Genomic DNA, 57,595 nt, shown 5'->3' with positions numbered 1-57,595 from the left:
TAATTATCGCACGTCTGATGTCCTCAGACCACTCCGTTGTCTTCACCATTGTGACAAAGGAACAGGGGATAACAGGCGGCTTTTTAAAACACTGAAGTCATCATTCATTGACTAATTCATGTCACATGGGCACCGACAATTTTCAACAGGTGATTCTCATTTGTGATTTACGACAGGTGAGTCACAATGTGTTTCCATACTGATCTAGAGCAGAGGGTGCCAATATCAGTGACACAGCAACCTTTCAGTTTTTCTATTTTTTCCTCCCTTGGTTTATTGTTTTAAATAGTTGGTTATCATTTGCTCTTTTGTATCAAACACGAGTTCTCCATAGAAATGTTTCACATGATTTTTTCAGAAGATGTTCCACATTATGTACTTAAACTTCGTGGGTGCCAATAACGGTGAGCAGGACTGTATGTCTTAGAGTAGCAGAATATGATGTCAGGTATAATAAAAGGTGTGTTATGTGCATTATGGTAAGTCCCCTTAGGCCTAGAACAGCGTCAGATAAGGTTCAGGGTCATCTTTTCATTGCCTTACTTTGTACAAATCTAGTTAATAATTATTTGAAGATGAAAGTTAAGTAGGTCTTAATGTAAATGTTACATTTTTTAGATTAAAAAAAAAAATCCAAACAAAAGACACAAAATAATCATAGACATATTTTTATTCCAAAAAAATTTTACTTTCAAAACTGTCATTTTTGTCAACATACAATCATAGAACAATATTGAATGTACTCAACACTTCCAACATTAAATAATAAAAAAATAACAGCCATGTTTTATGTACATTTGTTTTTGAAAGCTATGTACAGGGAAAAGGAAAAACGGAAAAGAAAAAAGAAAAATCAACTTCTTATCTCCAGGATGCGCCAACGTGAACACCTGGCGGTCGAAGTGTTGAAGCTGCGGAAAGCCATTGCATCATATGAAGAACAGGTCGAGCGAAACACCTGCGAGAATCTAACAGTGCGATCGTGACTAAGATGAACTCGGAGAGGGAGAGATTAACTGGCGTTAAAGAGCATACCAGCGAACACTGCTATACTACAGCTAGGAAGCTTATCTAAAATGACTCCCTTGAATCTCAGCCAACTCAAGAGGCCTATACATATATATGACTTGAATATTTATTCGATGAAAGCGTATTGTTGCGATCGGAAACACAAAACTCTATTTTTTTTTTTGTTATTATCAGAGCGCATCGTCGGCTCTTCAGGCTGCGATTCTCGCTTGAACGGAGCAGCCAAAAGTCATGCTTTCAAGAACGATACTTTGTACTTTTTGAAGCCCAATAAGCAGATTATTCTGGGATGAAGCCATGCTAACATCTTTATTCTTTTGTTATTTAAGAAACGGCTAAATAGAGTCCATGCAAATCACGTTAAAGGAAACAAAAAGAGAAAGAAATCAAAACGGGGAACAGATCCAAGTTCACCAGCCGTCTAATTTTCCTTTGTTTTCATGAAGCAAACTGACACAGAACAACCACTTGGTTGCTTTTTTTCCCCCCTTCTTACATCTGATGGACAATTTTTTTTTTTAATAATAAATCATGCTGGCTCAAAACTCCCAATATCACACTTAACATTGATAAAATCTTATTGAGTGCGAACAATATTATAGGCAATACACAGCACGATACAGTCAGATTTTCTAGGCAGGGAGCGTGAGTGGGTTAAAACCACCCGGAGCAGAAAGATGGAGCCATATTGCTTATGACGAACAGTTCAAGCTTCGCGTGGAGGATTTTCCCCAGTCCCCAGTTTATCCTGTTGGTCGACTACACTTGAAAAGCGATGCGTGATTAAATCAGATCGGGATGACCGAGTGGCAACAAAACGTATTTCAACCATGTTACATTGCATGCAAATAGCTCTTGGTATGTGTGTTGTCATCGACAGCTGCTGATATGAGGACTGTAATCTCAGGACATTGAGAGTCTAGTTTCCTTTTTAGAGGTGTAAATAGGACCAAAATATCCCTCACTGCCACTACTCTGGCCTGTGGAGTCATCTGCTCTCCTACAGACTGAAGTTTTACACAGCAACTCCTCACTTTTCTGCCCTCCTTCCTTCCTTCCTTCATTCCCTCCTTCCTTCCTTCCCTGCCTGCGACAAAACAAGTGTATATTGTAATCGGGGCGTGGAGCAGCATCTCTGCGCCGTCAACGTGGTCAAAGTTTCACTTCCGACAGGTCCGGTGAGGCGTGTGTTTCTTGGGCACTTCGATGCGGCATCGGCTTCGGTCATCCAGCCAAGGCAGCTCGAAGTTCCTGCAGGAGAACGGCGTAGAAAATATTTACTTTCTGACCCTGACAAATATTTGTCACCCCTGAATAAAGAGCAGGGGAGACGGCAAACTGTGCGAGCAACACAGTGTCAACAAGACACAGGAGAGACTGAATTATTTGAAGAGCTTGTATTGTAATGCTACGTTCACAAGCAAGAAACATTTTTTAAGGAAGCATCATAAAATCAGTTACTTGTTTGATCAGGAAATAGGGAAAGCAGCCCCACAGTAAACGAAGGACAGACTTACTGTTGGGTCAGTTTGGGCAGCGGCCGGCCGAACGCGACCACAGGCAGGAAGGGAGTGATGACTATAGCTTCAACTGGAAGAAATAAAGCAACAGAGTGAACATCTCCTGAACCACCAGCTCGCACACAGCGTTATCTGAGCGTCAGGTGCTGAATCTTGCGGTCGTACCATCTTCAGTGTCCGGATAGAAGGACGACAGCTCTGGCTCGGTCTCCTGGACGACCTTCTTCCTGTTCATTCGCTGCTGCAGGCGCTGGAACATGCGCTGCTCCCTGATTCGCTGGATGTCCCACCTGAAAACACACACGGTTAAATAAATTGACGAGGAGAAGAACGAGGAGGGAAAGAGGGAGATATCACAGCACCATGTGGCCTTGAGGCAGAGAGACTTCAGTGCCATAATCTCACTTTGTAGAGAATTTAAAGTGGACATTAGTACTGACAAATGTTTCACTATTGGTTGTCAGTTGGTGAACCTTTAAAATTTGCATTTAAATTTAAATAAATGTTACATATCTAGTAAAGAAATGTGAAAAGGGAATGATTAAAACCTGGCCACTTATGGCTTGACGTGCCTTATGTCAACACCTCATTCAGAACTAAAAGCTGGTGTAAACCATCATCTGAGCTCCTAACGACCATGTAAACACTTGATCTGCTGGTTTCTCTCTGGTTGGAATAAATCCATTCTTTCAGAGCATATTTGTTCCACATGGGGGTAAACATCAGGTGACGAGTTTCCAGAAGTGACTGAAACGTCGAGGTGGAAAAACAACTAGTCGTTTAGACAAGTGTTTGCAAATGCGAATGAAGCTGGAAACGTGGAGACATCGTGGTCAATTTCTACTGAATCAATTCAGTGTTGGGAGATGAAGATGGGAGAGTTATTCTCCTATGAAATGTATTTAGCGTCCATGTAAATCGTGAAGTTGGAATTTCTATCTAAACTGACTGATCAGGTTGATGAAATATTGTCCAGTTAAGCTCATCAGTTTCTGTCGTGTGGAGATAGTTAAAGAATTTAACTTTCAGGTACCCTCCATTATAACCGCTTTAATCTTTACTACGGAGTGGTACATTATTGATAATAAACCACGTTACCTGAAACAGATTTTACGTGAATGTATTTTAACCACTGTACTTGAATCTAACTTATTTGTGACTGGTACCTTTTCCTCCTCTTCTCGTCCAACTCGAGCTTCAAGTGGCGTTTCAAAAACACACTGTCGTCCAGCGGCTTGATGGGAACACAAAGTAGTTCAGTTTGAGTTAAATGTTTTTTGGACCTTGTGTGAAATAACTTCAAGCTCTGGAGTTTCCTTTGAGATGTGCCTCACCTCAGGGGGGTTGTCCGAAGAGACTTCATCCAAGGGCTCGATATGATTTTCCCTCCAAGAAGGAACTAGGAGGCCGAAAGAAGGCGAGAGAGGAAGTCATTCATAGATATTGCGTTGAGAACATTTGAAGGATAAAGTGATTAAAGGTGGTATATAGGTTAGGCTTACAAACAATCAGCATATCATGTACTACATGAGGAGTCCACTCACTGGCCACCTCTTCCTCCTTTTTAGGGGAAGTCTCACGCAGAGGGGACAGAGGAGGTTGATTCCAGCAACACAGATACATCTCTGTGGTTGACATGAAGGGCAAATCTTCCATCTGACAGCTCAGCTCGGGCTCTTCTTTGCATGGGAGCAAAATGTCCCTTTCTGCCCCAGACCTCATGGGAACGGTCTTCTCGGGGGTTTCCTTACTGCGCAGCTCTCTTTGAATGGGAGAGCCGGGCTGAATGTCAGGCTTTTCGGGGCTAAGCTTGGCGCTTTTGCCCCGAGATTTTTGAAATTTTGCATCTCCAAATCCACATTTCCTGCACGCGAAGAGAAGAGAGTGAGAATTGCGGCATATATAACTGAGAAACGTATGTTGTTTTATGTACAAATACTTAAACTGTAATAGACGATAATACCGTGATTGTGCTTGATTTAACGAGGAACCCTGTGCTGTGTCTGCTTAGTTTACCTTTTTTGACCTTTTCCACCCCGACTAAAGGGGAGCGGAGTGGCTGAGTTAGGCTGTGGACTCTCCTCTAAGTCCAGGTCCCACATGTCCTCCTTGTCAGGAGTCCATGGCTCCAGAGGCTGGAATAGGCGCTTGTCACGAGGTGGGTCCTTCCTTGTGAGCTGGAGGCGGCGCTCCATGCGTTCGATGCGCGCAAGAAGCTGCAAAACGAAGAAAAAAAATATTTGTCCACGTGTAAAAAATTAAATCTTTTCAAAGACTTCTGTGCACACAAGACCAATATTTACTAAAAAAGAATAAACTTTGACATACTGTCTCCTTGTCTGCTTTGAGCTCATCTATCTCCTTGTCCTTGGACTGCAGCTGTTGTTGCTGTTGTTCAATGAGGTCCAGCTGGAGGAGGAGAATCTGACGGAGGCAGTTGGCCTGTGTGTGAGGATTTGCAGGGGTCTTCCTGATGTTCCTCCACTTGCCCTCAGAGGAAAGTTCAATGGATGCTGTGCCAAGGACTCCGGGAACAACCCCCTTCGCGCTGTCATCAGCACCAGCATCCTTTGGGTTATTGTTCACCGCCATCTGAGGGTTATCCATGTTGTCAACAGAGAGGGGTTTACCTTTCACCGGGGTTCCCTCACCCCCCATTGGTCTGACAGGGGACAATATCCCCACTTTTTTATTGTCTCCTTTAACTACTTCTGCAACTGTGCCAGTGAGGGCAACTTTGCTGGTCATGTAAATCTGGTCTAAGTCCTTTGATTTGCTCGGGATCTCGCCCCCATGCAAGTCTTGAACATCGATAACAAAGTCGCGGGACTCCCTCTTGAGGCTCACGGGACTCACGGTGGCCACCCCAATGTGTCTTTTGTCAAAGTCGATGGCGTCAGCGCTGCGCTTGAATCCCGTGTGTGGAAACAGCGTGGATCTCAGAGTCATGGCGAACACGACGACTTTTCATCCTGCAACGCCTCGGCGGTGCTATATAACCGCAGCTACTTCCTACGTGAACCACAGAGCGCCTGCCCTGCAAAACAAATAGCATTAAAGACTATTTAAATGAGACCACTGCGTTTTTGAGCTGGGGGTTTACAGACAAACAACAACGTCTCGTTCGTGGACAAACCAAAGAAGACCAGTGCATCATTTTCTTTAAATCGTTCGCCGGGTTCGAAATATAAGCTAAGCTACATTAGCACTGCAATACTTACGCGCTAAAGCGCTAATTCTGTAACAAATCAGTCGGTTTGGGAGGAATTTAACTCATTACAAATGCGCTTGGGTGGACATTTTAGATTGAGGGCTTCAAACAAGGACTCGGGAGTGGCTGTGTAGGACACTGGGAGCAGCCATCTCCTCCATTTTGGTTCTCGCGAAACCATGAAAAACAATAACAGCTAGCTAGCAGGTTAACGCTAGCTGGCTAGTCTCACCAGCAAAATGCGCGTTCGGCGCCAGTTGGGTGTAACGACTAAGTCATAGCACGCACATTTCAAGCAGATATGCTTTTACAAACGCGTCGTTGTGTGTTTTAACCCTACCTCAGCTATAATTCAAGTCCACCTGCAAGTGTCTCCGTGTTCCCTCCTCAAGACTTGTTTTAAAGCGCCGACTACCGCGCATGCGTAATTTGTTGGATGGCCATTTCTTGTGTTGTGGAGGAGTCCATTCGTACGGCGCCAGCAGGGGGCGACAGAGATTTGCAACACACGACGACGCATCACACTGTCATTACACAATAAAGTGAGTGCACAAACTTAAAAAAACTAAAAAGAATTTATTAGTTAAAGTCCTGAAGCGATTCAGTGGGTTTATTCAAGCTTCTGCTTAGATACACCCACCCACAGCATGTTTAAAAAGTCAACACCATGGGGCTGACGTAAATGACACGCAAAGGCTCAGAGGGCACATGGGCGCAGCATTGTTGGTAGGGTTGGTGTCAAGACGTCATTAGTCTAGTACAGTAAGTGATAAAACCCTAAAAAAATAAATCTCCATAAAGCTATCATAAATTCTTAACACGTAAATAGTGCTTTTGTAAAGAAAAAAAAAATACTGAATTGATTATGGTCTGTCAACTTCTCAATGCCATAATACTGAAAATTTAGCCCCAGTTACACTGATATTATCAATTCAAGTAATGCACAATTTCTTTGAGACAGATGTGATGATTCATCTGTTTTCTGAGGTTAGATTAGCGTGTCGATATTAGCTTAAAGCGTGGAATAAGCTGGTTAAAAGCAGGCTTTGGGAAGGAAATTTCTTTCCCCGAGATAGCATTCAAACACCCTTTATCTCCGTCTATTGTTAACAAACCATTTCTGTTTCATGTGCTGCCAACGTGCCACTTTTTCATTAGTTAAATGGTCCATGTATGTTTTCTGTGGGTTGTTAACTCAGCGCCAACTCTTCAGGGGGAATAGAATGACTTCTTTTTCCACATTTATTTCAGCGCTTTTTTATCAGTAGTCACCTGTATGTGTATGTGTGTTCCATCAATGGCTTAATGTGGTGGAACTAAAATGTTTTTGCAGCTATGCATCATATTACTTGAGACAAAATGGTATAAAAGCCAATTTTCTGGAGGAGCCTTATAACGTTCTCATCGCTCGTTTTGAAGAGGTTTTCCACTTCGAGGTAAGGACGTTATTTAATTTTTTAAACTTCTCCTCTGAGCCATGTGGGATAACCGCCCTACATTAAGTGGAGATCTTCATTTGCTGCTCTTTCATGTAATATACTTTGTGTTTTGCAGCAAGATCATCATGAATGCTCTTCTGTGTGAACTTTTGGTCATCTGCCTCCTCGGAGCACTGCATGTGGAGGCAAACGCTCAACCAGAGGAGATGGGGTCAGTGCTATTTGGCTAACATATACTTTATAAAAAAAGAAGTATTATTATTATTGTAATCATGGACTTCTGTCTTAATAGACCAAATAATCAGAAATTAACTGAAGTACCCCAGCAGTCCTGTTTCATCTACTTCTGTTCTCATGTTAAAAGTGTGATCACGTTATCTTAAATGCGATGTGGTTCACATTTACAGCTAAAATAATTGGTTGAATATTCAACACATTAACCAGTTCCTGCTTCTCACAAGTGAGGAGTTTAGTTTTTTCTATTTTTGCTAAAGTCATAATTTTGACTATGTTCTGACAATGTATGAACCAATGGAAATGATTTTATATTTCTGTGTCTGCCTCAGGGAAAACGAGCTACACCTCAGGAGAAGATACGCTGAGTCAACCATCGCCAGCGAAATCAGCAAAATAATGGATTCTATGGTGCAGAAGAACTTTGTGGATTTCTTGCTCAGCGAAAAGGAGAAAAGAAGCAAGTCAGTGAATGGAGCAGCAGATTAAGTACAAAAAAATAAATAAATAAAATTACAGATTTAACTACATGCAAGTGACTTCTGCTCTCACAGGTCTGCTGCTGTAGAAGAAGAGCCAGAGGAACGTCTGTATAATGACCTGGTGAAGCTCGGCCTGCAGGGAAAGCAGAGGAAAAACATCTAGGTGTGTTATTCAGTGGATTTGTCAGCGTCCACATATTCAGTATTGTTTTAGCTAATTCACAACTTTAACTGAGGACTGTTGATATAATTTATCATCAGTTACACCTGGTACTGTATTCAAGATTCACAATGAAATAGCAAATTAAATATCTGTGGTTTTTGTCAAGACAATTTAAAGCCTCATGGTAATAGATGTGTTCACGGTTTCCTGGACAAACAAAAAGATAATCGAGAAATTGACTATATCCATCAATGATTAAATCATTTTTTCTTTTTTTTTCCACTGACTTCTCTTAGTGTGTTTCATATTTCTTCTCACTCTGTTTTCAGGCTTCGACGAGGTTCAGCGAGGCTGTGGCGTCCTACAGCTCAGACGAAAGCCATGCATTTAATCGTGTGTGTGTGTGTTGTGAATAAACACGTAACAGCTTTCAAAGACTGTGTCTGACATTTGATTTTAAGCGCAATTTTAAAGCTTAACATGTTTTTATGATGAGTCAAACGTTCACTCTGCTGGATTTATTTATTCCATAAATATCGTTTGAAACTATCAGCTTAGAAATGTCTAGAAAGATTGTTGATAAAACCTCTAAAATGAGAACAATTTAACAGCAGGGAATGTTCTGCATAAATAAGTAATCACACGTGCAAAAAAGCTGATCTTTAGTGAAAGTAATTGTTATTCTCAGCCTTATTAAAAATGCAAAGCATGATTAAATTCACATTTGATTGGCGGGGAGCTTCAATTTGTAACCAGTAAGATTAGAAAGGTGTTCAAATGTTTCAATATATTTCTGTGAAGGTACTCAGTCACCCCGATCATGGTTTATCAAAAAAGTCTTGTAGAAGGCTTGTAGAGTTTTGAGAAGATGTTTTGCCACTCATCGGAGTAGCTTCTACAGTTCAGAACTTTAGGATTGGTTTCAATATATTTACATTAAGATAAAATATTTTGGTATTGAGGACCATATTAACATTTTTAACAAACGACAGACGATTCAGTTTGAAAATATCCAAAACAGGGATATTTTCAAACTGAATCGTCTGTCGTTTTCGCCAAGCCACCAGGGGGCGGTGAGGAATAAATTGCTGACTTCAGCGACCGGAAGTAGTTTTATTTCCCCCTTTAAACAAAATGGAGGGCGTAGCACCCAGTTACTGCTAAATATGCGGAACTGTAGCAGAAAACTAGAAACTTAAGCATTAAAACGAAAATTTGACACTTTACTTAAAAGTAGACTGTGAAAGTGAAGGTAAAGAGTGTCGGAATATTTTGCACCGAGGTTAAAAAGTATAAGAATTAGTGGCTGACATAGAGTTAAACAAGCCAGTTAGGCTAGCTTAGCTAAACCAGCATCGACTCTTTACTTTAAAGTTTAATGTGCGCTGACGTTTTCCTGCAATAAATACAAACGCTTTCAGATTTTTTTGTTTTTGGGTTATTGTACATTTTGGAGCAGACATCGGCAGGATGCATCGGAGAGGTGTTGGCGCTGGAGCTATTGCTAAAAAGAAGCTAGCAGAGGTGAGGTTTCATTTGTCGATAAATGTTTGTGTTTACACGTCAACTCCCCTGTTTGTGAAGATCCCTAGAAAATAAGTGAACCCGTCGATTTAGAGGCTTTAAGAAGTCTTCAAATCTAATGACAGACATTGTTGAACATTGGACTGTTACAGTAACTCTACTTTAATTGAAGGAAAAAAAATATTTTTTAAGGAAAAGGCTATTTTAGCATTGTTGCACATCCACATTAAATCAGTTCCTACTGCGCATCCAGTCCCTGTTTTATTTTTTAGTTATTAAAAATAGATTCTAAGCAGATGACTAAAAACGTGTACATACTGAAAGGAAGCTTCATCTAAAGTCAATCATCTGAAGTTGTAGAGTCACTTTCTTATGTCACCTATTTTTGTATTTAGGCTAAATATAAAGAAAGAGGAACTGTTCTTGCAGAGGACCAAATAGTCCAGGTGAGTGTATACTTGCTGCTTATTTCACTTTCCTTAGCTCTTTTCTCTTTTGTTGTACTGCTGCTACACGCTATTATACACAAATACCACGGTGCGTTTACAGACATGTTTAAATTCAAGTGTACAGACACATGTATACACTGTAGCAAGATGGATGTTTTTTCCCAGCACATGAACACATTCTTGTACGATTTCCTTACACTGCCTCTCTTCTATTCGTTCAGTGTGAATTTTGAATGCCCCCTACATGTGTTTAATAAATCCACAACTTGTCTTATGATTTATATTTTGTTTATTTATAATCTCAAGCGCAGTCCAATTATTCAATTAAAGTTGAGACACGCAGTCAAACCTTAGTAAATATAACTATATTAGAAAATAATGTTGAATATTGTCCAACTCCTTTAGCTTTAGATTTTTACTGCTTTTCTTCATCACATATTACTGCAAACTGAATAGTTTTTGGACCTTTAAAGTTGCCATTTTTTTGGACGTATGACAGACAAAAAAGTTTAAGTAAACGTCCGTCTTTTGCAGGACAAATGAAGTTCCAGTCCACTGAACTGGTTCTGTTTCTTTTCCAGATGTCTAAGCAGTTGGAGACTTTCAAGTCCCACCTGGAGGAGTTTGCCAGCAAGCACAAACAAGAGATCCGCAAGAACCCACAGTTCAGAGTCCAGTTTCAGGAGATGTGTGCCACCATCGGTGTTGACCCTCTGGCCTGTAATAAATATTTGACTTACTATCTAAACCATAAACCTGACAGATGCTTGCTTTGCTTCTGTCGTCCTTTTCTCATTTCCGATGGTGTTTCAGAGTCTAATGAAAGGCACTCTTTTTTTTTTTTTTTCTTTTACAGCTGGCAAAGGTTTTTGGTCTGAAATGCTCGGAGTAGGAGATTTCTACTATGAGCTTGGTGTTCAGATCATTGAGGTGTGCCTTGCCCTGAAACACAGAAATGGAGGTTTGTATGTTACTTCAACTGTGGTCAACATTTAGAGCATATTGGAAACATGCACTAAGTTTTCAGAGCCAACAACCTTTGTAATTATATCAACGTCTAACTATCTTGGCTTCATTGGAATTTATTGTGTTTTCTTTCAGGGCTGATTACTCTGGATGAACTCCACCAGAGAGTTCTGAAGGGACGGGGTAAATACGCTCAGGATGTGAGCCAGTAAGTATCGACTGAGTCGCGTGTTAGACCATTCCCACCTGTTTTACATTATTAAAAATGACTGAATATGCGCTTCTCAGAGACGACCTGGTGAGAGCCATAAAGAAGCTGAAAGTGATGGGGAATGGTTTCGGGATGATCCCAGTCGGTGGTTCTTATTTGGTCCAGTCAGTTCCAGCAGAACTCAACATGGACCACACTGTAGTTTTACAGTTGGCAGAGGTACAGATTTATTAACAAGTCTCTGAGCCATGAAATAAAATCAACCCCAACTTTGCCAGTGAATCCAAGCTTTTATTTCTCAGTAGAGAGACTAAAAGTAATGTTTGTCTCTTTGTTTGTAGAAAAAGGGGTATGTTACCGTGAGTGAGATCAAGGAGAGTCTAAAGTGGGAGAAGGAGCGAGCGTGTCACGTACTGGTAAGTGGCATTTACATATATACAGTAGAAGTTAAAAACGTATGTGTTCCACCCCTATAATTATAGTTGGATAGACTGAAACATGGGATATAATAATAATGATTTGCCATTCTTTATGGTGATGGTTTCATTGAAATGAAGGTGTTAAAGTGGACGGATTCTCTGTTATTTTAAAAAAAGGTACATAAACAAATAGAAGAACTTCACTGAAGTAAACCTGATAACCTGTGTGCGTCTGCTTCCATGTCTCCAGGATCACTTGCTGAAGGAAGGCTTAGCATGGCTGGACTCCCAAGCAGCTGGAGAACCTCAGTACTGGCTGCCGGCGCTTTTCTCCGAGCTGACCTCCCGTGACGTCACGCCAGAAGAGGCCAATCAGATGACACCCTGAGAAGCGATGGCAAGAATCCGGGCCTCCGTCCAAGAGACGTGTTGGTAAACAAAATGTGCCTGGTGGGGGACGCTCATGTGACGGAGCTGGCAGGCCAAGTGAACTCTGAACATTTTCTTGGACACGGGGAGGGAAAACCTTCCAAAGAGGGCACTTTTAACATTTAGAGTCACTGGATCCTGTCTCATCTGGGTGATGAGGGATGACTAAATTGTTCGTATGTCCATGTATAAATCTATGTATAAACCTTTACTTAAAAAAAAATATAGAAAAACATGTCAGCCTCGTCATGAGTTTTTATTATCTGGCATAAACATTCAGATGCAATAACAATTACAGTCACTTGTCACAACACTCATTCAAGATACATTTCAGAATCAGGAAGACGGGTAATCTGGCAAATTTCCCTACGAGGCAAGTAAGTGCAAAGCTGTGGTTAATATACTGAGTTTTACATGGTTTATTATATAATAATCTAATCCAACTATGTTAAACTGCTGTCTGTTTTCCAAAGCGTCCCCCTTTGGGCTAATGTCTTAAACGTTTTATATCTTTTATGCTATTTTTCTGTTAATCAGTACTTTTTTTTTTGTCCTTCCTAAATCCGATTAATCATTCTGATCAGAATTTAACTGTTTACGCATACACTAATTAATAAGATCTGATCAGATACATGTGTCTACATGCCCCAAAACATCAATTATTGTAGATCTACATCTGCGGAGCATCAGTTCTCAGTATAAGAGAAGAAGAGGAGATGAGTACAGAAGTCTGGGGGTATTTAACCAACACCTTAAAGATAAGAAACTGATGAGTTACATATATCGGACAGTTTTCAATCCACAAGCTGATATTCATGGCACTTAAATGTTTTTGGAAACAGTCAAAGTTTACATAACTTGCAGTAAATTAGTAAAAATGGTCCTCCGCCCATGACCACCCGTCGTGTAAGACATGTGGATCCGCCTTCAGACCGCCCCTCCTCCGCGCCCGGCGACAGCCCTCACACCTCGTGGCTGTAAACGTGATCCTCAAACACCGCCTGATCCATGTTGTCGCAGATCATCGTGCAGAAGGGACACACTTTGTGACTCTGCTCGTGCTGCTCCAGCTCGTTCTGGGTTATGCCAGGGAAGCGCTCCTGGCAGTGACGACACACCAGTGACTGCTGAGAGGGGGGCAGAAATAGAGACGGCACATCAGGAGCCGTAACAAAATAGGGAGCGGATTATGTTTTAGGTCCGCTCCGAAAATAAACGAGGAGTCACTTGGGTTATATCTAGGAGACACGTGATGTTTTTCTCATTGATATGTTTTGAAGGAGAGAGGTGTCTAATGTAATTTTGGGTTCGTGGCCACACTGATACTCTGACCGGTACAAAACAAACTACTGTTTTGAAACTTGTATCAGCAGTCGTCCTTGACCCAGTCTCTGCTTCTTTTCCTTCCGTCCTTTCTTCTGATAAATACTGTCTGAGTAGGTTGGGCCACATAAATATACTAATAATGTAATAATCTGAAAGAAGAGATTGGCCTTACCTCCTCCTCCTCCGCCACCACCTGTTGCTGGTCTCCAATGCTCCCTGCAAGGAAAAAGAAATCACTTATTGACTGTTTTATCGAAGGATGCAGCCACTGATTATTTAATTATTGACTATTCTCATCCATTGAATGTCAGGAAGAAGGAAGAACTAATGTGCTAAACTCAAATATATCAAGTTGAACATTTGATATAAGCGGGACAATTTTTGCCTAAAACAAAAAAACTAAATGATAAATACACATCTACATTTTTTACATTAATATTTAGTCTATTCATTGATTTATTGTGACATGGACTGTTGAGTATGTTCTCAAATCTACGACGCGTGGCATTTATTTTTGGGACTAACCGGTAGTAGGAGTGGTTGATTTTGACATCTTATTATGAAATGACACATGAAACAATAAATGATAAGTTGTAATAACTAACTGCGCATATGTTAGAAACAATAGGTAAGTAAGAGATTATAATACGAGCAAAGACTAATCATGTAAGAATCTAGTATTTTCTGCAAATGTTCTGCAAAATTGATTTGGAGAAATTAAGACTTTACTGATCTGTACCGTCTCAATTTGTGGGGGTTCATTTGTGTTAAATTAACTTTTTTTTCTCCACACATTGTAAAATCATTTCACCTCAACTCTTCCAGCTGAAATCTCAGGTAAGGAAAGAGACTATTTTATTGTTTTTGTGTGTGTGTGTGTGTTAAAATGAAGCCTGCTCCTCACCGATGCTCTCATACAAGGGCGCCTCATACAGGGGCGCTTCCTCCTGGGACGGCCCCTGTGGCTCGTGAGTGGCTGACGCGTCACCGGCCGTCAACGCAGAAGCTGCGTAAAGTCTGCGAATCCCCTCGATGTTGCCTCTGAGTTCCTGATGGAATAAACACAGCTGATGAGTCCAACGTCGCAACGCCGAGTCTGAGCATTTGCTGGAGTGAAGGCCGGGCTTGTGCGCACGTACCTCGTTCTCTCTGGCGAGTTCTTCTTTCTCCCTTCCTGCCAGAAGGAGCCGTTTTTCGAACTCGTCGATGTCAATGTTCTTGTCTGCGATCGCTTCGTGGGCGTCTTTGAGTTGGAGCTGAGCACAAAGGGAAAAAGTTTTAAGTTTGAGATGATTGTTTACACTAAAGATGGCGTCCAGGCTAGTATTTGTTACATTATTTTGGGACACGAAGGTAACTTTTGTTTAGAAAAGCGTGTCAATCAGGACAAGGCCTTCCACAAAATGTAGCAAGATAGTTGGAACACTGTCGGCCTATGCTGAAAATGACCCCAAACGCCTACACACCTCGTATTTGCTGCTTTTCCGTTGTTCCTGGTTGTACATGTCGACCACTTTCTCCAGCTGATCCTTGACATTGTGCAGCTCTTCATCCTTAAGCTCAGCTGCTCTCCTCATGTTCTTGCACTCTTCCCTCTCGGACGTCAGCCTCATCTGAGCGTCCTGCAGCTGCCTGGACAGAGTCTGACACTGCACCTGTATCGTGGCACGTCATCCATCAGTGACGTTTGGTATGTTTCAGAGAATAATGAGCCTCTTTTTTTTTTCTTTTAAAGTTCTCACCTTTAGGTCGTCGTCTGAGGAGATGTGCACTATCTCCTGCTGTGACAGCCTCCTCTGTAAATCCTGGTTCTCCCTGGTCACTTCGTCCATCTTCTGAGCAAGGCTTTGCAACTTCTGTAGCTCTGCAGCCAGCTTCTGCTTCTCCTTCCTGCTGCTCTGAAGGTCAACCTGCCAGAGGTAAAGCACACGTGTGACCCAACTTTAAGATTTTCTCCGACTTATGTCTCCTCAGGTGTCTGTAATAGCATTTACCATAATAGATACTATAATTACTATTCTGAAAAATGAAGCATTGAAAAATGAAGTCAACAGCTGCAGTTCCATAAATGTCCACTAGATGCTTGCTCCGACGTGATTTTCTATCAACGCGTTCACAGCCCGGTACAAACAGCTGTTTTGGTCTCTATGGCTAACTTCTCCATTCATGACAACTGTACTACGCAGATTTTTTATTTTTATTTTTTTAATGTAACGCACCTGTTCATATTATATCATGACTTAAAGTGATGAATAATCTACAAGAACATCAGCATAGCCACACACATAGCAGCGTAACTATTGAAGAGGTTGATCTGGTAATGAAAAAAACCTTATCATATATATAGTTTGCATACTGAAGAGGGGGTTGTCATAAATACTTGTTGGTAATTGTCTGGTAATGTTTTACAGAACCAGGATGTGTGCGTGTGTTTTAGACTTCCTGCACAGACTGAGTTGAGGTTTTCACTGTCAACAAAACTCTGCAAAATGTGGTTGAAAACTGCAGAGAAAATAAGTGCAGCTAATTCTTTTTATTAAATGAATTATTTCAAATATACCCAAAGTCATAAAGGTCTTCAAGCACAGTACTGCTGCTGAAAAAAGCAACATCTGTATCAATCCGCTGTTCAAAATAGTCCCCTATAGTCTTTATTTGTAACAAAACACATTCATTGTTTTAGCATCTCAGCATTTTCTCTTTTCATGGGATTTATTTCAAGTGTATGAAGAATAAATTCAGTTGTCGTTGAAAACACTACACGGCGATTTACCTCTAGAAGCTGGATGTGGTCTTTGGTTTTGAACAGTTCTCGTTCTTGTTCTCTGAATTTGGCGTTTATCCTAAAACACACAGAGTTGCACATTAGTTGGCAGAAGGCACTCGCAGTTCTGACCTTATGTTAATGGTAAAAAATAGATCATTGACTCACCTCGTGATCTCGTCACGTTGGAGATCAATCCTCTGGTTCAGCTTGTCACGCTCCTCTTTCAGCTGGTTGATCTTCATCACAGCTCGACTGTATTTCTCCTGAAGAAACAAGAACAGGAAGTGGCTGGTGTCAGATAGACGACTCTGATCTGGGCAGTTCGATATCAAACGGGCGTCTGTGTGCTTCCAGTGACCAACTGGTGCATCAGAAGAAGCATTTTAATGTCAGGTGTGACCACAGGTGATTGAAGCTGGGCTCTCGCGACCCGATTGCCAGAATCATCTCACCTCATCTGGTCTTGGCGTTCCCTCTAAATTCAAGCTCTGGCTCAGTTTTTTCTGCTCGTTCTGTTGCTGTATCTCCATCTGCTTCGCCATCTGGATCAACATCTCCTCCTAGCAGTGACATCAAAGTTAGCCTTTCTTCACCCTGACGACGTTGAGTTTAAATCTTACCAGCGAACCGAGAACAAACCTTTTCTTTAAGTTGCTCCCGTAGAGTCATTATGTTTTTTTCGCTCTGTTCCTTGACTTGATCCAGCTCTTTGACCAATTTAGCCATTTCTTTCTCTTTCTCTCCATCCCGGCCCTGTAAAAAAAAAAAAAAATCAATGCCACTGAGTCAACTTGTCAAAGTTCAGTCTCCATTTGACTGTTTTCTCTGTTGCACAATGAGGAATTATCTCGCAGACACTGTGGAAAACCAGATAAGCAGACCTTGGAGCAGGCGACCTCTTGCTGCTCCCTCTGCAGGGCGCTTTTTAATGCTTCGTTTTCAGCTCTCATCTGATCCAACTCTCTCTGCAGTTTAGCCTTTTCATGCAAACTCTGTTCCACCTGTTCCTGGGTTCGAGAAAACACATTGAGTCAATAAAAGGTTTTATTGACTTTTCAGAAACTGAGATGTTATCAGTGATGGAAGAAGGTCAAGGTAAAAACCGTTAAATTAGACTTTTAGTGCAAATCAAAACATGTTAAATGCGCAGCTAAATCAACAGCTCACTCATTTATTTCTCTAGTGTAAAAAAACACGTCAGTACATCGAATTTTGTTTAACTTTTTTTTTACTGTCCCTGCGCAAATGTGCGTTCTACCTCTGACCATAATCAGATCTTTATTTAGTCCCAGTTATTTTTGAGTATTCTGTTTGGTACCTGCGTCGTGATAACCAGGAGGTCGTCGTCCATGCTGCTCTCCAGGTTTTGCTCCACAGGGTTTTTGAAACAGAAAGGAGTGCTGGCTCCTCTCACCTGGCCGCTGCTGTCAACGTAGCAGAACTGGTAGAACTCGATCTCATCTTTGGGCAGGTAGTAATCTGATTTAACAAGCACAGAGCAGGCGACTATGTTAAGAATCCAGATTTAATATGACGGTATAAGGCCGCAGCTAAAGATCGTTTGCATAGCTGTAATAAACTGCCTGGCCAAAAAAAAAAAAGAAAATGGATTTACCTAAGCAAATAGTTACGAACCTCCTATTGGGCAATTACTGCATGGGTGGTTATATTTCAGATGGCAACAGGTTATTTAACTTCAACTGAGGCAATGAGCACCTTTCTATTTCTTAAAAAAACATGGAAAGACACATCCTGGAAGGACAGTGCGGAATCACCAGCTTCAAGGAAGTAATGCGGTCGGACAGAAATCCTGTCCGGCGATCACTTAAACGTCTGGTGACATCAGATTGAAGAAAAACGATAGCAGAACTCGGTGCTATATTTAATAGAGGAAGCAAGAGCATTTCCACAATGTACAAAATGAAGAGGACTCAAATCATTGTACCCAAATAATGAGGTCAGCTCAATATACTGAGCAAGCAGTTTACCCCATCAGTGGATTTTTTTTCTTCCCTGATGACACGGCCCTGATGATGAAGATGACAAAGCCGGGATTCATCGGGCCCAAAGAGTAAAATGGAATCACATGATGATTTAAATTATATAAAGTATCCAGAAATGCGTGTAAAAGCCCCATAATATTAAAATACTAAATCCTGTTTGGCAACAACTAAATGTTTGAGAAATCATAAATCAAATACACATTTCATTAAAAGACATTAAATGGGAATTCTGTTTAGTTTTTCTTGGCTTCTTTCTTGTCCGTCATTTGATACTTTCACCACTTTGTGACCTACATTCAATCTGCATGGAGGCTCTGACACATGATCATGAATCATAAGTGGACATTACTTCATATCACTGTAATGAATATCTGCTAGATCATCTGGACCATGAGTAAAACCTGGATAAAGGATTTAACTGTACCCGTCCACTAAAAACAGATTTCAGTATCTTGTTTACACTAAAGACAGGAGGGAGTGTGTCCACCATAAACATGACTAAACACTTCCCCCTGCAGTAAAACCGAAAGTAACTCTTACCTCTGAAAAGAGAGTACCTCTTCCCTGGCTGCTGCCCTTCCACGTCCTGACAGGGCTCCACCCACACAAAGGTATGATAATCCTTTGTTGTGCTCCAACCCACCTAAACAGAAAAGAGACTGTAAGAAAGCTATCGCTCTCTATTTAGAGGGAAACCAAACTGAGATTCACAACCCACCTTAAAAATGCCCACCCAGTCTCTGGGGTTGGGCTGGAAAGTAGGGGCGATGGTGTAGCAGCAGGTGACATGGGTGGAAGGTGGGTATGAGTGAGGGATGTCGATGAACACCACCTGGGAAAAGGTGGGCGCTGAGGAGTCAGCCGCTGCCTCAGTGGGGCTTTCCATGCTGGCAAAAACATAACAACTGATCATCAACACTTTATGAGTTTGACTGATGTCAACAGGTGCGACAAGTGGGCAAGCATCGGTGTTATGATGTGTCCCCTTCTTCCTGTTGTTGTTTTACTCGGTATTGCGCACGTACACTTTCACCCTCATGTTTCCATATTGATTACGCACTAAAAAAAAAAAAACCCTCAAAATCACGTTTCCACTTCTGAACAAGGGTTAAACTCAGTCTCGATTTTACTGTCGTCTCCCGTAAATGAGGTTTAATCAGTTATACAAACTTTTAGATTAATAAACACATTAAAGGAAGGAAAGTGAAAGTAAGGCGACGTTTAAGACCGCACCCGAAAGATTACACATAATTTATATAGATTCTCAATAACACAGCACAATGTCTCATCAGGATCTTAAATTTATAGTGAAATGATAAGACAAACAGACTAAACTCACAGATTTGCTGTCAGTCGTACCTCCGTCCGCAACTATCAGAAATCAGCCACAGCGCTGCGTTCAAGGGATCCTCGGACATTTATACACGAAAAATGACGTAGCTTCGACCACGTAAAGAATCCGGAAATGGATTTTAAAACAATTATTATTATTAACAAATAGTTACTCACGACGTTCAATGTACCTTTTTAAAGAACCGGAATCAACTATTAGTTTTTTTATTTCATTTTGATGTAATTACATTATATTTTATTTTGCTTTATTCCACTATTCCATTTATTTGTTTTCAATTTTTGTACCATTTTTTTCTTTTTTTTTCTTTAAGATGTTCAGTTATGTATGAGTCGTGTTTGCTGACATTTCAAAACTAAAATGTCTTAAATATACTAAATGAAAAGAAACTTCATAAAATAGAAATAAGTAGACACAAGAAAATTTAACGACAATAAAATATAAATCACCAACAAAATAACGAGAATTAAAGTTAGTCACTGTTCACATCTAAACATTGCCTCAGTATAAGTGTACACAGTGAAAAAAGGCAATAAAAATAATCTTGAAACTTGAATCTCTTCTTTCGGATTACCATTGAATGTCTAACCCTTGTGGTTTATGGGATATGTAGTTTAATTGTAACAGCTCACGCTATCTTCTTTACTGCAGTGTGAGACAGAAACACAAGAGGGAGCCAAACGCTTTTGTTGCTTCTGTAACTGTTACTTGATTTATAACAAAAAATATTGGTCTTTCTAAACTTCAGTGTAATGTGCAAATATTTTATTTGTCTTTTGTAACCAATACAACAAAAATGTTTATAGACTTCTCCAGTTGTGCAACACACATTAAAATGATGACATCTAAAACTAACAACTCGATTTAATATATATATATATATTTTTTTTTTTTTTTTTACTTTAAACTTTTTCTGATGGAGACAGACACCACGCATCTAGGCTATTAGGCTATTTAGCCCAGTTGTTAAATATTTAATAGATTATATGCAGAGTGGTGAAATGCCATTTCTTTTCTTTATCTTTTTTTTTAATGGTTCCTAGTGCTTTAATTATGTATTTCAGCTTGATGAAAAGCACCTGTTGTGAGTATGAAAAGACGATGCAAAATCTCTACTACCATTACTAAATAGTATATATATATATGAATGAAAAAATAGCATTTTTAACAATGAAATAATTTCTAAATTATTTAATTTATAGGCTGTACATAAGTCGTAAAATATTATATCGAAAATTGAGAATGTCCATGTATTTGTACATTTTAAATTCGTTTCCTTTTAACGCAAGTGACAAATGTTAAATATTAAACCTTAAAATGTTTGTTCTATATATCAATATACATGTTGCAATTAAATGACAAATGCTGTGTCTTATTCTTTGCAGTTAGTCTTGTAAAGAAAGGGATGCAAATCACCTGAACGGAAAGGCGCACCTGAAAACGCGTTGCCTCTCATCGGTGACCCAACAACCAATCAGAGAGGAGATCGCTCACACTCCCCTGCTTCTGATTGGTTGCGGTCTGAAAGAGGAACCGCTGGAGATGCGCGTGTGTGACTCATTCATGTTTACATTTTGTGGGTTGTAGCTCCTCTGTGCGTCCACACGACAATACGACCCATACAGCAACGGAAGCGAAGACTGCCCGGTTTATGCTACTCACCAGGAACGAGAGGACGCACTCTTTCCTAGCGGTAAAGTAATGTTTCGACTTTTTTTTTGCCGTTTAAAGTCGGCCGTTAAAGTATGTTGCTAACTGCTGTTAGCTTAAAACCGCTCTGGCCGGGGAGAAGTCAGCATTCTGTTTCCATAGCAACTTCACCGCCTATATGTACAAACCTTGCAGCTCAAGTCGCTATTTATTGTTCGTTTATTTAATTATTAGGGTACTGTCCGACTTTAAACCGTCAATCTGTGTGCTTTATTAATTAACTAACCACCTCATGTAAAATTAAGACTTTAAGAAAACGCCTAAATAACTGTATCCGTGTGATTTTACATATTTAATGCATGTAAATTGAAAGGGTTTGGATGAAGCACCTTTACGAGAAGCAACACGTATAACTTTGTAAAAAGTGATGTGTTAAAAGTGATTAATGAGGAAATTTCAGCTGTAAATAAATTCTGGAAACTACTAAGTCTAAGGTATGAAAGAAATGGGTCATATGCCACTGAAAGTGTCAGTAATATTTGTCCTTGGAAGGTATATCAACTCATCAAGAGGTGAAAGTAAGTACAAAAAATGGCTAAATCACTACAGAGATGATGAAAACCATCAAATAAGAAACACAGAATGAACACAGAGAGATGCAACCTGTACAAAACTGCAGGAAAAAAAAAAGAAACAGACAGGTTACAGTGAAATGCAAAATAAATACAAATAATGAACCCAAATAAATGCAAATGACTATTTAAAAAAGCACAAATCAGCTATAACGAGACACAAAACCTTTAGAGGAAATTGGCAAAAAATGACAAGAATGACGGCCACACAACAACTGAACTGTCATTAAATCTGTGGGGTAAAAAATGACACAAGAAGGATGCAACAGGAATGCAATGAGAAGAAAAACAATTGCAAAAGATATTTAGAATTAACAAATGGGTGAAAATTTACTACAGATATAATTAAGGGACAAAGACAAAAACTGAACCAGTAAAGAGAGACTCAAAATAAAATCAAACAGATGGGAAAACAACTGCAAAGATACATAAAGCACCACAAACATATGTAACATGACGACAAAGACGCGCAAAACAAACTCAAATATATGTAAAATTACTACAAATTAAAACACATCATGCAAGCTAGAAGAGAAACAGTTCATAAAAAGATCCAAAATGAACTTAAATAAATGGCAAATAATTTGCGTGGAGACATAAATCTGCACAAGCACATATAAAACAAATGGTAACAAACAAAAAGAGATGCAAAATAATCACAAGTAGGTGGAAAAATGATTACTGCAGCGAGACACAAAAAAGAGGAAAAAAAGACAATGAAAACATGCAAAAAGAGATGTAAATAGCATTTATTGAACTTTCAGAATATGAAACAAAAGTTATTTCCATTAATTTAGATATCCCTCCAAACTAAACCACAAGCCAACGTCTTCACTGAGTCACTGATTAAATACCACCGGACGGGCTTTCTTCTTCTCCGTGCTATTCTATCCTCAGTTAATACCACTGCATAAAAATACACTGTTGTCACATTAAATTATAATTGCCCTGCGCTGTAATTGAGAGAGCTCATATAGCCGGCGTAGCTCACGCACACACAAATGAAATACCCAGAGATGCACACACAGTCGTGACTCAGCCAACATCCACGCAGGAAGATTAGTAGGTGATCTTTAAAACATGATAACAAAGGCATAGATAAGTGACTGTGCAAGGGTGTAATATGTCAAGTAATGATTTATTAATGTTGATTGATTCATTAATCAGGGAGTCGGTTGAGGGCCAACTTGTAGCCTCACCAGATTTCGTGCTATTCTCTCAGTTCATTATCATCAGGGCCTGTTTTATTTGATAGATAGCCGGGTGGCTGCCATGGCGACTGGGAGACACAAGATATAGTGTCCTGTTTGTCTACTTTCTATTCTTCTTGTTCCCTTCTGCCTGCGCTCTATTTTTATGTCTTCGAGCCTCAGTCGAAGGTGCTTCAGAAGTCCAGCATGTTCACTTACACCACACAGTGCTGCAGCACTTTTCAGCACAGATTTAAATTTAACAACTCCAGGCGTTGAAAAAGCGCTTCTCCTATTTCAGTGAACAAATATCAGGGATTATCCCTCTCCAGTCGCTCCCTGCTGAGGTGTCCGGCTCATTTTCTCTACATCATGTCAGACAGGATCGGGTGTTTGTCTTCACAGTTTCTAATTGGTCACCTGATCCACTGCTCGACAGTGTAAGTCAATCTGAACTGCGGCATCCTTTTGATGATACAAATCCATTCTGTTTTTTTTTGTTATTTGTTTTCTTAAGACTCCAGAGGCAGACTGTGCACAAAGGAGAGATGTGGCTCATTGCTTTGTCTACTGAGGAGTGTGACAGTGTCTCTAAAGGCTCTTGAAGGTTTTAAGGAGGCGTGGAGACAGTCAGACGGGGGCAGCATCTTCCTCTACCACAGTCCTGACAAATGTAGGCTTAATGGTGCAGGTGAGTGACAGACATTTGGTTACACCACAGCTAAGTAGGAAAAAGTGTTGCTTCCATCTCTTCTAATGTCCAGTTTTTGTTGATTGTGTTGTGTTGATTCTTGTTGAGTGCTTTGGGATCCTTTAGGTTGCGGTGGAGATGATGCATTAGGCTGAGAGGTGTTTCTTATAACTTTTTAATTTATATTGATATGACTTCACATGATAAAACTTAATATAAAATTCAGTTTAAAATCAAAACTATTTAAAACAGAGAGAGGAGTATTAATTATAGCCATATACTGCAACAAACAAAAGAGACATGTAACTGATTTTAATAATAACCGAGTAAGCTAGTGAGTAAAAAAAAAAAGGAGAGTATTCTTTTGCTATGATTTCTTATAGTTCCTTAAAGTTTTTGAAAGCTGCTGTAAAATGTTACCAGTAGTATGTTTTTGAAAGCATATCCACGTTAAGAAATAACTAAGAGGCTGTTCAGACTTTGCATTTTTGCCGATCTGCGTGATCTAATCACATAAAAGACCAGTGTGAACACCTCCAGGATGAATTGAGGTCTAGTTTAGGAGATATGATCTCTTGCGGCATATGAAAGTGGCCTGGGTCGCATGTGTTTGCATTCCTTTGGTTGTGTGAACACATTGCATCTTTAGTCAAATCTATTTAGTGCAAGAAATGAGGTAATAATAAGAGTTTGCATGGTGTGTCAAGATGTTATCTTAATGCTGAGGTTTATGTAGTGATGATAATTCTTACTGGAGCCAGTCATTGTTTTGTCGAGGGCAACCAGGGCAAAGTTGTTATTCAAGTGCCTGTTGTTTCTCTGAGGGAGAGCCTTGGAGAAACCCTTCACGGGGCTGTAACTGTATCCTGGCTGAGGTCAGTGGGGCGTCCCGTCCCAGTGTAAAGCTCACAGTTCAGAGCCAGGATTATCCAGATCACTGGATCAGAATACTGTTACCTAGCACCGTAACCTCCCACTGTGTACCTGGGATGTTCCTCCTTAATGCCTCCTCCACCACCACTGCCACCACCCCGGGGCTCTATCACAAACACATCCTTGAACTCACCTTCACCATATAAGACACCAGATAGGGCACAGAGGCAAACAGGTGAGACTCTGTTGAGACAGTTGCTGCCCACTGGGCTACGGTCAGTGTCATCCGGCTGACCGCTTTGGTTCAAACTAAAATATCTGAACAATCATTAAATGAAATTAGCTTTTCTAATAAGTCGGTAAAAGTTGGCATGCTAACAAACTAAGCTAAGTTGTTAGACATGCTCACAGCAACAATGCTAACATGGTGTAAACACCAGCATGTAAAGCCCACACACCAACATCAGTTTAATAAAGAAATAAATGTATAAGGAATTAATAGACTGAAACATTTCAAGTTGTTTTAATCTAGTGTAGAAAAGCAATGCATTTATAGTCAAACATCTTGTATTGAATTTGGATATGATCCTATCAGTTGTATCCAGTGTTATTTATAGATTCTTTCCCCAAAACATCAAAACATTGGATATCCTGATGAAAACCCTTCTGATATTATAGTACTACGCTAAATTCCCCTTTATTACTGTTATAGTGTTCAGTTTATGTTGAAACAGCATCAAAAAGGTGTTGATTCAACTCCATGATCATTTTGTAGGATGTAGTTGTCGGTGCTGTTAAATTGGATAGAAGTGTTTCTATTATTCAGGTAACTAAAATGGGGTTGTCAAAATAATAGGAACACATGACAGTACAGCACAGTGAAAACACAGTTGAATCAACAATTCTCAGTAATTTCTAAGAAATGCCAAATAGCATCACCTTCATATAAATAGAGTATATTCATTATCATCAGTGTACTTAATGTACTGGCAGGTGAATGTATAGTGTGAGTGAATAGTAGTGTCCATTTCCAAGTTAACCCAAGGTCAGAATTTTAACTCACTTTTTTATTTCTTTATTTTATTTATCACGAGTATTTCCACATTGAACTGAGACGAGGCTAAGATGTAGCATTCGTTTTCGCTAGTGTCCCTAATAAACTGGCAAGTGCGTGTCAGTTACAATCCAAATTGTCTCAAGATGCTTCACAGAACCTGGATGCTGAAACAAACGAAGCAAGAACTGTGACAGAAGCAAGACAAAAACCCTTTTAAACAGGCTGAGACCTTGAGTGGAACCCAACTCAAATGGGTGAGAACAATCTGCTTAAGGCTGAACGGGTTGGAAGAAATTAAAATAGTAGGAAGACAATGGATTCATACATGTATCTGGGTAAAACATACGTACATGCAGAATATAAACATGATACAAAAAACAGTTATGTTACAAGGTCGTGCATGCTACATGAGCGACTGATAATGGATAAAAGAAAAGGTAGAGCCGGCATTCAAAGTCTTAATTGTAGAAACACTTAGCGGTGTTAGGATTAATCCTCCTCTCTGCTCTTGTTGCAGTATTATTTGTGTCGGTGCTGCCACGATAACTCTTGAATGCCAGTGTGTGATAGCGTGCTGACAGCCAGAGCACTCACCTGATGAGAGAAATGGAAACGGAAACATGATTCCATGCTCGCACTTACAGCATGTACTTTGTTCTGTTTGATTGAATTTCAATGCGAGGCTGTACGGCATCTCCCATTAAAAAAAAAAAAAAAAAAAAAAAAAAAAAAAAGAGCCATGACAATGAGTGCTGAAAAAAGAAATGCTGTCATTTGTTTTTGTTATTTTTTCTTTTGGGCTACGCTATCACTGACAAATTGCCCATTTGTCTTTGTGTTCATTCAGGATGGGTCTACCTGTGGACAGCCCAGACAGAAACGACGATGTAAATAATTATGAGCAGCAGGGGGAGGGCGAGGGGAGCGAAAGCCAAAATGAAGTCTGCACCCACACGCCGCTGGCCATCAGCAAAAAGAGGAGGAAAAATAAGAAGAGGTACTTAACTGCCACAGCTCCTCTGTTTGTACTTGTACAGTTATTTCTCTTTGCGGGTACTATGACAGTTATGGTTCTGTAACTTGTCGCGGAGACTCTTAAATTTTAGTTCTCTCAATTTTCCTCATCATTTTGGAAAGAAGAGACGAGTGTAATGAGGCTCTTGTAGGACTGTGCAACAAAGCAGATGTCTGTCCCTCTTTCTGCTTCTCTTCTCTTTCAGATGACTGTGGATCAACCTCACAAACTGCAAATATGAAAGTGGTACGTTTGAGCTAAAAGTGACAAAATCTTGAATGCCCATTATTCACCTTACATCACTTCAGTTATTGGTGTTGATCTGAAACATTTTAGCTGGATTACACATCATGAGAAACACCCTGTCCACAGTACATGTGTTTTAGACACTCTAAAATCTCAATTGTACCTTTTACCTCTATGGCACCAGTTTCAGTTAAGAAAGTAAAAAGAGTTTCATGGACTTACGTTAACACCATCCCACACCACGACACTATAAGACTACTGGACCTCAGTTTATTTACAAATCACTGCAGCAGCAACATCATCCTAAAAGTCTGCAACCAGTCGCGTATTTCCCTCATGTAAATAATATGTAAATGAATATTATTTTTTTCAATGGTGTATAAATTAACAGTGAAGACTTTATTTAATGAGAAACACGTGTTTGCTCCTGATATTACACTAGGATTAAAGAAAACAAACATTCAATAAAACTACCGATAAAATTAACAGATGTATAAATATCTAGGATGTTAATTTAAAAAGGTTGAATTGCACAGTTTAGAGCTGAAAACAGAAATCAGTGTCTCCAGACTGATTAAATATCTAAAAGATGTTGGATGTTGGATTTGTGTCAGTGCGGCGAGCTGCTCGCAGATATGGCCTCAGAGAGGCGATGGAGGGCGACGACTGGACGCTGTTCTGGACCGACTGCTCCGTGTCTCTGGACCGCGTTAAGGACATGAAGCGCTACCAGGTTTGCGACTCAATTTGCTCACACCAACGCAGCATTACAACCATCACCATAAAACACTGATGAAACCGAATTCAATTACACAAATTAAATGTCTAATTGTATCTGTGCAGCTGAAAATGAATCGAGGGGAAAGTCGTTCAGACTCTGACGTCCTCCTCAGTATGCTCACGCATGAAATAGTAAAAAAAAAAAAAGATTTTGATTTTCAGTGAGCTATATTCATTGCTCGTGATATTTCCTGCAGCTCAGGCTTTTAATTCGCAATCTAATTAGCTAATTCAGAGCTGTTATTGTTCAACAGGTTACGACTAACGTGCCTCATTCTGCTCTGTGAAGATGAGTTAGGTGGTTTGTCCTCTTTTGTCCTGTAAACACACTTTGTCTTTGCAGAAAATAAACCATTTCCCAGGGATGAGTGAGATCTGCCGTAAAGATTTACTGGCCAGAAACATGAACCGCATGTTCAAGCTTTTCCCCAAAGACTACAATATCTTCCCCAGAACGTGGTGCCTCCCCGCAGAGTCAGTTTACACTTTTCTCCTTGATTCCCTTCTTTTATTTAGCATTTTCTCAGCGTGTCTTCATGTACCAACCCTCCGTCTGATTGTGCTTTACAGCTACACTGACTTCCAAGCTTACACCAGGGCCAAAAAGAACAAGACATACATCTGTAAGCCAGACACCGGTTGCCAAGGCAAAGGCATCTTCATCACCAAATCCAGCAAAGAGGTTCAACCTGGAGAACATATGATCTGCCAGGTGTACATTTCCAGGGTGAGGATCAGTTGAGTGAAAACCCACAACACCTACCTGCACACACACGATTTGAGGTTTAAACTTTTTTTTTTCCCTCCTCCGCAGCCTTTCATAATTGACGGGTACAAGTTCGATCTGCGTATTTACGTTCTGGTGACGTCGTGTGACCCGTTCAGCATATTCATGTTCAAGGAGGGACTGGCTCGCTTCTGCACGACCAAGTACAATGAGCCGACACACGGCAACGTGGTAAGAGTGTGGTAATGTTCATATTGTCAACAATATACTGATCCTCGTTTTTGAAGATTTACATGTTCTGTGGAAACCCCAGTTTTAGGTGGAGTGTCACAGACAGATTCAAGGTTTGTAGTATAACGCAAGACTTGGTTTTCTGAGTCCAAGATCATAAACAATCTTCACCCTGTGTGTAAAATTAAGAGTCATATTTAATGAAACTGTAGCATCACAAAAATCTACAATGTAATCATTGTTAGATAAAATAATAAAACACTTACCTCACACATAGGTTGGAGCTTACAATAACTACCAGAATAACCTAATTTTTATATATTTACCAATAAATAATTTGAAAGTTTATCGCTATTTCTTAATATGGGAGTACATTTTTCTGGATTCAATTAATGGACTAATAACTGGAATTCTTCAAACAATCAGATGCAGACTGACACAAATCCTCCTGATGTTCGTGTGTATTTATTTTCCTTCTCTTATGCACCAATCATTCATATGACTCTGCCTGAAATTGTACAAGACTTTGTTGTGGCGTGGTCTTCACTAGACGTCTGGAATGATGCTGTGGTATCTGTCACTACGACGTTAGCAGCAGATCCCACACGTTGAGTGGTTGGGCCTCCATGATGCCCGTTTGGATTGAGATCTGTGGAAGCTGTAGTCCAAATCAACACTTTGAACAGATGTGGAGCCATCTCAGTTTGACCCTCGTCAAAGTAGCTCCCATCCTTCCACTTGTCCATTTTTCCTGCTTCATCAAATTAGAAGACAAAATGTGCTGTGTAATACAGCACACTCGCCTCATAACTAGATAATCGGTGATATTCATTTCACTAGTCAGTGGCCATAATACACACATTCATATTTATATGTACTCTATGTGAGTATGTGTATCTTAATGTTTTATGTCTCATGTTTCCTTTTTATCTTAATCATTACTTTAATACTGGTCCTGTGCCTTTTTTCATATATGGTCTTTTAACCTTAGGAAGATGTTTGCATGCATCTCACCAACTACTCCATCAACAAGCACAGCGAGAACTTTGTCCGTGATGAAGACACTGGCAGCAAAAGGTAAATACACACTATAGATGACGCATGTTGCGTTGTACGGCTATTGCTGTTAAAAAAAAAAAAAAAAAAACTTATATTCATTGCATGTTTGTTACGTGTTCTGTCCCCCAGAAAGCTGTCCACCCTCAACAAGCTCCTGGAGTCCATCAGCTGCAACACAGAGAAGATGTGGAGCGACATCGAGGACGTGATCATCAAGACTCTGATCTCCGCTCACCCCATCCTCAAGCATAACTACCACACGTGTTTCCCCAACCACACCACCGGCAGCGCCTGCTTCGAGATCCTGGGCTTCGACGTGCTGCTGGATCACCGGCTCAGACCCTGGGTGCTGGAGGTGAGAGGCCACGACGCTGACTATAAATAAAGATTAATATTTAGTCAGCGCCAAGTTCTGAACAGCTGTATTAAGCGTGTTTGAGCACAGATAACAGAAATGTGCAATACGTTTAACAGATTGCAATGTTCTGCTGATTGTCATCAGGGAATATCATTTCCTTTCAGGCAAATAATATTCAGCCTCTAGATTCAAAGTGTTGACTTAGCAACTACCCCAGATCTCAATCCAGTTGAGCATCTGTGGGATGTTCTGTACCAACAAGTCAGACCCACTGAGGCCCTACCTCTCTATTTACGTGGCTTAAAGCATCCGCTGCTGGCGTCTCGGTGCCAGATAGCACAACAGAGGAGTCCATGCCTCAAAGGGTCAGGGCTGTTTTGGTGGCAAAAGGGGGATGTACACAATATTAGGCAGGCTATCACAATATTGTGGCTGATTGGTGAATATGTTCTGTGTCAGTTTATATTCCAGCTCAGTAACAAACGTGTATATTCCTCATGTATTGTGCATCTTTTTATGCATAATTACCCCAAAATTCAAGCCAACAGTTTCGATTTTGGTCAATCTGACAGGATCTGAAAATATTTATATACGTTTGTGTTTGAGCAGTATTTAGCTTTTGAGCACTAGTTCATAATAAGGCATAAAAATTCTTGAATATTAGTCAAGATGTAAGTAATTTTATGTTTATATACCTAAATGTGTCAATGTATTTGTACATGGGTGTCCAGGTGAATCACTCCCCGAGCTTTACCACCGACTCACAGTTGGACCGCGAGGTGAAGGACGCGCTGCTGTACGACACTCTGGTCCTCATCAACCTGGGCGCCTGCGACCGACGCAAGATCACCAAAGAGGAGAGACGCAAGGTGAAGGACAGGCTGCAGCAAAACCGCTCCAGAGAGGCCAGGTGGGGCAAACACGAGGGAAAGTTTTTCAAAGGTCACACGCTCCTGGAGGCTTCCCGACGCGTGCCGGAGTTACTGTCTGCGTTTTTTACCACCAGGTCGGAGGAGCTGCGTCAGTGCCAGGCAGCCACGGTGGAGCAGATGGAGAGGTACGAGGCCAGACACCAGGGAGGCTTCAAGAGGATCTATCCTAGAGAGGGAGGAGAGAAATATGACAAGTACTTCAAACACAGCAGCTCACTCTTCCAGGAGACTGCGGCGTCCAAGGCCAGAGAGGAGTGTGCCAGGTACCTGCAGCACACTGTCAACACAGCAAGTGTAGAAATAGTGTCATAGTCTTAACAAAACAGATAAGCAGTGTTATTTAAAAAAAAAAAAAAAGGGAAAAGAGCCTTTCAATCCCTGAAGAGACATTTTAAATTGTTAAATTTGTGCATGCTGTAAATGTAGGCACTTAAATAATGATCATCTTTATTTATATGGAATAACAATGTTATATATTATAAGACAAAAATTATTTAAAAATCCATCAACATGAGAAATATTTAAAAAAGCAACAATAAAAAGAGATATAATAAGACAAATAATAAAGATAAGATAAAATTACAAAGATTACAATATTCTTAAACATGGCTATACTGAAGCTGCATGAGTTCATGAAAATAACCCATCAACTTTATTTAGTCTTTCAGTGTTAAAATGATTACTTGATTAATTTTGTTCATAAAATGCTAAACATAATCCTAATTAATATTATTTAATCAGGAAAATAAATTTGTGGTAATTATGAAATGTAGATATAAAAATCTGTTTATCTTTTTATTTATTTATTTGGTTTTATTTTATATTTCGTCTGCATTTTAACTTTTTGTAAAGTGACCTTGATGTTTAGAAAGAAGTTTACGAATAAAATGTATTATTATTATTATTATTTACACAATGTGTCAAAAAATGGACGCTTCTTCTCCAATGTGAGAAATAACTTTTTTACCATAGTACGTGGAATATTTTATGGGGTAAAGGGCTTTTAAATAGTTTGACAGATAAGACATAAAATATGTTGTAAGCTGTTAGAGATATGTTGTGATAAAATGTTGTTAAACTATTAATGAAATAACTTAAAGGCACATTTCACACATTGCAACATGCAGCAGCTCACGAGCACCGAGTATGAACTGTGTAAAATGCTGCATATACATATGGATTGAGATGTTGCAGGGAAGCGCGATACGTAATTTGAAGTATTTTAATTAATTTATTTTTCAGGAAAAAGTATGCCAACATTTAAAAATGGCTGAAAGAAAGTAACATAAAGGCAGAAGAGGACATTCACACTGAGCCTGTAGGTGATTTAACTCATATGTCTGTGACCTGATTAGCAGATGTATTAAATGATTATTATTAAAACATAACTTAATAATGTGTTATCGTGCACTATTATCTTGGCCACTTTGCACACAGTCAGGGAATTCATTTCCACTGCGACACTGATGATCTACATCTGTAATTCTCAGGATATTAAATTAGAGGCTTGAAAGAAACTGTATGTGACAGAATCTCCTGCCTCTGATAAAACCGAGCTGCTTTTTTTAAACAGCTGGTTCCACCTGTTTCCACCCAGTTAGAAATGCTCTTTTCTGTCCATGTTCTACATTTTTGTTTCATCCTGTTTTGTTTTTGTTTTTTTAACTTGGTTCTGCATTGCTTTTTAATGGCTTTTAGAATATATTTGCATTTAGAAATGGTATCATAAAGGTTTTGTAGATTAAAGTGCCCATCAGCATATACAGTATATACAGTACATAAAATAAAATCCAATTGTATATTATCAAAGTAGTGACTTTCCTACATTTCTTCACCACTGCATAATTTGTCCTGTGATGAAGTGGATAAAAAATGACATAAAATCAGCTACTTAAAGATAAGCGGAAGTATATTCACCTTGTGGATTTATGTTTTTAGACAACAGCTGCAGGAGCTGCGTCTGAAGCAGGAGCAAAAGGAGAGGGACCAGAAGGGAGGCCGGAGGAGAGACTTGCAGGGGGAGACAGCAGGGGAGAGAGCGAAACCGCGACGAGCCTCGACACAGCCCCCCACTTCAAGCTGTGACCCTCAGCCGGTGATACTGTCTTATAGTGTTGTCGTTAAAGATGCAGGTTCCACAGGAAGCCACCAGGGGGAGCCACACGGTCTCCCCCGCTGATGAATGGCTCATATTCTGGCTGACCCCGTAGAGTCAATGTACACAGACCCGGTTTAAATTAGCTACAAGAACATTCCTGCTGATAATTTTTAATGTATGTCTCTATTTTCAAATTAAAATATCCTTTACTGTCAAGACAGGCAAAACAAACATTGTTATTGAGGTTATTTGGTGACAGTAACTGCCGATGTATACTGCTGTCTGTGTATACAGCGAGGCAATAAAAAAGCAAATTGAACCAAATGTCTCCCTGTTTCTCCGCAGCCTCCTCTGTCTAAAATGTTGGAGGACGTGGAGGCTGTGGAAGTCGGAGCAGAGGACCAGGAGGAGGAGGAGGAGGAGGAACGGGAGGACGTGGAGGAGCAGGAGCGGATCAGCTCTATGCTCCAGAGAAAGAAGCTGCTGCAGGACCTGGGGGTTGTGGACCAGATCCACCAGCTGCTGCAGGGCCGGACAGAAGGAGGGGGGGTCCTGCAGGACGCCTGCAGCCACCAACAGAGCAAGCAGGGGCATCTGAGGTACCAGCAGATGAAGGTAAGACCAGACAGAATGTAAAATCAGTTCTCACTGTAGAATGATAAATAATTATCCACTGTACTTTTATACTTTTACTGTTTCAGCTGGATTCATTGACGCAGTTCTCTCAGAGAACAAAGCAGCAGCAGCAGCAGATCTCACGGCAGGTACCTGATCAGGGACACAGGAAGACGCCGCTCCAGTCAAAATAATCCACTGTCTAGTGAACAAAAATTAATCAGCATCACTTCAATCCTGCATGATGACTTTAACTGAATAATATTTTTCATGTTTGTTTTGTATAAAAATTTCACACCATTTTTTTTTAAAATTCTGTCAATTGACTGACAGTCTATTTTATATATTTTATATATTTATATATCTGTATTTTAGAGGCTATTATCACATGACAAACCTGTCCCAGCAAATTCTCTCATAAGTGACGCCTGAACCAGAAACATGTCTCAAAAAAAAAATCACACAGTTAATTTATTACCAAAGTAGATTCATTTTGTTTTGAACATCTAACCATTAAGATAGAGAAAAGCAATCGTCTGTTTCTAATGTAAGTGAATATAGTTTATTTATTTATATTGTGTCAGAATTATGTTTTCCTAACAGGTTAAATTTGCCCTTAATTTGGTGATTTTTGGCATAAAGTCAAAATTATATCCGTATTTATTATAAATAATAATAATAAAAAAAACTCCCAGATTCAGCAGCTGATATAAATGGCCAAAAAAAAAATAATAATAATTCAAATGTATAAACAGATTGAGTGATAGTTTGAAGTGCTGGATAATCATTATGAAACAGAATTAAAGGCATCGTTTCATGGCTGTGTTTCAGCAGCAGCTCCACTCCCACACCACTCAGCAGCGTTTGCTCAGGTCCACCGTCGACCAGAGGAGCCTGATGGAGTCCGGCTGCCTGCAGCATGAGCCCGAGAGCCACAACAGAGCGGCGGAAATCCGCAGCACGGTCAGCTCTCAGCGGATGCCCTGGCCAGGTAAACACATCTCCACACGGTGGAAGACGGGATCTGACTTCAACACCGCAACATTTGGTTCCTCAGTTACTATTAACATAGGCATTTCTCCAAACTGCACAAATAAACTCTTAAATTTCCTTTTTTGTTGTATTTTTTCATATTTCACTACTGTGTTCAACTATAAACTTAAAGTAAATCTATAGGAAACATATAAATGCATTTTTATCACCAGAACTGTGGGAAAAATATCACCCAGTGATTATATAAAATATTGAAATAGTTATTTAATATGTCCCCGATCACCCGCAACAAAAATAATTATTCTTTCCACTTAATTTAGGCAAAATCATTAGTTATTATTGCACTGTTAAATTGAAATGGCCAGAGAGAGTTATTAAATTCACTATTAAAAACAGCAGAAACCACAATGGTCCTCAGCAGAGTGATAATTTCATTACTTCTCTGTGTTTTTCAGTTAGCAGCTCTCTGGCTGCCAGGCAGGACAGCAGGAGCAGCTCCCACAGCGACGCCCGGCCCCGTCCCAGCGTCCCGGCCATAAACCACGTCCCCAGAGGAGGCCTGCGCTGCGCCTACATGTCCCACGACCCCACGGCTCTGCAGAGCCTGCTCGTCATCTCCTCCCGGGCCCCGCTGGTCAGGAGGCCTGGCTTCTCTCACGACGTCCGCAAGCCGTCCCGTCAGGGCCCCCAGTACAGTAAAGGGCAGTGAGGAAAACCGGCTCCCGAGAGGCCCTCGGACTGAAGCTGCTCCACATGTAAAAAAAAAAAAAAAGACTTCACACAAACAGCAGCAGCAGCAGCAGCAGGGGAGGAGGACTGGAGGTAGAGTGGCCCTTAAACGGTGACAATACAGAAACACGCTGTGCCTATGAACGCCTCACACAGACAGATTCTTACATCTGCACACCTGCAGTTTACACTGCTCGCCACTAAAAGACTTCCAGCGCCGCAGAAACAACGTGATAACATTTTAACTTTTTCTACAGACTGTACGAGACTCTCTGCTCAGATAAATGTCTAATTGTCTCTAACTCACCTCAGCTAGAGTGCCAAAGTAAAAGCAGACAGGCCCGAACTAACATGTGGGATTCAAGTCTGCACGTTTCCTCTAAGAAAGAATTAATTTAATAAACTCACTGATGATTTGATTACAATATTAAAGAGTTATTTATTGACTTTAAATTCACTTTAACCTGAGGGACATTAAAAATACAAACCTGCCGCTTCTTAACTCAACAAAAATAATTTGTGCGGTATTTAAAAAAACTTGATTTGCACTGATGATCAATAAAATATATTTTAGCTGATTTACTTTCATCTTATTTATTGAATTTTCCTGATTCTGTGCAAGAAAAGAAAAAACAAACAAACAACAACTTATGAAACTATTATTACCTTTTTCTCCCCCAGATCATTTTGAATGAGTGAGTCTGTGGTTTCATCTGGACGTTTTTCATTCTAACTTCAGAGGCCATAAAGTTTTACAGCGTCTCTGCATCCGCTGTCTTTGTTCAGCTCGTTGGCTGAAAGACAAAATAAAACAAAACAAAACGATGATAATGAAACGAGAGTAAGGGGTGAATTCTGTGGGCCACTGTGATTAGTTTACTGCTGATACCAGTGGAAATAACTGGACAACATAAGAAAAATGTGAGGAAATTATTTATTTTTTAATTATTTTATACGCAAGTTAGATTTTGTGACAGAGAAAGAAATTAGACAAAATAATAATAAACACGGTTAAACCCAAACTGATCAAATGATTTGTTATTAAAAAGCACAGGCCCACAGATAATTTAATTAATAATAATCTTTAAATGAACGACTGATTATTTAGGAAAATGAAACATGGACTGAATGGAGGAGGCGCCCATGTCGCTTCTTCTATTAAAACTCGTTTTCTAATTTTTAAAATGTATTTTTCATCGGACAATTACGAAATGTTTTTTTTTCTTTCTTTTTTCTTTTTCTTTAAGTTTGAGATTCTTGGGAAACACACATACAAAGCGGAGCGGGAACGTTTTGTGTTTCAAGAATTTATGGTTTTATTGCGTCTATAAATGTCGGAAATCCTCTCTGTCGTCGGAAAAAACACCAGCAAGCCAACTGAAAGGATCATCTTTAGTCGATCCAAAACGGAAATAAGACAAAGGAAACGATGAGAAGAAGAAGAAGTACGTTTTCAAGCCATTCGTTTAGCCCAAATTAGAGGAATTTGATCCTGATAGAAAAGTTTTCTGTGTCCTTAAAAGCCCCCTGAGGACCACAGGCAGCCTGCTTCCATCTTTGGCCAAATTGATTTAGTGACTGAAGGAATTTCCCCACTTTGAGAATTCATAATGATCTTCAGTGGAAAACCCTTTACGCCTGGAAAACCAGATTATTTATATATATATATTTATCTTGATTTAAAAAAATCGCCTTAATCAGTCACGTTAAGGTTTTTTTATATTATTTTAGTGGGAGTTTCGAGAAAGGCGTGACGCTGGTTTATTATTCTAGAAAGTTGAAGCCAAAATAATCTGTATTAACAGCAGTAAATAACTGGATCAAAAAGAGGAAGAAACTATCAGCCTTTTTCTTTTTTCTATCTTTTTTTTATGGCTGGAACAGAACCAAATGCGCTTCCTCCTGCGTAAACTCCATCTCACCAAATGCTCTTACATTTCCACATCCTCACACTTTCCTTTCACCCAGACTCCAATTTAAACATTTCAGACGTAACAAAAAAGAAAAAGAAAAAAATAAAGATGGCGATGAGGAAGCGCGTCTAAAGCACAAAAACGGCTGCTGTTTATGAAAATTTACAACTTTGCCGTCGAAGTTTACGACTCGCCCGGCTCCGGGATTGGTCGCTGGCGGTCATGTGGACAGCAGGAATGGGAACTTATTTCCCATGAGGTTATATTGCAGCTGCTGTTTTTTCCACCGCTCATTCACTTAACTGTAGTAACGCAGCCTTTTTTTTTCTTGCCTCGTTGTTTATGCAATACGCGTGTGGGGAGTTTGTTACAGGAAGCCTGGCCGCTGCGGCTTTTATGTGCGTGCGTAATTTCTCCAAAAGTGGCGAGGCTGGAGCCCTGTGCGCGACGCCTCGTTCGCCGTGTGCGCCATGTTAATGTGGCCGCACTTATGTGGCTGCGTGTTGGTGAAAATGAGGGATGACAACACTCCTGGATGGAGGGATTACTTCCATGAAGTCACTTAAACAAAGTGGGAAATTTGGGAGGGTACGAGGCTGACAGGAAGCGAGAGGAGCTTCTCCGGAGTGGCACCCACACCGGGAATGATGGATTATCAACAAAGGTAAGGGCACCATGTTTCTAATATGCCAAGCGATTAACTCAACACAAGTGCGCCGCCGCCGCCGCTGCTGCTCCTGCTGCACTGTTGTGTTTGAATTGTCAGTATAGACCCTTTGTTTATGTAACTGGAAAAGGGAAGATCTGTCTCTAAGAAATGGCAATTATCCAGCCTAAAGCATCCTGCGTTTTTTTTCTTCTTCTTCTTCTTTGTGTGTTACTTAAACCAGTTGCTGCTCGCTCGGTTTAATCCCCGAGATGCTTAAGTAGCGACTTCAAAGCGGAACATAGACCCGCAGATTTAACCTAAAACCGAGTGAAAATGTCTCAGTGTTGAGGCCTGTGGGAGGATGTTGTCTGATCAGGAGGCTACAGGCCAGACAGGCTTGACTTTGATGACGAGGATGGTAATGATGCTGCAGGCCCGTGCTAACGCCTGGGCATGTTTATCTTCAAAATAAACTGCACCTACCGGCATTGACTCCACTGACACGTTTTATTCGATTAAATCCTATTTAATTTGTTTTATTTTAGCGTTGTTATTCTTAAAATCACACCAGAACCTGTGTATGTTGATTAAGCGCGGCGCCGTCGCCTTTTCGCCTCCGCTTTTCCCTCCACGTCTCACAATTTCAGGCAAATATTTACTCTGATATTCGCCTTTTCTGATTTCGCGAGAATCGTGGGGTCAGTGTTCACCGCATTGCATTGTTTCTCTCGTCTATTTTCTATTTCTGTCGCCTCTGCAGCGTTTTTTTTTCTTTTCTTTCTGTACCTCGTTTGATTCTGCAGTTTTATGGGGCCATAATCTAATAAAGACACGAAAACACGGGATTTCCTAGATGCTGTCATCTGGCTGGAGGGACTGCGGCCTGGTTGGAAGACGTTACTTGACGATTGAGGTTTAAACTGTTGAATCAAAATGTTTAATCAACAAATAATAAAAAGGGAATAAAAAATAATACGGGGTATCACAGAATTATTTTTATTTTGCTGAGCCTATTCTGCTAATATTTCACATTTTGTCCTCAATTTATTCAAACGCACGAGCCTATTTGAGATCCACGTTAATTAAAAAAAATAATAATAATAATAATGTCAATGTTTTAATGGATTTATTTTTATTTAATATAACTTGTTTGAGTCAAAGTCTAATTAATCGACCGAGAAGGACCACAAATAGAAATTCTGAAATTAATTAATCAAGAAATTCCACCATTTTTTACACGAAAGTCCTTATTATATTACTGTCTTTATGGTGCTGTGACTGTAAAACAATGAAAGAAAAACACTGAAGTGATACTTGTAACAGTAGCATTAATTGAGCTATTTAATTATCACCACATCCATATATTATAAGTCGAATAAATCAGTATCCAGGTGGAAAGATGGCACCGGGCTAACTTCATCTTTACCTGTGCACGTACCTTTTTCTGCTTTGGCGTTTTTTGAAATTGTGGAGTTATTGTCCACTTGATCACGGTGTGCTAAAGTGATGATGGGGATGGTGATGATGGTGATGATGATGAGCTGTGTCCTCCCAGCCTCTCTCTCTGTGCGCGTCTTCGTGGACTTTCGGTCAGAGGTGTTGATGAATCAGGAATCAGGATGAGCTCACACCTTTGGAGAGTGAAATATTTGCATTATTGACGCAGTGTTTCTGCATCCACTTGGATTTCTAGCAGCTGCATTGAGAGCAGAGTGTTTTTGCTCGTGTGTTTATTGGATACAGTACGTTATTTGATAAGGGGGAGGTATAGGAAGACACAGCGAGGGTGATGCTCAGCAGTAATTTGTGCCCTAATAGGAAAGTGTTTGGCGTTTCGTTGGCTTTTTTTTTTTTTTTTTTTTTTTTGCAATCCGCGTGTTTCATTTCATTTGCATGCGGTGAAATCACTTCATATACAGGTCATATATGTGGAGTGTTTGTTTTTCAAGTGTTGTGTGCGTCGCGGCGTCCGTGTGAGTGTGTGAATGAGCGTGCGTAAAGACCGACAGGCTCGAGCGCTTCGTTTCGATTCACCGGGGACTCCTGCGCGCAACAAGAGCCCCCCATGGGTGCAATAGTGCAAGCGCAGACGGCGGTGATTGGCCAGAGGTTGATCAGATGGTACACTTCCCCTCTGTATTCAGTGGCACCTCACAACCCCCCCTTTCAGCAAAAACCAAATCTCCGATAAAGTAATGGCAAAACCACTTGGACTATAAAAGACAACAAATCATATTCCTCCGGAGTATATACACCCCGTTGTCCACCCAATGAGTTCCTATTTTGTTAACTCAACTTTTCCCGTGTCTCTGCCGGGAGGACAGGACTCTCTCCTGGGTCAGATACCGCTATATTCCTCGGGATATACCGATCCGTTAAGACACTACTCCAACGCGGCCACATATGGAGCGGCCAACATGCAGGAGAAGGTTTACCCGGCGTCCTACTACCAGCAAACGGGCGCGGCGGCCGCGGCCATCTACGGCCGGGCCGGCGGCGGAGGGGCGCCCTGCGACTACAACCCGGTCGGGACTTTCTACAAGGACGCGGACGGCTCGTGCGCTTTCACGAGCCGCGAGGACCAGCCGCTGTTCGTCAGTCAGGAGCATCAGCAGCGCAAGGCGGAGTGCCCCGAGCAAGCTGTCAGCATGAGCAGCAGCATCGACGACAAGTCCTCCACTCTGATCTACCCCTGGATGCAGAGGATGAACGCCTGCTCCGCCGGTGAGTGCAAAAGTACACGATTAAGATTGTTGTTGTTGTTGTTGTCATGCTGCCCGGAGGTGCGTGGAGTGAGCCCCGCGCACGGGCAACACAGGCTACACCTGTCAGCCGCGGAGAGCCTCGAACAGTTGATCAACTTAACGGTAAAACCCAAATAATTAGGCGATTACGGAGTTTGCCATTATTGCGCACGGAGCTCTTCACTTCGTGCGCCTTCGGGGGCTTTGGCTACTACATCATCATCACATACATATACGCGCGCACGCCAGCAGCGCACGCACGGGCTGGGCCTGCATCACCCGGGCTCCAACTTAAACCTCTCAGCTCGTATTACATGGCGGATTTTGTTACATTTTCGGGTACTCCAAATACCTCAGAAACGCACCGAGCGGAGATTAAAATAAAATTTCACAACCGCTGCGCATCCCTGATGTTTGTACGTATAGATGCTAAATAGTGATAGAACACCCTACAGTGAGCTGCAGTGACATTAGTGTCGGTTTTTAAATGTAAAGTCACTATAAGGATCGTCTTTGATACAGCTGCAGGGTTAACTTTGGGAAATATTATGGAATATGTATTTTAAAAAGAATTGTAAGTTTATTTGTTGCCACCTGGAGATACGTGCGTACCTTTAGGGAGGCTGTTAAAAGTAATTTTATAAGATAAATGTTGAATATATATCTAAATATAATGGCACAGTTAAAGATTTGCTACTTCACGAACACGGAAAGCTAGATGTGTCTGCTAAAAACAACGAATTACCACTATATTGTATCTTTTCAGATACACCCCTTCAGATTTTGAGTGCAGTTTCAGGTAGAGTTTTCTCCTCCACTTTAGAAATTCACCGAAGACAAACATCCAATTATTAACTGATTAATTTTCTCTCTTTTTTTAATATATATATATATATTTTTTTTTAAATTGCAGGGCCATTTGGCAGCAGTGGCCGCAGGGGCCGACAGACCTACACCCGCTACCAGACTCTGGAGCTGGAGAAGGAGTTCCACTTTAACCGCTACCTGACCAGGAGGCGCCGGATAGAGATCTCACACGCCCTGTGCCTGACGGAGAGACAGATCAAAATCTGGTTTCAGAACCGCAGGATGAAGTGGAAAAAGGAGAACAAACTCCTCAATCCCTCAAAGACACCCGAAGACGAGGAGCAAGCTGAGAAGAAGAGCTAAAAAAAAAAAAAAAAAAAAAAAGGACACTGAAACAAAGGCATGTGTGCGTGTGTGTGTTGAAGTGCACACCCCTAAAATAAAACCATGTATTATTTCTTTGTAGATATAAAAGTGCTGCAAACCACATGTTAGAGACGTGTGGAGTGACTTAATTTCAGTTTCTGCACGGTGACAGTGTCCGCATTAGGTTAAAACCAGGTCCTCCTCTGTTTGTCCTTGTGCTCGTGTCTTTATTTAGGGGACTATGCAAAAAAATATATATATGTTAAAAAACAAAACAAACAAAAAAAAAAAATCCAACAAAATGTACATAATAATTATTTGTGTTTAGTTCCGGACAAACGATGTTACCTCATTATCGTAGAGTTTTATTTTTCCATCTTTTAAACTTAAAGGAAAAAAAAAGAAAGAAAAAAAAGATTTGTCCTTCACTGTACATCTTGTGGTGTAGTTTTGCCCTGTGATAGTCTATTGTTGTTTACAGCTGTGCCATCGACATGTTCAATTTGTACAGAAAAATGTTACATGTTATTTATTGTTGTGTGTTCAATGCACATCTGGATATTGTGTGCAATATTTTGTTTAGGAAACTGTACATAGAAATAAAGGCTTTTTGATGTATATATTGGAAAATCTGGTGGCGTCATTCCTGCGCAAAGAGAAGACATTATTATTAGTATTTTTGTTTTTTTATTATTATTATTGTCATTGTCGGTGTCCGAGGTGCTTCCGAAGCCACAATAAAACTACACGTCCACATAAAACTCGTGCAAAGATTCAAATAATTTGCAGTTTGACACGCTGTCGTTTTAAAGTGACAGCGGCGCGGCTGATAAGGCTCTGTTATGTGTTACCTGAGCCTTTTGTGGCCTGTATTATCAGCGCGTTACATAAATGATGGATGGCGCTCCGCGGCCTGACAGGCGCGTCTCGGCGGAGCGCTACCGCCGCTGTCCGGAAGATGGCGCCCTCTGCCTGCGCGGCTCTCGGGGGCGCAGCGGGGAGGCACCATTGACTGGAGCCTAACGACCATTATTTCGTCATCATTTGTAACCATGGAGCATGAATTACCTCTTGAAGTCATCAGTGAGGATTTACGACTGGTCAACAAAGGCACGTGATTCCCGAACGCTCTCCCATATTTGGCCGCATACCTGGCAAAGTACAGTAGGGCTTCATTGCTTATAATTCATGATTGCATCCATAAATCGTGCAAGCACACAGGATTATAGCGACAAAGATCTACAAATCGAGGCTTTAAAAATCCAAGCAAATGAGCTCTTACTTTGTAAACTCGTTCTCAGGGCGCTATCCAAATGGCTCCGACTATCAGTTACTAAATTATGGGACTAACGGCGCTGTGAGCGGTTCCTTCAGAGACCCTGGCACCATGCACTCCGGGTCTTTCGGCTACAACTACAATGGCATGGACCTAACCGTGAACCGCACCAACACCGGCAGCCACTTCGGTGCCGTGAGGGAGGATGCCCGGGGATTCGGGCCGGACGCCCGGTACAGACAGACGCCCAACTGCTCGCTCGCATCCCCAGATCCGGTTCCGCCGTCGTGCGCCACGGCCAGCCGGGATCCGCTGGAACTAAAAAGCCCCTCTCCTCCCTCTGACCGGAGCGCGACCTCGGGCAGCAACACTCTCAACAAAAGCAACAGCGCTCATTTCACGGAGATAGAGGACGCCACCGTCGCTTCTGAGAGCGAGGAGGGCGCGCACAGCAGCGGCGGCTCCAACGCGGCACCGCGGGCGCAGCAGCAGCAGCAGCAGCAGCAGCACCAGGAACCCAACGCCACCTCCTCCACTCCCACATCAAATGATTGCCAATCGCCACAAATATTCCCCTGGATGCGGAAACTGCACATAAGCCATGGTATATATTTATATATATTTACACATCTAATAATATTCCGTTTTGAAGGCTGTCACGCTGGCGGTGTGTCATAAATCTGTCAAGTGTTGCATGAGTGAGCAGGCTGGTGTGGATGACTGGAAAAGGGCAATATTTGTAAAGTCTTTATGGGGCTGTTTGCTGTCGGTGGGGTCCGGGTTAACTGCTGCTGGAGCCTGAGAGAGAGAGAGGGGATGCTTTGTGAGATTTAAAACGTGGGCTAAAACACGCGGTCTGGCTGGTGGCGAGGGCTCTTGGTAAAAGAAAGAGATCATAATAACCGTTGTTGTTGCTGTTGTTGATGTTGTTGTTGTTGTGTCGTGTTGGTTGCATGCTTCCTCCCCGCATCAGCTCATTCCACGCTGTTGACTTTTCTCTGCCCATTACGCGCCACGGCGAAGCCAGAACAATTTAATGTTAAACCAAAGCCCGTAGAAAGTCAAATTCCTCCCCCTCCTCTGTTGCCCGGCGCAGTTGCTAATTGTCTGGATTTTCTGTAAAATTGTAGATATGACTGGACCAGATGGGAAAAGGGCCCGAACTGCGTACACCCGCTACCAGACGCTAGAGCTGGAGAAAGAGTTTCACTTCAATAGGTACCTAACCAGACGGCGGAGGATAGAGATAGCCCACGCCCTGTGTCTTTCCGAAAGACAGATCAAAATCTGGTTTCAGAACCGCAGGATGAAGTGGAAGAAGGACAATAAACTGAAAAGCATGAGTCTTGTAACAGGAGGGAGCGCCTTCCACAACTGAATAACGCTTCGTTCTTTTCTTGGAAGGAGGGATATCAAAAATAATAATACGTTTAAAAATGAAAAAATAAAAAAAGAAATTCATGAGTACTGTAAAGCTATTGAAAGCGCAGCACCTTCCAGCATGCTATTGTGATAGAAAAAGAAGTATCCTGTGGTCTTACAATGCTATTTTTTTGTTTACTGTTGTTGTACGATGATAGCTTAGATGTTCTACTTGGGGGTAAAAATTAAGGTGTAAATATATCAACTGGGGGTATTTGTCCTTTTTGCTCTCTCTTGTCTTCTCTTCTCTTCTCTCTCTTGAAGGTGTTTCAACTTGAGCTCTTTATTGTAACTTCTTGACGGTCTAACAGGAGTAAAATTCATTGTACAGATCAGACAAAAAACAGAAAACTACACAAAAAAAAAAAAAAAAAAAGTTTCCAAACCATATGCTGCTCTTCATTGAATGTAATGTATTCCGGGGGCCATGCGAAGCGCTTTAGTGTAACTTTTAACTGCTATTTTTGATGGTTAACTTGTGGCCAACATCCATAAAACTTTCAAAAAGCCAATGTGTAGCTCTAGGATATTTTGTGCATCTATTATTATTATAATTATTATTATTGTTTAGGACTAATTATGAGCAATGCAAATGTATTCAACCTGTCAATGTGATAAATTTTTAGTGCAAAGGAGTTATTCTGTGGATAGGCAGTGATGTGAGCTTTTTTCGCCAATAAGCTTTTTGTATTTGTGAGTGAACTCATAGCGCTTGAAAATAAAGTTTCTCTCATTTGCTTTGAACGTGTCTCGTGCTGTATTATCAATGAGGACAAACGCAGTTAAAAGGCACGTCGTGGCTATAGTGGATTTTTACGCACGGAGTTGGCGCTGCGCAATAAGTTTCGGCTCTACTTTCGCGTGTAATTTAAAAGACATCAGATTTTTAGGGCAGCTACTTTTCCCTTTTTTTACCCCCCTCTTTTTATCACAGACCAGAGTGAAAGAGAAGACTTTTTTAAAAAACTTACCTCGTCTCGATGCGAGTTTGCCATGTGCAGACTTAAAGGAAAAAAAAAAAACAACAACAAAATATTTCCCCCCTGGAGAAAAAAAAAAAAAAAAAGAGTGGCTTTGGCTTTACAGGTATATAGTCAAGGCTGAAGTTGGTAAAAATCCCCTCTTACCAAAGATTGTATAGGCCTATATTACTTACAGACTGTGAAAAGTCACGTGAGGTCCATAAAGTTGGTTTTATGGTTTTGGGGAGTAGACAATGTACTATATAATTCACAACCTTGAATGAAAGTGACGGCTTAACTGCATGGATGGGACTGCAGAAGGCTGGACAGGGGAAGGAAGCAGTGTCCAGTCATATTTAGTTGCTTTAAACTGCTGGAAAACTTGGTACAATTGCCCCTTATTTGTTATTTTTATTTTTCACACGGCCCACGGCAGCCTGAATGCTGCTTTTAATTCATTTAATTCAAAATTTTGTTTCCTAAAAGGCTCCATTTTGAGGTAAAAATAACCATAATAATCAGCACCAGTTATTTATATTTTACTAAAATTATTATTTCAGCTCAGAATGTGACAATATATTGACAATTTCTTCTATGTATTTTTTTATTTTTTGTTATATTCCCAACACAAACTGATTTAAAGGAACAAAAATAAACCCTTTGAGGCTAATAAGAGCTTTTGTGGAGCTGCCACAAAACGAACTTGAGCGAGGTCCTGGGAATGATTTATCCCGATCTGTCAAGTCACCCAGCGGCCAAAGGTGAAGTCCCGGACACCTCCGAGCTGGACACTGATTGCACGAAAAGAAATCCCAGCATAGTGCATTGTCCAAATTAAATTATTTAAAAAAATATAATAGATATATATTACATTATCTGCTGGGGACTAATATATTTTAACGTCTTTTCAAACTCAGTCTAGATTTTAAAAAAAAAAAAAAAAAAAGAAAGAAAGAAAGAAAAAGGGAAAAGTTAAAAACATTGGTGGGCTATATGCGTCCCAGACATTTTCCACATATTCATAACTATTAAGTGGCAATTTAACCAGCGTAATGAGTATTGCATATTGATAGGGGTAATCTGTACCCGGATCTCATGCATAATTCATGGCGGCGGGGATCATCGCTGGGTCAGTAGACGGTGGAGGCTGCAGCCCCACATGCGTCAGGAGGAAGCGCGCTGCTGCCAGTGCCAGACTTTGCACCGTCACCACACGCTCAAGTGTGCAAAGAAAAATGAAGAAGATGAGAGATAGATGCAGCTTTATTCCTCTCATATTTTAGGCTAAATGGCTCCAAACAAGCTGCGTAAATCTGAATTTTATTCCTCTTTTGTTTCCCCTGCTTTGCCACAAGCCTGTTTTTATGGCTTGAAATGGGACTTGGGGAAACACAAGAGCAGAGATGAAGCATAGCAATAATCATTTTAAGCGCATATAATTTAAATATTTAAACATTTTTCCCCCAAATTTAAATATTAAAATCTTATATCAAGGTCAATATTCACAAGAAAACTGTTTATTTGGTATTTAAATAGCAGATTTATAATAATACACAACCACAACACACACTCACAAATCTCTCACGTGGAATTAAATGCGGACTTCTTAAATTTAATAATGAATTAACACCGTTATTTATTTATTTATTTACTTATTTGTTGGAGAAGCAGGTTTGTGTTGTCACGGATGATGAACACTTGGCGGGGTTGTGTGTTTGAGCTGTTTGTGATGCAGCTGCACCGCCAGCAGAGGGCGCCTCAGACCGGCCCCCGATGATGATGGATGAGTTTCTTTTGTAGGTTACAGTGCAGACTTGTTTATTAGTCTCTTTAGGGTTGAGCAGAGCGGGTTCAGACTGAGCTGCTGTTTCCGCTCACTTTATTTGGAACACAAGTGGAGGAGGGGAAACATGTCTGAACTCTGTCTCAGATCAGCCAATTGAAATTTAAACTTTTTTTTTCACGTGGACGTTGACTTATTAATAGAATTTGTTCAAAAACACTCAAGTGAAACTTATTTCATGACCCTTTGCAGGAGCCGTGACCTTTCCTCTCATGTTCAAGTTAAACTGAAGGAAACCACGAATTCAAAGACAGTGAACGTGCTTGATATTTCTCGGTCGTAGACTTTTGAATACAGAACTTGTACTTTTGATTAATTGTTCTTCATTTTCTTTTTGTGGTACAAGCATGTTTACTTAGTGAGTAAAGGATCTAATTAGAGGTATGATCATAATAATAATAACGATCAAATAACTGGGTCCTTTTCTATAGTAGGAAACATAATTGCTGTGAGGTTGCTTTGTTTTCTGCTCCGACGCGTTGCATGGACGCGCTTCGTAAATGGTCAGGAACGTTAACTAATGCGAAAGTTTTGGATTTGCCAGGTAAGATTTGAGGATAAAATCCATTAAACTTGAAAATCAAATCTATTTTAACTGTAGATTTCGTGATTAACAGCCTTTAATAATGACTTATTAACATTTATACCCGCAGACTTGATTAAGGAACTGCAGAGCTGATGTATTACACCCTTTACGAAGCTTAATTTAACATTTATAACCACACAATTATGATTAACCCCTTTATCAGCTCTATATTAATATTTACCAGTGCAGAATTGCTGTGCACCCTTCATCGATAACTGCAGATCTTTGTATTAAAAGCCTTTATTGGTAACTTACTCACGCTTACAACTCGTGACCTGTTGTGTTATTATTAATTTATTTGCATTCATAACCACGGATGTGATGATTAAACCCTTTACTACAGCGTTATTAATAGTTATAGCAGGAGATGTGATGTATTAAACCCTTTTTTTAACGCATTTTTATTTCTATAATTGGAGCTTTTGTGATTAACACCTTTTATTAATGACCTTTTTTGCATTAACAGCTGCAGATTTGATGTATTAAACCGTCTATTTATGCTTTACCAACATCCAGAACCACGGATTCTCTTGTTAAACGCCTTTATCTGTGACTTAATTGATGCGTCGGAGACCTCATTGATAATTAATTAGCACGTGCGGCTGTAGATTTGCGCGGTAATCTTATTTATTGCTGCATTATTAACGTTTGCCTTCGCGTACGTGATTAATAATCTCTTCTGTTGATGGTTTGTCGACGTTTATATCCACAGATCCGATGGCTTGTTAGAAAGTGAGCTGACGAATGGATCACCAACATTTATAAGTGCATTAATACCAAATAAAAGGCGATAAACACATGTTCTCATTAAAGGCCCATAACCGATCACAGTGACGCGTTAGCCACTAATAAAGTCGCCCTATGGAGGGGGTCTTATTAGAGGTTGAATATCTCCAGCGCGCCGCTTGTTTGGACCCTGTTAATGAGCCGGTTTTAATTGTTGCAGAGGCGGACCACCTGTCATCTATGTACACCCTGTAGATCCGAATTTGTGTAAACATAGCAGCCGCCACAAGTTCGCTTCTTGGGGAGTACGTAGGTGGCGACACTTCACATGGAGGAGAAGAAAAGAAGTCAAGCGCTCACTTAAAAACACTTTCCTAAACTGTCATTCTCTCTTGCAGAGCTGCAGGCCTTCAGCAGAGAGTCTGGCTGCTGTTGTTTTTTTCTGCCTCCCACACCCACACCCACACCCCCACCTCCCCCTCTTTTTTTTTTTTTTTAGCACCACATTGTTGGAGAATATGACATCTGGGAAAGTTGCAGGACGAGGCCTTCAATGTGGGCATTGTTCGGCACCCGTCATTTATCACGTCCCTCTTTTCACCGCCACTGTCCCGAGCCGAGGAGGAGTTTTAGTTTGTTGGAGGAGTTGTGGCGGCGGTGGAGGGGAACGTGAGGAGGACAAACGGCTCCAACAGACCGGACGGACTGGAAGGAGGATCTGTCCCGGTGAGGACATGGCCGCGCCGTGCAGAGGGTAAGACAGGTTTTTTATAATCATAGAGAAAATCTGTGGGAATAAGTTTTACATTTTACATAAATGCTTGATAATGCACATTAGTGTAAGGAGATTTCATTATATTCAAGTGTAAACTTATATTTTTTTTCTTTATTGTGTGTTTATTGTTTCTAAGTATGTATAGGTCAGTCATTTTTGGTTTATTTATTTTGCGTGTTGCCTGTAGTCGTCTGCGGGAAATCAGCTTTTCTGTGTCTGAATTAAGTCAGGGCGATAAATCCTGCTCCTCTGTGGACACGTGGTCCCTGCAGCTAATTGACAAGAGAGGTTGCAGTGCGCTGCATTTGTCAGCAGGCCTGAATGGAAGGTGGTGGTGGTGGGGGTGAGCGAGGGTGAGGAGGAGGAGGAGGGGTGGGTATGTCCATCAAAGACCAGACGGGCAGCCTGAAGAGAGACTGGAGCGATGGGATGTAAAGTGCAGCTCAGGGATGTCGTCATACGTGAAGGATATCTGCACGGAGATCGAACCTGTATTTATTTTTATACTGTATGCCTTTATGCAGTGCTCTGACTTATCAGGTCATCCACACACACACATACACATGCACACACACAGCCCCAGCCTCGTATATCACGGGACGGTTTGTTTGTTTCTTTAAACAGAGCACTTATTGCTGATTCTCTTTGTATTTTTATGGCAACATTTTACAGGCTATCAACAAGATTTACAGGCCGCGCGCACCCAGTTAGCAACATGCTAGCGGCTTATAGGTGCTCTCCTCTAGCACTGCACTCAAGTGCTTAAGATTCTCGGATCTTCAGCGACGTATTATCCAACTTTGAATCCTCCGGTAATAGAGGAGGACAAATTAGTGGAAATTTCCAGAGCTTTAAGCCACGTGGAGTTAGCGCACCAGCCCTTCGGCTAAGGCCTTAAGAGAACTACTTACGGTAGCTTCTCCAGCATTGTGCATTTCAGATATTAAACATGAAGCCAGCTTCATTTCACTTAATTTCATGACTTTGCAGATTAATAACACAAGGTATACACATCAAACTACGTGTACTTATGGGTCAAAATAAGGAGGAAAGATGAAACTTAATGCGTTCACGAGAGGAAATTCAGATTTAAGCTCAGGCCTAAAGTGCTTGGGTGGGCGTTATTCTAAAAAGGGGGCGTTCGGCTCGATGGGAGTTCTATACGCTCCGACTCTGAATGCAGGACCTTTTAACTTAACTTGAGTGAAAGGTCTTCCACACATGCATCTCCTGTAAGAGTTGCGGCGAACAAATTATTCGAAAAACAGAAATAAAACTGCAGCGTCCACTGATAAAAAAAAAAGCACCACTTACTGGAAACTTGCAGAGCTTTTAGCCCTTTTAGGATTTTATGGGCTCCGTGGAGTCGGCTCACCTGTCCCTCCGCTGAGGCTTTTAGAGGACGATCACTGCTTACTAGATTTCCAGCAGCTCCAATTAGGCAACACCTTTGCAGATGAGTGACACGGGGCATTTACCAAACGGATGTCTGCAAGGAGAAGATGAAACTTAGCGGATCCATGAGAGCAAAGCTTTTGGTGTTACTCTAAAATTTGCAACTTTTACTTTTTCACTCTGAATGCAGGATCTTTGGATTTATTTATTTATCTATTTATTTTAAACTTGAATAAAAGATCTTCCTCACACGCTTTCTGCAAACTTAAATAAAACTGCAGCCTCCAGCCCTCACCTGTCCTTCGCCGGGGGGCTCAGAGTAGGTCTCCAGCTGCACCAATGAAGGCTGCAGATTTGTTGCATTTTGGTGCAGCTTTTACATGAGCTCGCCATTTTTGAGGCCGCCATTTTTTTTTTTTTTTCTCTGGTGGCATGCATCAGGGATCAAAGGTTCCCATTTGCATTAATTAACGCCACTTAGTTAAATATTACCTCAAAGAGCCAATCAAAGCGATCAGCCAAAACGTGAAGACGAGAGATCAAAGCACCGCCAATCGATCCACTTCAGAGGTCTGATTTCTTTTCTTTTTTTTTTTAAAGGAAAGAAAGAAAGAAAATCTTGGACAGTATCAACTTTTTAATGGACGCTGCTGATCACTCATTTGAATGAAAAAAAAAAAAATCCAATTTCACAAAAGAGACGTAATGCATTTATGTGAGTCTGTGGAAACCCACACTAAATACTGACAGCTTTCTCTGCCCGGGAAATTTATGGCATCTCTGGCATCGCTCCTAAACGGGATGTTTGAATTTATTGCCCCAGGGCTGGACGCGTTCCCAGGATTGTTTAAACAAAAATAGAGATGTGTTTTATGATTTCTGGGCAAGAAGAAGGCTTCAGAGTAAAAATAAAAAATGAGACGCTTTTGGCTCGTTTTTAATGGAGCCAAAGACCTTCCCCCTCAACGGGCTATCTTTCTTATCTAAATCCACTTAAAATGGACTTCGGAGCCAAAAATATTTAATTTATACCCTTCTCCTGACACACCTTAATATTTTTAGATTTTCATTCGGCTGTAATTGCCGCAAAGACGTACAGGAAGCCAAATCTCCACCATGGCCGTGCGTAAAAGCGCCATTCTTATACAGTATTTATAAAAGGGCTATTTCCATATATGAAACCGAGCTTGCATGATCAGCAGGAAGGGTTTCTGCTTTTTTTTTTTTTTCTTCTTCAACACACACACACACATGCACACACACCCACACACACACGCTGACATAGTGGGCAGAAATGCTTTGCAGGGCGGTGTGAGCTGCAGAAACACTGTCCACTCCGCATCACATCAAGAGGAGAGCCGTCTTCTCTCTCTCCCTCCGAGGGCACCGCTTTCCTCCTTTCTCCCAATCTCTAATCTCACAGGCTTTTTTTTTTTTCCCCCCGAAAAGGTGAGAGGAGCCGGCGTGTTTGTTTCCGCGAGGATTGTTTCTGCGCGGAATGAATGTGGGTTGTGAAGGTAAGGCGGCCGAGCTGTTGTGCTGCAGACTGGGTTATGTGTCTTTATGATTTACGAGCCTGACTCCAGCCGCGGTTCAACCAGAGTTCATAAAGCTGCATGCCTCCAGACTCGTTCCCTCTCCCTCTCTCTCTCTCTCTTCCTCCGTGTCTTAAAATTGCTGCTTCACAATTTTCTCCTGGTTAATTTCGGGGTGAAATTGAATTTAACCGGGATGGTTTTTTTTTTGTTTCAGCTCTGTTACGGCCGCAGAGCACAGTGCATATTTTTTTGTATTATTTCGCTCTTGATGGATGAGTTTTTCAGTAGATTGTGAGACGGCGTTTAATTTTTTCTTCCCCCCACTCGAAAACGTTAAAGACAGGTCTATCCATTAACCGAACAACGGCTCTTATTTATTAACAGGCCTCGTGGAATTTCAGGAAACGCCCCTGGAAACACAACAAAATAAATTCCTATTAAAATAATTCCAGGCTCTGGTTTTATTTTATCCGTGTTTACATCTGTTCAGTGGGATTATTCTTGTCCCCACTTCCGAACCAAACGAATGAAATAGCCTCGTTTTATAACGTGCACCAAATTAAAGAGAAATTCTCTGGCGATTTTAATGATTATCCTCCATTCGTGGTGCTTTTTTATCCTCCAAACCCCTTCATTTTGTGTTGCCTCTCCGCTCTGGAGAGCCTTGCTATTCATGTCAACATACTATTGAGTTGATAAGATGGATCATTTAGTCTCCTCCCTGATTCTGTCTCAGGCCATGAAGCCCTCGGCTCTCTGGAAACCTGCCATGTGACATTTGGCTGCCAGCGCTCCGCCAGAAGGTCAGAAGGGGCCCCGGTGCACATTTAATGGAAACGCAGATGCACAACATCCACCAACACCACCACCACCACCACCACCACCACCACCACTACCAGGACTTCTTCAGCGAGTCTCTGGATGGTGTCGGTGGGTTTGGGTGCGCTCATCAAGCACCGGCGCACCAGCAGCAGCAGCAGCAGCAGCAAGCTGGGACGTTAGCGCGCACGTTTCCCAGGAGGTCAAAGCAGCAAAGTCCCAAGTTTACAATGAGCAAAAAGATTTTTCCCTGGATGAAAGAGTCCAGACACTCAAATCAGAAACCCGGCAGGAGAACTGCAGGTCTGTATGACACGTAAAAAATGGACAAAAACAGCTCGCAAAGGTCGCTCTTTTCCCATTTATCCTCCCTTTTACAGAGCGAATCCACTTTATATTTCCTCCCTCTCGCGTCCAAAATGTCAATTAGGTGTTAATAAAGACGCACTTAGGCATGTGAGGAGGCCTTTGTTTAGACTTAAGGCTCACATTCATTTTAGGAGAAGAAAAATATCACGATTCATCACATTTAGTAAAGTTTCACAAAAAAAAAAAAAAAAAAAAAGCCCATCGAAATAAGAGAAACCACTGGGTTAAAAATCTGACATTAACATCTTGGAAAATTTAATAAATTAAAAGGCATTAAAATAAAGAATTTAACGTTTTGCTAATTTATGACAGAACCACAATTGAGACTAAAACCAGAGTAATTACCTTAAAAGAGTAAAATAATCAACCCTTTTACACCGCCGGCCCACATGCACTTCAAATCCCTCATTACCCTCTAATTAACCAGCACACAGCCTCGTGTTGTCTTAATGATGTTGTTGTTCCTGTTTTTTTAATCACTTCTTCCCACGTTGTTGCTAATTTATGCCTTAATTTATCCTATATTTCTGTGTAGTTTAACGAATTTATTTGCAGGTGTATGTGCTGCTATTTTACTATTATTTTTTTGTTCATTTGGAGTAAAATAACATGAAGTTAGTCCGTTTATGAGACAGAAACTTGGCAGCAAATGAGCTGCGGGCTCAGAGGAAACAATCACAGACGTATTGATGAACGTCTTGAATTCACAGAGATGTAAACGAATCCTCTTCTTTCGTTTTCAAATCTCATGTTTCCTGCACGCTTGCCTCCGCAGACTGCGCCGTCAACGAGAAGTGCTCGAGCGCGACCCCGGCTTCCAAGCGGACGCGCACCGCGTACACGAGCGCGCAACTGGTGGAGCTGGAGAAGGAGTTTCACTTCAGCCGCTACCTGTGCAGGTCGCGCCGGGTGGAGATGGCCGGCCTGCTCAACCTCCACGAGAGGCAGATCAAGATCTGGTTCCAGAACCGGAGGATGAAGCAGAAGAAGGATGAAAGAATGCACGGCCTCTCATCCACCACCACCACCACCACTACTACAACCTCCTCATGCTCGCCCTCCTCCTCCCCCTCCGCCCCGGGCAGCCCCACTCTGTCGAGTCTGGGTTATGTCCATCTGGGCGGTGATTACCAGCCGGCCTCCCCTCCGCAGCCCGCGTACAGCGCTGCAGAATACGCAAAATATCCAACTGCGGGCTTCAGGCACGGCCCGCATGCTCAGTACGACACCTCGCACACACCAAACCCTAGAGGAAGTGACCTGAACGGGTCGTATTTCTCCCAGAGCTGCTCTCCTCAGGACAGAATCATGCAAGCTCCAAAACTGACTCATCTGTAGCTGAAGATGTTGCCAAAAGAAGAAGCACATTACTGATCTCAGTGCATGTATTATTTATTTATTGGACTAATTTATCCAAGTCTCGAAATTAATTTGCACATTTATTTATATCTACGAATATTTTTTTTAAAAAATTTATTTATTTACTGTATTTTATTTATATCTGAAGATATTTTAACTTTTACGCATGGCCCTTCTCTAACAGTGTCCAAAACAAATAAATAATAATAATAATAATAATAATAATAATAATAATAAAATATAGTAAGCCTGAAGTAAGACCAGAATTAAAAAGTTGTAACTCAGGCTAAAAAAAAAAAAGAAAGTTGTTGTAATTTCCTTCCAGGCTTGATAAATAAAATGTTACAACGTTACCGCAATTCAAAAATAAATAAATAAATAAATAAAATAACATAAAACCGTAAATCTTCCCTTTGTTGTTAGAGCTTAATTAGCACCAGAGGTCTATAACATCACAGCCACTCTTACTTAATTACAGGGCCCGTTCAGATAAGTGTGGAAGGACTTGGAGGATTTTCCATTATAGTCTCGATGTCGGGGAAAAGGGCCTATATGGTTCTTAAACGCGTCTTTGTTCCTTTATGGGCCAAACAAGCTGTCAATGTTTAAAAAGAGGCATGATGGATCGCTGAATTCACTGCGCTGCCTTTCCACCCCGTCTGATTCAGAGTCCTGTCTGCAGGATTCATAATGTGTAAAGGCCGAAGACAGATTCTTTTTAAACCAAAATCTTATTTTCATGCTAACATTCTTACTCAGCGTAAGAGCAGAGATAAAATAGTGCACGGCATTCAAAAGTACAGACTATAAATAATAACGAAACACATGTTTACAGGATTAAATTAAAAAAGAATGTGCATTTCTATTTTAAAACATTAATTCAACGCTACAATACCTGCACGTCAAAAGAATGATTTACGCACAGTAAATAAGAATTCGCGTTTTTTTCCTCTATTTATAATTTCAATAATACGATTGTTACTATTTTATACGTGTAGTTATTTTATCTACTTCGTTATTATTATTATTATTATTATTATTAGCTGCTCCAACACCGCAGCCTGCAAATGTGTCCTGATGTTTGTGTTCTTATCAGATGGATGAGCGAGTTTGATTGAAGCATTTGTCATGTAAATGCGAGCCGTTTGATGGACGAGCCCGCAGACTTGACAGAGTGCTGTAGGTCCTTTGCCATTGGCGTTTAGCGGATCACATGGTGTGTCAGGAAGGTGATATGAGGGTGGAAGGCAGTTTTACAGCTTTGACATACTACCTAGAAGGGTTAGGGGCAAGGGGAGCACCGATTAATGACTGCTCGGTCTTGATCAGTTCTGTACAAACAACAGACCCAAGTTCAGGATGAACTCCTACTTAGACTACTCGGTGTGCAACCGCGGAGCAAACATTTTCAGTGCCAAGGCCGGATACCACAATCTGAACCATGGATACATGTCGTCCAACTCCTGCGCAACAAGTGATAGTTACGCGCCGGACGGTCGTTTGGTGGCTCCAACTTCTGCGCCCCACCAGAGTCCGAGTCTCCCCCTGCACCACCAGCCCCACGTCAACCTGGACCTGCAGTTTGCGGCGCCGGGGAACTCCATGTATGGGTCACCTCTGGAGTACGGACATCACCAGTACGGCCTAGCCCCCGAGCAGGACCGAAGCTTTATCCACGCGCAGGTTTCACCCCTCGGAACAAACATGGCTCCCTACACCGGGGACAGCTGCGGCGGGCCTCCACCTACCAGTCAGTATCTGCACTTTGGCAACGGGGATCAGAGGCAGCAAGAATATTCGGGGAGTGCTTACGCAAGGTTGCCACCTCAATGTAAGGAGAGGGACGTGGAGCACACGGAGGACACTTCAAAAACTTTTGACTGGATGAAGGTGAAGAGGAATCCTCCCAAAACAGGTTTGTAAGAAGAAGAAAAGCAGTGCGTAAAACTGATCGATCGAAATTGTGATTGGCGACTAATGTTTGTGCATTCTTCCATTTATCCTCACTCTGATCCCATTCTTCAGCCCCCACGTCTTTCGTGTATTTCTCCCATCATCCATTCATCCATTTCTCCCCGCAGCCGCCCTGTCCGAGTTCGGCGTCCCCGGCCAGCACAACGTGATCCGGACCAACTTCACCACCAAGCAGCTGACCGAGCTGGAGAAGGAGTTCCACTTCAACAAGTACCTGACGCGGGCGCGGCGAGTGGAGGTGGCGGCCAGCCTGGAGCTCAACGAGACGCAGGTGAAAATCTGGTTTCAGAACCGCAGGATGAAGCAGAAGAAACGGGAAAAACTGGGCTGCGTCCTGGTGAACGGGCCGGCAGCACCTGCGCAGAAACTCTCCGGCTCCGACACCTCCCCAAAGGCGAAAGGGGAAAAGCTGTGAAGCTTAAAGTGACTTTTGAAATTTAAAAAAAAAAAAAAACAATAATGTGGATGCCTGAGTAGCTTTCCACATATTGCTCTGCACCATTCCAGAAAAGAAACTGTGAAATTTGCTTGTGGACTTGTGAAGTAAACAGCTGTGTGTGCGTCTGCTTATAGTGCATTGATTTCTAAAGTGGATGCTGGGAAAGCTTTTAAGAAAAAGAAGAAAAAAAAATCACCCCTTATATGTAATCTCCCATTAGCCCATGCTGTGTGT

General features: G+C 41.1%; 9 protein-coding genes and 1 long non-coding RNA gene across 18 annotated transcripts; 7 read left to right on the top strand and 3 right to left on the bottom strand.

Moving 5' to 3' along the window:
- Positions 1 to 652: 652 nt before the first annotated feature.
- Positions 653 to 6,241, bottom strand: msl1b (MSL complex subunit 1b). 2 transcript variants are annotated; one of them, XM_047609324.1, is made up of 9 exons: positions 6,101 to 6,241; positions 4,878 to 5,586; positions 4,566 to 4,765; positions 4,052 to 4,413; positions 3,884 to 3,948; positions 3,716 to 3,783; positions 2,715 to 2,839; positions 2,547 to 2,619; positions 653 to 2,280 (listed from the first exon to the last, which is right to left on the bottom strand). In XM_047609324.1, the coding sequence occupies exons 2-9, from the start codon at positions 5,496 to 5,498 to the stop codon at positions 2,190 to 2,192; spliced, it is 1,605 nt and encodes a 534-aa protein (XP_047465280.1). In that variant the 5' UTR covers positions 5,499 to 5,586; positions 6,101 to 6,241; the 3' UTR covers positions 653 to 2,189. The 2 variants fall into 2 exon arrangements, with proteins under 2 accessions (XP_047465280.1, XP_047465281.1); XM_047609325.1 differs by having other exon boundaries at positions 4,094 to 4,413.
- Positions 6,102 to 8,513, top strand: LOC125022582 (gastric inhibitory polypeptide). Its single transcript, XM_047609326.1, has 5 exons — positions 6,102 to 6,302; positions 7,315 to 7,410; positions 7,766 to 7,897; positions 7,988 to 8,078; positions 8,408 to 8,513. Exons 1-4 carry the CDS (start codon positions 6,181 to 6,183, stop codon positions 8,076 to 8,078), a joined length of 441 nt encoding a protein of 146 aa, XP_047465282.1. The 5' UTR covers positions 6,102 to 6,180; the 3' UTR covers positions 8,408 to 8,513.
- A 694-nt stretch (positions 8,514 to 9,207) lies between these two features.
- Positions 9,208 to 12,311, top strand: snf8 (SNF8 subunit of ESCRT-II). The gene is made up of 8 exons (XM_047609140.1): positions 9,208 to 9,602; positions 9,998 to 10,048; positions 10,633 to 10,771; positions 10,908 to 11,012; positions 11,153 to 11,225; positions 11,306 to 11,447; positions 11,570 to 11,644; positions 11,898 to 12,311. The coding sequence occupies exons 1-8, from the start codon at positions 9,549 to 9,551 to the stop codon at positions 12,033 to 12,035; spliced, it is 777 nt and encodes a 258-aa protein (XP_047465096.1). The 5' UTR covers positions 9,208 to 9,548; the 3' UTR covers positions 12,036 to 12,311.
- Positions 12,312 to 12,313: 2 nt separating this feature from the next.
- On the bottom strand, positions 12,314 to 19,631 carry calcoco2 (calcium binding and coiled-coil domain 2). 3 transcript variants are annotated; one of them, XM_047609136.1, is made up of 15 exons: positions 19,512 to 19,631; positions 18,891 to 19,059; positions 18,713 to 18,815; positions 17,488 to 17,648; positions 17,051 to 17,176; positions 16,809 to 16,922; positions 16,622 to 16,729; positions 16,335 to 16,432; positions 16,176 to 16,245; positions 15,145 to 15,312; positions 14,869 to 15,057; positions 14,542 to 14,658; positions 14,307 to 14,451; positions 13,575 to 13,618; positions 12,314 to 13,203 (listed from the first exon to the last, which is right to left on the bottom strand). In XM_047609136.1, exons 2-15 carry the CDS (start codon positions 19,056 to 19,058, stop codon positions 13,039 to 13,041), a joined length of 1,776 nt encoding a protein of 591 aa, XP_047465092.1. In that variant the 5' UTR covers position 19,059; positions 19,512 to 19,631; the 3' UTR covers positions 12,314 to 13,038. The 3 variants fall into 3 exon arrangements, with proteins under 3 accessions (XP_047465092.1, XP_047465095.1, XP_047465093.1); XM_047609139.1 differs by having other exon boundaries at positions 12,314 to 13,200; XM_047609137.1 differs by having other exon boundaries at positions 19,532 to 19,569.
- A 1,405-nt stretch (positions 19,632 to 21,036) lies between these two features.
- ttll6 (tubulin tyrosine ligase-like family, member 6) lies at positions 21,037 to 35,816 on the top strand. Of its 2 annotated transcripts, XM_047608689.1 has the most exons (17): positions 21,037 to 21,216; positions 23,513 to 23,686; positions 26,464 to 26,613; positions 26,840 to 26,877; positions 27,492 to 27,610; positions 28,001 to 28,131; positions 28,228 to 28,384; positions 28,472 to 28,615; positions 29,607 to 29,692; positions 29,804 to 30,029; positions 30,764 to 30,942; positions 31,039 to 31,227; positions 32,903 to 33,059; positions 33,408 to 33,677; positions 33,764 to 33,826; positions 34,509 to 34,668; positions 35,126 to 35,816. In XM_047608689.1, the coding sequence occupies exons 3-17, from the start codon at positions 26,465 to 26,467 to the stop codon at positions 35,377 to 35,379; spliced, it is 2,322 nt and encodes a 773-aa protein (XP_047464645.1). In that variant the 5' UTR covers positions 21,037 to 21,216; positions 23,513 to 23,686; position 26,464; the 3' UTR covers positions 35,380 to 35,816. The 2 variants fall into 2 exon arrangements, with proteins under 2 accessions (XP_047464645.1, XP_047464646.1); XM_047608690.1 differs by lacking the exon at positions 23,513 to 23,686 and having other exon boundaries at positions 21,038 to 21,216; positions 26,837 to 26,877.
- On the bottom strand, positions 35,281 to 52,301 carry LOC125022234. 2 transcript variants are annotated; one of them, XR_007114425.1, is made up of 4 exons: positions 50,844 to 52,301; positions 39,400 to 39,592; positions 36,066 to 36,193; positions 35,281 to 35,414 (listed from the first exon to the last, which is right to left on the bottom strand). It is a non-coding gene; the product is annotated as an uncharacterized LOC125022234 (long non-coding RNA). The 2 variants fall into 2 exon arrangements; XR_007114426.1 differs by lacking the exon at positions 50,844 to 52,301 and adding an exon at positions 45,548 to 47,625.
- On the top strand, positions 37,554 to 42,498 carry hoxb6b (homeobox B6b). 3 transcript variants are annotated; one of them, XM_047608697.1, is made up of 4 exons: positions 37,554 to 37,976; positions 40,286 to 40,685; positions 41,472 to 41,504; positions 41,619 to 42,498. In XM_047608697.1, the coding sequence occupies exons 2-4, from the start codon at positions 40,379 to 40,381 to the stop codon at positions 41,873 to 41,875; spliced, it is 597 nt and encodes a 198-aa protein (XP_047464653.1). In that variant the 5' UTR covers positions 37,554 to 37,976; positions 40,286 to 40,378; the 3' UTR covers positions 41,876 to 42,498. The 3 variants fall into 3 exon arrangements, with proteins under 3 accessions (XP_047464653.1, XP_047464651.1, XP_047464652.1); XM_047608695.1 differs by lacking the exon at positions 37,554 to 37,976 and having other exon boundaries at positions 39,917 to 40,685; XM_047608696.1 differs by lacking the exons at positions 37,554 to 37,976; positions 41,472 to 41,504 and having other exon boundaries at positions 39,928 to 40,685.
- hoxb5b (homeobox B5b) lies at positions 42,882 to 45,320 on the top strand. The gene is made up of 2 exons (XM_047608692.1): positions 42,882 to 43,758; positions 44,285 to 45,320. The coding sequence occupies exons 1-2, from the start codon at positions 43,149 to 43,151 to the stop codon at positions 44,530 to 44,532; spliced, it is 858 nt and encodes a 285-aa protein (XP_047464648.1). The 5' UTR covers positions 42,882 to 43,148; the 3' UTR covers positions 44,533 to 45,320.
- Positions 49,002 to 55,070, top strand: LOC125022232 (homeobox protein Hox-D3-like). 2 transcript variants are annotated; one of them, XM_047608693.1, is made up of 4 exons: positions 49,003 to 49,447; positions 52,313 to 52,380; positions 53,138 to 53,523; positions 54,365 to 55,070. In XM_047608693.1, the coding sequence occupies exons 3-4, from the start codon at positions 53,232 to 53,234 to the stop codon at positions 54,925 to 54,927; spliced, it is 855 nt and encodes a 284-aa protein (XP_047464649.1). In that variant the 5' UTR covers positions 49,003 to 49,447; positions 52,313 to 52,380; positions 53,138 to 53,231; the 3' UTR covers positions 54,928 to 55,070. The 2 variants fall into 2 exon arrangements, with proteins under 2 accessions (XP_047464650.1, XP_047464649.1); XM_047608694.1 differs by lacking the exon at positions 52,313 to 52,380 and having other exon boundaries at positions 49,002 to 49,447.
- A 139-nt stretch (positions 55,071 to 55,209) lies between these two features.
- On the top strand, positions 55,210 to 57,337 carry hoxb1b (homeobox B1b). The gene is given in 4 exon segments (XM_047609753.1): positions 55,210 to 56,166; positions 56,169 to 56,279; positions 56,282 to 56,863; positions 57,030 to 57,337. Coding segments are annotated over 4 exon segments (1,071 nt in total). The 5' UTR covers positions 55,210 to 56,096.
- The last annotated feature ends 258 nt before the right edge of the window (positions 57,338 to 57,595 follow it).

This window comes from Mugil cephalus, chromosome 16 (genome assembly GCF_022458985.1).
Source record: "Mugil cephalus isolate CIBA_MC_2020 chromosome 16, CIBA_Mcephalus_1.1, whole genome shotgun sequence".
NCBI lineage: Eukaryota > Metazoa > Chordata > Actinopteri > Mugiliformes > Mugilidae > Mugil > Mugil cephalus.
This window is presented reverse-complemented; position numbering and strand designations above follow the sequence as displayed.

Excerpts from the sequence above, each read along its gene's own strand:
- msl1b (XM_047609324.1), bottom strand. The coding sequence starts at position 5,498 with ATGACTCTGAGATCCACGCTGTTTCCACACACGGGATTCAAGCGCAGC. Across the intron at positions 3,949-4,051 it reads ACATGATATGCTGATTGTTT|TTCCTTCTTGGAGGGAAAAT; the intron begins GTAAGCCTAACC and ends TCGGCCTCCTAG. Across the intron at positions 3,784-3,883 it reads CTTCGGACAACCCCCCTGAG|CCGCTGGACGACAGTGTGTT; the intron begins GTGAGGCACATC and ends GTTCCCATCAAG.
- LOC125022582 (XM_047609326.1), top strand. The coding sequence starts at position 6,181 with ATGCGTAATTTGTTGGATGGCCATTTCTTGTGTTGTGGAGGAGTCCAT. Across the intron at positions 6,303-7,314 it reads CACTGTCATTACACAATAAA|CAAGATCATCATGAATGCTC; the intron begins GTGAGTGCACAA and ends TGTGTTTTGCAG. Across the intron at positions 7,898-7,987 it reads GAAAAGGAGAAAAGAAGCAA|GTCTGCTGCTGTAGAAGAAG; the intron begins GTCAGTGAATGG and ends CTGCTCTCACAG.
- snf8 (XM_047609140.1), top strand. The coding sequence starts at position 9,549 with ATGCATCGGAGAGGTGTTGGCGCTGGAGCTATTGCTAAAAAGAAGCTA. Across the intron at positions 10,772-10,907 it reads CGGTGTTGACCCTCTGGCCT|CTGGCAAAGGTTTTTGGTCT; the intron begins GTAATAAATATT and ends TTTCTTTTACAG. Across the intron at positions 11,226-11,305 it reads TACGCTCAGGATGTGAGCCA|AGACGACCTGGTGAGAGCCA; the intron begins GTAAGTATCGAC and ends TGCGCTTCTCAG.
- calcoco2 (XM_047609136.1), bottom strand. The coding sequence starts at position 19,058 with ATGGAAAGCCCCACTGAGGCAGCGGCTGACTCCTCAGCGCCCACCTTT. Across the intron at positions 17,649-18,712 it reads GAGGTACTCTCTTTTCAGAG|ATTACTACCTGCCCAAAGAT; the intron begins GTAAGAGTTACT and ends TTGTTAAATCAG. Across the intron at positions 17,177-17,487 it reads TCCTGGTTATCACGACGCAG|GAACAGGTGGAACAGAGTTT; the intron begins GTACCAAACAGA and ends TCTCGAACCCAG.
- ttll6 (XM_047608689.1), top strand. The coding sequence starts at position 26,465 with ATGGGTCTACCTGTGGACAGCCCAGACAGAAACGACGATGTAAATAAT. Across the intron at positions 27,611-28,000 it reads AGGACATGAAGCGCTACCAG|AAAATAAACCATTTCCCAGG; the intron begins GTTTGCGACTCA and ends TTGTCTTTGCAG. Across the intron at positions 34,669-35,125 it reads TCAGCGGATGCCCTGGCCAG|TTAGCAGCTCTCTGGCTGCC; the intron begins GTAAACACATCT and ends TGTGTTTTTCAG.
- hoxb6b (XM_047608695.1), top strand. The coding sequence starts at position 40,232 with ATGAGTTCCTATTTTGTTAACTCAACTTTTCCCGTGTCTCTGCCGGGA. Across the intron at positions 40,686-41,471 it reads GATGAACGCCTGCTCCGCCG|ATACACCCCTTCAGATTTTG; the intron begins GTGAGTGCAAAA and ends GTATCTTTTCAG. Across the intron at positions 41,505-41,618 it reads GATTTTGAGTGCAGTTTCAG|GGCCATTTGGCAGCAGTGGC; the intron begins GTAGAGTTTTCT and ends TTTAAATTGCAG.
- hoxb5b (XM_047608692.1), top strand. The coding sequence starts at position 43,149 with ATGAGCTCTTACTTTGTAAACTCGTTCTCAGGGCGCTATCCAAATGGC. Across the intron at positions 43,759-44,284 it reads GAAACTGCACATAAGCCATG|ATATGACTGGACCAGATGGG; the intron begins GTATATATTTAT and ends GTAAAATTGTAG.
- LOC125022232 (XM_047608694.1), top strand. The coding sequence starts at position 53,232 with ATGGAAACGCAGATGCACAACATCCACCAACACCACCACCACCACCAC. Across the intron at positions 53,524-54,364 it reads ACCCGGCAGGAGAACTGCAG|ACTGCGCCGTCAACGAGAAG; the intron begins GTCTGTATGACA and ends TTGCCTCCGCAG.